Genomic DNA, 72089 nt, shown 5'->3' with positions numbered 1-72089 from the left:
GTCTTTCTTCAGGCATTGCATCTCCCAGTCTAAAGTCTCTTTTTTAACATTTGAAGATTCCAGCTCACGAGCACCCCTCAACATGTCATCCACATTCTGCAGGAAGATCACAAATCAGGCAAGCTAGAACAAAAACATACAACCAAAATAAAACTAAGGAGAAAAGAATCATACCTCCTGTAGCATGGTAACCAGGTTAGCAGCATAATCCCTGGAACGGTACATAGCAGCTACTACCAGAGCAGACATTTCCTCGGCCTGATATTTCTAGTAAGAATCATCAACTTGAAAAGAGTGAGCCTGGATTTGTTCCTTAGCAAACTGAACATCAGCAAGCCTAGCCCTAACCTCCCTAACCTCACTCACACCACCAACTCCCTTAGAAGCCTCATCCGACCTTTTTCTCTTGCCGGCCTGACTAGGCTCATCAACATCAACCACAACCTGCGGAGGAGGCACCAATTACACCTGATGAGCAGGGACCTGGACTTGAAGCGTGCTGTCACTCCCTGTAGCCTCAATACTCCAGGACTTTTCCCCTGTAATCTGTGAAACGCGTGCCTTTACCAAGGACATGCCAAAACTAGCAATCCTCACAGATGCCTTGGTAGCTAAATGACGAAATTCTATATCAGTAATACTAAAATATATTCAGGCATCAAAATCTATAAAGAAAAGACAAAGACTTACTACCTGATGAGGCCCCTGAAGCCTTGGCACCTCTAGCGGCCTTGTAAGTGCTCAACTTAGCCTTCTTAAAGCGAGGCAAGGGCTCTTGACCAAGACAAGTAGGCCACGCCCTCTCCTCATCTGGCAAGGCCATAAAAGCTGCAATCTGATCAGCCAACCCCTCATCATCAGGATCACAAGCCCAGTCAGCCACTGTGGCACAACACAAGTAAGTTTATCAATAAAATCTAAATTATATACTACTATAATATGAATTGAACGCAGGGAAAAAGAACTTGCCACCCTCCACAGCCGGATAGTTAAGATAATCCAGATCAGGGGTAACAGAATCTGCCCTGATGGACATATAGGTTGTGGCCCAACCCTTATCATCGCCTGAATCAAAGTTGGTTATCAGATGAGTCATATTTGCCCTGACTCGAAAGTTGAAGCGTCCAGTGGTATTGCTTTTCAAATGATAAACATTCTTGAACTCCTCAAGAGTAATCACCAAGTTGTGTTTGGCACATAGATGTTCAACAGATTGAACAATCTTCCAAACCATCGGCATAAGTTGAAAAGGATCAAACTTGATGGCCCTAATAACCTCAACAATAAATGGAGAAAAGGGAAGCTTGAAACCCCCTTTGAACGCCTATTCGAAAATGCAAAACCAGCCAGCACTGCACCAGTTAGCCATGACTGGACCACTCTCAGGAACCTAGACCTCAGCACCAAATGGGAGTAGACCTCTGCCTTATAAATAATGTTCGAATGAAGGTTTAAATTAGTTGGCCTCAGGGAAAGAAGCAGATAATGATTTCACAGGGGCAAAAGTGACACCCTTGTGTGTGATAGACAGAATTTCTGCAGGGGCAGAAATTTCCATAACTTCATCCTCAAAGATAATCTCTGGGACGTCTACCACCGTCGAAGCCTGATCAGTCTCAGTAGCCTTTGGTGCAATAGCCCTCTGTAACACACCCATACTCAAAGTGCCTTACCAGGACCACTCAGGTATAAGGATACTACCATCTCGGTTACCCGAGGCATGATAATCATAAGACAATAACGAAACAATATTTAATAGTATAACTTTAGTGAAAAGTACAAATCAAGCCAAATCCCAAAATACGGGTACAAGTTCTCAAACCAACTGTCTAATCAACTAAATGTAAAGTTTATTAAACGACTAAGCTACAGCGGAAGACTTCTATCATCTGACAGTGGCACATCCCAGCAATCCCATGTGACTCAACTCAAACCTGCTCAATTACTGCTCACCGTCCCCGAATGGATCACCGCAGGTTTTACAAACAACAACACGGGGTCAGTACTAATCACACAATCTATATATATATCAACAATACGATAAACAGATATCTCACACCGTCACACACACAATCACATCAGTCCCATCAATCTCAATCACCGATCGTCCCTTTGGACCAGCCACGCCAGTGGGGGACCGCAGCCGTACCCACCAAATCCCCGCTCCTCATAATGAGCGATAACCCTGTCCATTAATGTGCACATCCTCTTCCGTGGCGGGTTCCACGAAGGGCGAAACTAGGGCGTGAAGTCACTCCCGCAAGTGACCCCACTCAGCCGAGGACACGCCTCAAGAACCAGAGACAAACAATCACAATCAACAAACCGTCACAATACAATTACTATATTATTCAATCAACCACAACACATCAACATCACATTATGGGACTAATACTGAGTAGGAAATCCTACCTGGAAAGCACAACTATCAGACGGTCTCAACAGCTGTATCAAAAAGCCTCTTCTACAAAACCTCCTCCTATCATACAAACACATAAACACTACCAAATCACAATCTACACAAAACCCCCAAATTCCCATATTAGGGTTTAAACAACTTAAAGGAAATACCATAAAAATGGTACATATATCTTACCCTCGACGCAAGGATCTCAACGCTATAACGAACGATGAAAATCGACCTTCCAAACTCCGGGATTTGCTAACAATGCGATTAAAGTGAAGAACGTACTTTGCTTTCTCTCTTGACAGTAATTTAGGTTTTGAAAAGTTTTTAGAACAATGACGGAAAAGATTATATACCTTAATCGCATAATTAACAAAACCCGAGAACCAACTCCTCGTAAACCGGCTACTCGATCGAGTAGCTAAGGTACTCGATCGAGTGCCCCCTTACTCGATCGAGTATCCCAGTTACTCGATCGAGTACCCAACAGGTCAGAAACTATTTTAAAACGCAACTCACCCTTACTCGACAGAGTAAGGCCTACTCGATAGAGTACCCAGAGACTCATAAATACGGAGTATTACAGTCTTCCCTCCTTAAAAGGAACTTCGTCCTCGAAGTTCAAACCACCACAAAACAAAGATACACCCACAACACTCCCGACTCAACAACCAAAACAAAACACAACATAAAACATGTTACTAACCCTTACTCATCCCGACAACCATACCGACACAAGATACAAAAGGGTACAAAAACTCTTAAAAACTCTTTGCGATCATCTCCTACCCCCCTAAAAGAAACAAGGTTACGTCCCCGTAACCATACATACCTGATCAAAAAGGAAAGGGTAACGCTTTTTCATAGCTTCCTCTGGTTCCCATGTAGCTTCCTCTGTCTCGTGGTTAGACCAAAGGTTCTTAAGCAACACTGTCTCACCACTCCTAGTCTTCCTAACCTTTCGGTCAAGAATCTGCTTAGGCACCTCAAGATATGATAAAGACTCATCTAGCTCTAAGCTCTCTGCCTCTAACACATGTGACGGATCACTCACATACTTCCGCAGCTGCGATACATGAAACACATTATGCACTCTCTCTAACGCAGCTGGTAAAGCCAGACGATATGCAACTTCCCCAACTCGCTCTAAGATCTCATAAGGCCCGATAAACTTCTGACTCAGCTTGCCTTTCTTCCCAAATCTCATTACCCCACGCATAGGAGACACTTTCAGAAGAACCTTGTCCCCAACCTGAAACTCTATATCTCGGCGATGTAGATCTGCATAGCTCTTTTGCCTATCTTGAGCTGCTCTCATCCGTTCCCTGATCATCTTAATCTGTTCAACCATCTCATGTACCATCTCTGATCCTAAAACCACTGCCTCAGCACTATCGTCCCAACAAATCGGACTCCTACATCTCCTCCCATACAAAGCCTCAAACGGTGCCATACCAATACTAGTGTGGTAGCTGTTGTTGTAAGAAAACTCTATCAAATCCAACCTCTGTTCCCAGCTACCACCAAAGTCCATCACACAAGCTTGTAACATATCCTCAAGAGTTTTGATCGTTCTCTCAGTCTGACCGTCTGTCGCAGGATGAAATGATGTACTCATCTTCAAAGTTGTTCCCAACGATTCCTGCAACTCTTTCCAAAACCTTGATATAAATCTCGCATCTCTGTCAGACACTATGTTCTTAGGGACTCCATGTAACTTAAGCACGTTCTTTCGATAGGCCATAGCCAATTGTGCTTTAGTCCATGTATCTTTCATTGGAACAAAGTGAACTGACTTTCTCAGTCGATCCACTATTACCCAAATCATGTTGTTACCCTGTTGACTCTTTGGCAAACCCACGATAAAATCCATAGAAATGGACTCCCATTTCCACTCAAGTACCTCTAAAGACTGAATCTTACCTTGTGGTCGTCGCTGTTCCCCTTTAACTCTCTGGCATATCAAACAACGGGCCACAAACTCTGCTGTTTCTTTCTTCATCCCAGGCCACCAAAACGTGTTCTTCAAATCCTTGTATAGCTTGTCACCACCTAGATGTACTGAATATGGTGTACAATGTGCCTCTATCATGATTGACTTTTTCAGCTCCTCATCATTAGGGACACACCACCTACAATCGAACCTCAAACTACCATATGTGTGAATGGAGAATCGAGACACTGTCCCTTTCTCTACTCCAGCTCTCCACTCAACCATCTTAGGATCCAAAGCCTATTTACCACGAATATCCCCATAAAGATCAGGTTGTACCGTCAAATCTCCCACAGCATCTCCTCTCTGCATCATATGTATACCAAACTTCGCTACCTTATCTCTCAACCTCATCAAAGATAGAGCTGTACACAAAGAATGTACACTCTTCCTACTCAAAGCATCCGCAACAACATTGGCCTTCCCTTCATGGTAGATAATTTCCATGTCATAGTCGCCAATCAGCTCCATCCACCTCCTCTGTCTCATGTTCAACTCCTTTTGAGTGAAAATATACTTGAGACTCTTGTGATCAGAAAATACATTAAAGATTGCTCCATAAAGGTAATGTCTCCATATCTTGAGAGCAAACACCACTGCGCCCAACTCCAGATCATGAGTAGGGTAGTTCTCCCCATAAGGCTTCAATTGCCTAGAAGCATAGGCAATCACTTTACCGTTCTGCATCAACACACATCCCAACCCATTCTTTGAGGCATCTGTATAAACCTCAAAGTTCTCGATCCCTTCAGGCAATGCTAAGATAGGAGTTGTGGTCAAACGCTCCTTTAATGTTTGGAACGCCGTCTCACAACTCTCATCCCAACGAAACCTGTTCTCTTTTCTCATCAACGCTGTCATAGGTCTAGCTATCTTGGAGAAATCTTTCACAAACCGTCTCTAGTACCCAGCTAAACCCAGAAAACTTCTGATCTCAGCAACATTCTTTGGTGCTTCCCACTTTGTCACTGCCTCAATCTTCGCCGGATCCACAGCTACTCCCTCCTTAGAGATCACATGCCCCAGAAAAGCAACTTTCTCTAACCAGAACTCGCACTTGGACAGTTTAGCATACAACTCATGCTCCCTTAAAGTCTGCAACACAATCCTCAGATGCTCCTCATGATCTTCCTTAGTCTTGGAGTAGACTAAGATATCATCGATAAACACCACCACAAACTTATCCAAAAACTGTCTGAAGATCCTATTCATCAAATCCATAAACACTGTCGGTGCATTAGATAATCTAAATGGCATCACCACATACTCATAATGGCTATACCTCGACGTGAAAGCTGTATTTGGTATGTCCACCTCCCTAATCTTCACCTGATGGTACCCCTACCTCAAATCAATCTTGGAAAAGACTGATGCACCACTCAACTGATCAAACAAGTCATCTATCCTTGGCAAAGGATACTTGTTCTTCACTGTCACTCGGTTCAGCTCTCTATAATCTATGCACAACCTCAAACTCCCATCTTTCTTCTTCACAAAAAGGATTGGTGCTCCCCACGGCGATACACTTGGTCTAATGTATCCCTTCTCTATCAGATCATCTAGCTGCTTCCTAAGCTCCTCCATCTCCTAAGGACCCATCCGGTACGGTGCCTTAGAGATTGGCCCCGTCCCCGGTTTTAACTCAACTGTGAAATCTATCTATCTCTTCGGTGGCAACCCCGGAATCTCCTCCGGAAACACATCCTCAAACTCTACCACCACTGGTATCTGATCAACTGTCGGACTCTCTATCCGGTCATCTCTCACATGGCACAAGATTAAAGGACATCCCTTCCTCAGATAAGACTTCAAAGTAACAGCTGCAATCAACTTAACTTTGGGTTTGACCAGAAACCCACGATAAGACACACTAACACCCTTAGGACCTCTTAAAGACACTTTCCTTTGATGACAGTCTATCTTAGCTTTATACTTTCCCAACCAATCCATCCCAACTATCATCTCAAAACCGCTAAAAGGAAACTCTAGCAAGTCTACAGGTAGATCAACTTGCCCAACTATCATAGGTACATCCCTATATAACCTCCCACTTGTTACAGACTCACCCGAAGGTATAAAAATTTCCTCACTAACAGACTCATATACCCTCAAACCCAACCGTTTAACATGACTCGAAGATACAAACGACTGAGACGCCCCCGAATCAAACAAAACAAAGGTATGAATACCGTTAACAAGAAAAGTACCGGTGATAACGTGTGTATCATTTTCAGCTGCTTTCTTCTCCATCATGAACGACTTTCCATGGTCTTTGTCCACCTCCCGGACGGGCCGGTCTTTGGTGATGTGGTCGGCTTAGCACCCGACCCTTGATTGTTGTTGTTGTTCGTCGGTGGTTTCTGATAAGAATTACCGCCGTTGCGGTTACCTCCACTCTGATAGCTCTGACTTCCCCGGTTTGCCCATGATCCAGTCGGTCTATTGCTCGCATACCTCTGAGCAGGTCTCTGGAAAGTTCCAGGTGCACTTGTGCACTCATGTCTCTTGTGGCCTACACCACCACAACTATAGCAGGTCACTCCCCAACTACCACTAACACTTCCACGGCCACGCTCAAAGGAAGCCCCAGCAATGAATCCTAACCCAGAAGAAAACCCCTTAGCTTGATTGTGGTTGGCTTTCTTGTGACTAGATTGGCCTCCACCCTCACTCTCAGCCTTTCTTTTCTCACTCACTCTCTCCTGAGCCATCTCCACCAACCTCTCAGCTCTCCCAACCCTCTCATAAGCTTCCTTAACATCATTAAGGACTCCCACGGGTAACTTGTCCATGATCTTAGGGGTCAACCCCCTCTCAAACCTCAGCGCCAGATTCTCCTCACTCAAACCCATATTCTCAGCATACCTAGACTTCTCATTAAACTTCCTGTAGTACTCGGCCACAGACATGTAAGATGTCATCTTAAACCCATCGAACTCCTCTCTCAACTTACTCCTCACATGCTCCGGTACAAACTCTTTTCTCATAGCCTTACGAAACTCTTCCCAAGGTATAGCAGGTAAACCTTGGTTCGCATACAACTCCTTAGCACTCACCTTCACCGTATCCCACCACTTGCCAGCTGCCTCCCTCAGGTAGAACGCAGCTTGTTCTACTCTCATCTCATCAGGACAATGAACCAAATCTATTATCTTCTCCATCTCTCTATGCCAGTTATCAAGAAGGTTAGGCTCTCCAACCCCCTTGTACTCTTTCGGGTTAAACCTCGCTATATAGAGGTTGATTTTAGAGTGATCAACCTCCTTCTCCTTATCCTTATCCTTATCCTTTCCCACAGTCTTTAAAGCCTCCGTAAGAGCATCCTGATGCTCCAACATCTTAACGATATCATCTATGTTCATAAGCTCAGCTCTCGCATACAAAGCATTCTTTTTGGGCGGCATCTTGAAACTATATCAGAAAAGGGGTGGATATAAACATACGTACCAAGACCTCAAAACACGAAAGAAAATTGCCCAGGACATACTCGATCGAGTTCCCTAACCTACTAGATCGAGTAGCAGGCTACTCGATCGAGTGCCCATCATACTCGATCAAGTGTCCCGACTCCAGACCCCAAACAGACCTTCTGACCTCTAACATACTCGACCGAGTAGCCCAGCTACTCGATCGAGTGACCCCCTACTCGATCGAGTGCCCGAGGTACTCGATCGAGTGCCCAAAAACACGATTATGGATTCAAATTCGTCAAATACCCACCCGATCAAGTCAGTCCCACTCGATCGAGTCATGCTAACTCAAAAACGCTACCCACATGTTATATCATATTCCAACATTATAAACAACTTTATAAATCCCAACATTATATCATAACTAAGCATATAATGTTACACAACTTCTCATACAATCAACGAAATAACTCTATCATGTTATTAAACGCCACATAGTAAACATGCATCATGCTTCTCATTCCAACAACAGTTCTATATATCTCATCAATCTTTCGTTCACATTCTCAACTTTCTACTCCCAACATCCAACAATTACACATACTTCATCACATCCACACACAAGCTAACAAACAACGCATACGACCTCGACATAAACCCCCATGTGACCGGTTCAAAATTGTAGGGCAAGTTCGCGATTTCAGGACGTCTTCCAAGCCTTTGCATTAGCTCCTACAACCTTTACCCCGGGTTCATTTTAATTGACTCCCTATATTCATTAGATTCATTGGTTACAGGTTTCAGGATCGTCGCTCTGATACCATTTGTAACACCCCCATACTCCAAGTGCCTTACCAGGACCACTCAGGTATAAGGATATTACCATCTCGGTTACCCAAGGCATGATAATCATAAGACAATAACGAAACAACATTTAATAGTATAACTTTAGTGAAAAGTACAAATCAAGCCAAATCCCAAAATACGGGTACAAGTTCTCAAACCAACTGTCTAATCAACTAAATGTAAAGTTTATTAAACGCCTAAGCTACAGCGGAAGACTTCTATCATCTGACAGTGGCACATCCCAGCAATCCCATGTGATTCAACTCAAACCTGCTCAATTACTGCTCACCATCCCCGAATGGATCACCGCAGGTTTTACAAACAACAACACGGGGTCAGTACTAATCACACAATCTATATATATATCAACCATACGATAAACAGATATCTCACACCGTCACACACACAATCACATCAGTCCCATGAATCTCAATCACCGACTGTCCACTAGACCAGCCTACGCTAGTGGGGACCGCACGGCCGTACCCACCAAATCCCCGCTCCTCATAATGAGCGATAACCCTGTCCATTAATGTGCACATCCCCTTCCGTGGCGGGTTCCACGAAGGGCAAAACTAGGGCGTGAAGTCACTCCCGCAAGTGACCCCACTCAGCTGAGGACACGCCTCAAGAACCAGAGACAAACAATCATAATCAACAAACCGTCACAATACAATTACTATATTATTCAATCAACCACAACACATCAACATCACATTATGGGACTAAATGCGAGTAGGAAATCCTACCCGGAAAGCACAACTATCGACGGTCTCAACAAATTTGTATCAAAAAGCCTCTTCTACAAAACCTCCTCCTATCATACAAACACATAAACACTACCAAATCACAATCTACACAAAACCCCCAAATTCCCATATTAGGGTTTAAACAACTTAAAAGAAATACCATAAAAACAGTACATAGGTCTTACCCTCGACGCAAGGATCTCAACGGTATAACGAACGATGAAAACCGACCTTCCAAACTCCGGGATTTGCTAACAATGCGATTAAAGTGAAGAACGTACTTTGCTTTCTCTCTTGACAGTAATTTAGGTTTTAAAAAGTGTTTAGAACAATGACGGAAAAGATTATATACCTTAATCGCATAATTAACAAAACCCGATAAAATAACTCCCCGTAAACCGGCTACTCGATCGAGTAGCTAAGGTACTCGATCGAGTGCCCCCTTACTCGATCGAGTATCCCAGTTACTCGATCGAGTACCCAACAGGTCAGAAACTATTTTAAAACGCAACTCACCCTTACTCGACAGAGTAAGGCCTACTCGATAGAGTACCCAGAGACTCATAAATACGGAGTATTACACCCTCCTTCTTCCACCAGCCATTTTTCTTGATTAGAATATAAAGATTATTTTCAAAGAAATATTTGTCTCACAAAGGAATTAGAGAAAATAGAAAGAAATTTTGAAGAATTGAAGAATGGAAATATGGAAGCAAATGACGGCTCAAAGCATTTTATAACCGCAAAAATCTAACGGATAATGCAAGTGGATGAGTCCAATGATGACTCTCCTAGGGTTAGATGAACCTACTTCATTTATGATCACTAGCCATTAAGGAAGTTGAAGGGAACTCAAATTCTTTTCCGGTAAAGATTCTTATATTTTTTGCCTGGCCCGATTTTTTATCTCCTTATTCCTGGCCAGATCCAATGAGAATAAGGATATAAGGGGCAATTGTTGGGCCAAGAATTATCCTGCCTAACCAGATAATAATCAGGCAAAGAAGCACCAAACCTTGCCTGAACAAAAGGAAACCAATACAAAGCACACAATACCTGAGCAGGTGCCAGGTAGGAGGGAAAGACAGGTCAGGCCATCTACTAGGCCAGGCCTTAAGGAATATCTCACTAGCCATATGATGGGCACTACTAGAACAAGTCAGGCAACAACTAAAGCACAACTAAAACCTAGAGAAGCGGTTCTTACATTCATAGAAGACCTATTCAGCATAATATACAAAGAGTATGGATCAATTGGCTGAGTAAATATAACGGCTGGTAGATTATAGAGTCAACCAACTACCTCCGGGTAAATAGGGCACAAGGCCTATTTACTAGGAACGTCTAAAATGACCTTGAAAGAGCCGTTATAAGCAAAGTATAAATAACATGCAGCAGAAGAAGGAAGGATGATCGATTATTCACTCATTCTCACTCTCATTTTATCATTGTAAACTACTTAAGCATAATTGTTAATCATTTATTCACTACCTCTAGCCTGACATACACATTCCCTGTCAGGATACCCTAAAAGATAGTAACAATCCCTCCTGGCTAAGTGCCCGTGATTTTTTCCCTTATTCCCAGGGTTTTTCAACGTATAAATCTCTGTCTTACTTTGTTATTCATTCTTTATGTTATCAGTCGTACTAGTCAGGTTTAATTATTTGAGTTAGATCGCCCTGCAATTAAATCCCTGGCAGGACTTTATCGTCGTGTGAAATACTGCTAAAACAATAGTGAATGTATGTGTACTAATTTATTAAAGCTGATGTCAAGGGCGATGGCAAGGAGTCTTGTCGTCTTTTCTATTTACAGGGGAAATATAAAGTTGCTGTTGCCAGGGGATACGTGCTCGCTTACGACCGGCTTCAACAAGTTAAGGTTCATGGTATTGTGGACATGGGCCACACCGCGGCGCACGCGGAGGCGCTTGAATAAGTGTGCATTTGTGGAGTCGCCACCAATTTTTATGGGAAATTGGAACCGTCCAAATACCTCGTGCCATGTCAAGAAACAAAGTAGTGACATGAACACTAAGAACTCGTTACCCTTAGCATTCTATGTCTAGAATGACTCTCGTGGATGCCAATGAACACGGATGTTCACGGAGATCTGGAGTAAGGGGTGAGGGTACGTATTAGGAAGTCCTTTTACTGAACACCTAATCCCTCCCGCCTCGATAGCGGCCTCTACTAATGATTAGGGAAGTTGTTCATATTTGACATGTCGTCGATTATATGCATGCAATGCAACAAACAATAGATTAATCCTAACATGTGAGTTAAACTATGTCGGTGAACACGTAAGTTTAGCAAACAATTGAGGTCAAAGTTGAGAGTTAGATTGATTACATGTGGAAAGAAAAGTAAAATAAATCATACAAGAGCGATAAACAAACTGTAAATAAATAACAATAATTAAAATTACAATGATTACAAGGTTTATATGATTTACGTCAAAAATAGACTTGAAACAGATTTTCGAAGATGAAAATAAATAAAGAATAAAAGGGTTAGAAATTAAAGTAACAAAATAGGTCAGATTAGGGGCGATATTACGATTATTAGTTAATTAAGCACGTAATTAGAAGCTACGTCTAGGCGAAAACGAGTTCAGGGACATAAATCACCTCAGAACAGGCGCATCATCTGATGCGTCCCTTGGAAGAGGCGCAGCTCCTCCTACGTCTGTTCTTGAGTGGAGCTCTATCTATGAAGTCAGAACCGCAGTCCGTTAATGTTCATTGGTAACTTAAGATCAATTATCTATTGGGAACTCGAGTAAAAGTGATTTAGCAGGTTATATACATATGAAACCGTGATTTAGCAGGTTGAAAAAGCCGCTAAGTAAGAAAAAACTTACAATTTCTTCCACGTATTCATTTCGCTCTCTAAGCTGTTTACTTCCCGTTTTTGTCTTAAGTGAATCTAATATATAATTATCCCTTTTGTTCGTATCAGAAAGTAAACCATAACAATGATCATTGTCTTTATTACCAATTGTCCAAAACACCTGCAACATCAATTAACGGATGTCACATAACATGTGAAACTGAATTCAAATACAATACATAACAACTGATTTGTTAGTATTCAGATTACCTTATCAATAGTGCTTGCATTATCAGGCATATAGTTCATCTTAGGATAGAGGCAGCTAATGCAATTCTTTTTTTCTGAATCAACTTTAACACCCTGCCATTTTTTCGGAAAATGCTATGTTAGATACTACCAACTACTATCGAGAAATAAATTAAAATTGTAAGAAATTTGTAAGCCACATTTATTTATCACCTTTACTTCTATGGGCAAGTAAAGAATATTCGGCTTATTCAGTATCCACATCACTCTAGCTGCATCAATAATCTACAAATATATAGAGTTTGAAAATGTCTAGGTTATACACAATCTTGATAAATGAACCTAGGTGCCTCAAGAAACGTAACTAGTATCAAATACTTTACTTGGGCAAGAGTTCAGAAAAAATGAATCTATTATCCATTCAGAACCTAGGTCCCTTAAGAAACGTGTTACCTAGTACCAAATATATCACTTTCTGTAATTAATGGTGACTAAATTACCTAGTACTTGAATTTTTTTAATTACAAAATATTGTCAAGAGTTAAACAAAAGTAAACAACTATGAACAAATATGACGAGTCCTTACAGTGTCTATTAACCAATTGAGCCTAGCCAAAGTTCTTAATGTTAGATTCATTAATCTCATTAATTTACAAATTCATATATGAATTTATTTATTTAGTCATAAAATAAATCCTAGATCTTATGCATGCAAACTAAAGCAAGATAAAAGAAGAAATCGTCAATCTTACATTGAGGTTTCGGATATAAGGGCACCTACAAGATCTCCTTCTTGTTAGTTCTTGAGCTTCCTTATAATGGATGAACAAAAGGTCCAAAATAGAACCTCTCCCAAAAGTATATACCCAAGGAAACCTCTTAATAACTAATATTATTATGATCTAGTAATAATATAAGTCTTGCTATAAAAATTGACACAAAAAATATTTTGTATTTCCTCTTGAATATTTTCGGCCACGAGGAGAGATTTGTGAGGTTTTATTTCTCTAAGTTTTCACAAATTATAGAGAGAAAATTCATTTTCTTACACTAGAAAATATGAGTTGAAGTTGTGAATGAATAATACAGGAAAACTCTATCTTTTCTCTTGGAAAAACCGGTTGGAGGAGGGAGTAGGAGCCAATGCATGAGCTTGTTTTTCTACCCAAGAAAAATAGGCATGCAAGGCTACAAGTAGGGTTTGATCATTGTGTTTTCCACTTAAAAATAAAAACACAATATAAACCTAATACTCCCTCCTTTTTCGGCACACTTAAATAAAATGGGTAGTCCATTTTATTTTGTCATTTGTCAATTGTGACAAATGTGACATGTTACTTGACATGTGAAATTTTAATGTATTTTTAACATATTAAAAATCAACATACTCATAAAATATGTCATATACAAAATCGACTAATAATTCGTAATTACTTGTACCAAAACGGTTTATCAAATTATAAATTACAATGTCTTGCATTTATAATAAATTATTCATTCAATTTCAATTTCAATTGTTTCGTAAACAACAATTTTATCTAAGTAATAAAACAATTTGATTACTCAGACCGTATCTAATTTAATCGAATTATAATAAGACACGTTAATCTTACTCACAAATCACCCGTCAATTTTAAGCAATTTAATTAACTCGTATCGGCATACGATTAATTAAATAATCAATTAAGAGTATTTCCCTATAGGTATGACCTAAGGGGATTAACTTATCACCACCGTCGCACGACAGTAATGTCAAACTCTAGTCAGCCAATCAATACCGATATGTGTGGACCAGTGGACTGTAAAATATTACATCCCACATGTATTCTTAAAATGAGATTTAAACATGTGATCATTATGATCGACAGTTGTGATCGCATTATTTATCGGAGGACACATATTCCAACAATCTCCCACTTGTCCTCGACAAGTGTGCGTCACCAATTCTCTTGTCCTATTACTATCTCCCACTCAATGCAAGGTGTCTTTCAGGTCGTACTTGCAAGTGATCATATCGAGAGTGGTTTCCTCGATCTGGAGATTAACTGATTGACCGGAGTTATCTACCATAGATACCTTCCGAGCGTGGCCACGCATTTCCAGTTCATTACTCCTCGAGTGGCCTTGAGATATTGATTTAACCCTGACAAGGGGGTGGACAATTCCTATCGCACTATTCCCTTCGACTAGCCACAGCCATCATAACCCGAAATATGCCCATTTGACCCCATTTACGAAGGTCGTAGTAACATAAATCAAAGATAATCTGAAACTGTGCCACCTTAGGCGAACAGTCTTTAGTCAAAAGAATCGACTCATTAGAATACTATAGTACCTCTCGCCACGACCAGGCTATATAAATTTGCCAGAACTCTATAAGCGGTCATAAGGCCCGACAAAAAGTTCCTAACAGTCTGCCTATGTGATCGACTAGTCATCTCACATGACTCTATGGCACTTGAACTTGGCATCAATTGCATTACACTCTAGTCACTTCGAGACGTCACCTCATACAAGTTACTATGGGCAAATACCATGTTAATCCGGGTTCACTTTAACGGAGTTCAATATTGTCTCTACAATCCGTTTGGATGTAACAAGGTATAAAAGGAGTTTTTAGATTTAGAAATTCGAACGACAAATGTGATTATCACATATGAATCTTCACGTGTTTTGAATATGGTTTTGTCTAAAACCTTTCGCAATCTCAATTGTCATTCGTGTTAAACCCTTACACAAATTAGTTAATTGCATAAAAAACACTTAACTTTCCATCCTTAATGTTTCTCAAGCACTTAAGAATAATCTATATAGCTACTTGGTAACTATTACTTGAATTCGATTTTGAAACAATTAATCATACTCAAAGTATATGAAGTGTTGTACATCATTACTCATTTAATTGATCCGGCAGCGGAAACAAATGGAATCAATCAAATATGTTCAACTCGATTGAACTAATCATGAATCTTATCAACATAAGACTTCTTATTTGATGCTAATATCATGTAGATTTATCTCCATAAATCCGGATATTAAAGATATATTATAATACTCCATAACTGTCAGATCATTCCCAATGATCAATATTTCATCCACATAGAAGACTAATTAAAATTTCCGTAACTCCCACTAAACTCCATGTATAAATACAACTTCTCGACTTATCGAGAAAAGTTTTATAACATGATCAAAACATTGATTCTAACTCATTGATGTCCTACTTAAGACCCTCTCTTAAGTTTCACATTATCTTAGGATTGCAAGAATCTACAAAACTCAAGACATGTATTGAATACATTCCTTCTAATTGAAGAAGTGGGTTTTAGATTCACTTGCTATATGTATATCATCATAATGAAACACAATCCCTAAGAAGATCCAAATAGACTTAAGCATTTCAACCAGTGCAAAACCCTTTGCCACCAATCAAGCTTTGATATCTAACAATTCACTTGGAATTTATTTCGGATTTTCATGGCTCTAAGCCTTGTATTGAGTTGTGACTTAAACACTCTCATGTAAGTCATATGTTCATTACTTTCCAGAAGTAACTTGAATTAAACAATTTCTTTGTAAGTTGCAAGCTCTTTACTTTCTAAAAGTAACACGAATTCATCATCTTCAACAAGTGATGAGTTCAACCTCCTAGGTTTCGAAGAAACAACGTCATGTAGCCAAGAAAAATCAGTTTCTTGCGACATACAATTTTTGACACAATAAAGAAACAACGTCATGTAACCAAGAAAAACCAGTTTCTTGCGACATACAATTTTTGACACAATTCTTTTGTGGCTCTTGAATATTTTCTCCCACTATGTCTTCTAGAAATAAACTTGTATTATAGAAAGACAGCTTCACGAGCCTCAAACTCGTTGTACTCGTGATTATAGTAAGGAAAAATGAGCATTTGTTTCTTGTGAAAACTTACAAGCATGGTACTCTACCATTTCATATCTCATATGATTCGTTTTAGATTTAGTGGAAAAATAATTAGACAAAATGATAAAATCCCCAAAAGGATCAAGTAACTCAAAGTAACTTGATTGAAGTCCAAACCATATCGAATAGCGTTTGATTTCTTTATCCAACCAAACATTATCCCATAATGCGTGCTAAGAGAGATTAATTTGTGATACTATATCACATTTCCTTTGGCTTATATCAAAGTCTTCACTTTGATAATCACATCACGATTAAATCGTGATACTTTGAACTCTTTGAACTTCTTCAAAGATTTCTCTATTTACCTTATTAAGTGAACACATTAGCGTCAACTTACATCGTTAGTAAAAGAAAATGATCAACCTATTTTGGATCAATGATTTACAATCTCGATCTCCTTTTCAACCAAAAGGCACGAGACATCTTGATTTGAATACAAGATACGCATATACCATAAGATTAACAATCTAATTGTTCCAAGAGTACTCGATAACTCTTTGCGTTCATCATTCCAGAATTTAAGGTTTAATCTTGGGTTACCAATTTGAGTCTTGTATCATCTACATGATGTATCATTCTAGTTTGGTTTAGAATATATTCACCTTGATAATGGGCTAGCCATACATCAAATCGTGGTGTATAGGGTCTCAAAAGTGAAACCTCTTTTGTATCTTAACAAGATTATATTCTTATTCAGAGTTTATGCACTTAATAGTCATAATTAAGGTACAACTTTAAACCCAAAACTAGATTTAATACACAATGACTCTATCTCTCGACATCATTTGTTGCTAGTCGTCATATTCTAATCATCCTATGTATCAAATAAAATGATGAAAACCACCACTGGTTTCTAATATTGACGAAGTAGTGCTAGCAAAATATATGTCAATCAAATAAACATTTATAGAAGAAAGTCTCATTAGATGTCCCACAACTAACTTTCTTATTCTTTCAATAATTTGGGGTAGTTTCCTTTCTAGCGTCCAACATTTAAAACAATGGAAACTTTATCGGTCGGGATTGATAGGTTTAGTATCGGTATTCTCAATAACTTTACTTTTAACATTACCTTGTATCAATTCCATTCTAATTTTACTTCTTTGAACCTCGTCCTTTTCTTAACGGTTAAGAGAATGCTCCCACTTATTTCAATGAGTCTTTGCTAAGAGAAGCAAAATTGAAATTCATGAAGACTGCTCTTCATTCGTTTGTTTAGTCTTAAAACTTTCATTGAAGTGGTTGCGGTATTTTGGTCAATTTTGATTTCCAACATTTCTAGTTACCAAAATGATGTAACGTTTCAAAGTACTTAACTCAATTAAGCATATGAGAAACAATTCATTCTCAGTAGATATATTAGTCAAGAATCAAAAACCCTTTTGATCACAAATAACTTTTATCGATACTCTTCACAAGAGATCCTTACAATGGATAATACGAGGTTGTTAGAAGAAAATTTAAATTTTGTCTTTAGTTACGATGTTTTAATGGAGATTTGAACTAAAATCGAAATGATATCGTATATAAATTAAGGTAAAGAAATAGAACAATATGATAACGGAATAATGAAAACAAAACATTTATCGTTATAATAATACTTGTAAATAATTTAATTTAAACAAGTTTTATAGCATTTATATAGTGACCTCTACCCAACTATTATAAATGATTCCAAGATCCAAATTCATATTAACTTGGGCACGGTGTAGCCGATTCATCCCTTATCAATATAACTTGGTGGATTAACTCTTTAATCGATTCTACTTTTAGAACTCTTGGTCGATAAAATTACATTAATATTTATCTTTAGCCCAAAACACATCCGGCTATGGTCGAGAATACTTTTGTTGAGTTCAACCCAAATTTCGAATAAATGTGTCCATGATCCAAATTCACATTAACTTGGGCACGGTGTAGCCGATTCATCCCTTATCAACATGAATTCGGTGGATAGACATTTATCACCCACTTCCCCTACGTAACAAGGTTTGTACCCCGGTGTGGCCGAGCGCACTCCCTCACGAAATAGGTTTTCATGGTTTCTACTTTTTGGTAAGGCTATGTCTCAATTGTTTATTTTAGCGAGAGGTCATGTCAATTTATTATCTGTCACGTTTTAAGTGAACTAAAGCGGTGAGCTACGATAATTGTAATCGACACGGTCGATAAACTCGATTTAAAATGTATGTTTAGTTATGGCGATTTAGCGATGCATGCAACATATAAATAAAATGCAAAGCATAAAAAAAAATCCTAGTATGGCCTTCCTAAAATAGTAAATCTAATAAACTATTAAAAATTCGGAAACCAACTCCTTTGGTCCCTTGAACTTCGGTCTTGGCACGCATTTCAAGGCAACACTTTCTTTGATGGATCACCTTCTCGAATGGCACCGTCTTCAAGGAACTCCGGAATAATTAAATTACAAAATGAATTACATAATTTCCTATCATACATTTGTAATAAAAATAAAAATAAATCTATTAAATTACAAAACGGTGATACGAGATCACAATAATTACAACCGAATCGATATTCCCATACATTTCGGGTAATACCAATTAAAACTAAGGCCATACTAAGTAAAATTACATAATTCAAAAATTACATAAAATTAAAATATGACAATTATAAATAAAATGCAGCATTCTAATATGTATAAACATGCTAGATTTTATGCTAAATCGCCTTTTAAGAGCGAATATCGTATATTTATCGGTTTTCATGGATTTGCGTGATTATAACTTCTTAAAATCACAATAATTACATAAATTCATATTTATGTACAAGTTAATTTTTCTTAGGACTCAAAAATTAGTCTCCACTAACATTTTGACAATAATTAAACTTGATTTCTTAATATTGTTCATAAATGGACCCAAAATACAAAATTATGCTATAAACTACAAATTAAATTATAAAAATTTCAAATAATTTCAAAATTTGAAATTTAAACTCATGAACATTCTGGAAAAATACCATGACACTCATAATGTTCAAAATTTAGGTTAAAAATTTCGAAACATTATCGAGAAAAACAATGTTGCGGTTTATCGGTTTTAACAAATATGACCATAAAAATATGAGGAAAATTATCTTCATCAACTTTTCAATTTTATATCTGAAATATATGATAAAATGCAACATGTGACATTTTTCCTGTAGTCATGAAGTATGTTTTAGCATTATTACTATTTATAGTCACTATTTACGTGATTTTTCATCAAAAATTCATAAATCATGCATAAAGACTTCATTATAGCCAAATATTTTACACACATCTTGTAAAATTGTATGTGACAACATACTAAATTTTCATGACCAGATTCGAAATATAACGCATATTAACCTATTTACCCATTTAAATACGAGTTTAAATTAAAAAATCCATATTTCGAGCAAAACAACACATTTTATCATGAAAATTTACAGGCCATCAGTAGATAATATAGGTGAAAACATATCCAGAAATCACTGAAAAAGACGAATTTTAGCTATTTTTCGTCCAAAAAATGATATTTTTATCATAAAAATCACATTTTAATGCCAATATTATATAAAATGAACAATAAAATCCATAAATAAACCAAAATGGCCTAAAAATAACTTAGGACAAGAAACTTTTAACATGCAAAGTTATTTTTAGGTTTATCTTCATAAATCAAAATTAATTAGTTTTGTACGTTAATCTTATAACTCGGAAAAACTATAAACCGATTTGCATGCAAACAACCTAAGGCTCTGATACCACTTGTTAGATTCATTACTCTCATTAATTTACATATTCATATATAAATTTATTTATTTAGTCATAAAATAAATCCTAGATCTTATGCATGCAAACTAAAGCAAGATAAAAGAAGATATCGTCAATCTCACATTGAGGTTTCGGATATAAGGGCACCAACAAGATCTCCTTCTTGTTAGTTCTTGAGCTTCCTTATAATGGATGAACAAAAGGTCCAAAATAGAACCTCTCTCAAAAGTATATAACCAAGGAAACCTCTTAATAACTAATATTATTATGATCTAGTAATAATATAAGTCTTACTATAAAAATTGACACAAAAAATATTTTGTATTTCCTCTTGAATATTTTCGGCCAAGAGGAGAGATTTGTGAGGTTTATTTCTCTAAGTTTTCACAAATTATAGAGAGAAAATTCATTTTCTTACACTAGAAAATATGAGTTGAAGTTGTGAATGAATAATACAGGAAAAACTCTATCTTTTCTCTTGGAAAAATCGGTTGGAGGAGGGAGTAGGAGCCAATGCATGAGCTTGTTTTTCTACCCAAGAAAAATAGGCATGCAAGGCTACAAGTAGGGTTTGATCATTGTGTTTTCCACTTAAAAATAAAAACACAATATAAACCTAATACTCCCTCCTTTTTCGGCACACTTGAATAAAATGGGTAGTCCATTTTACTTTGTCATTTGTCAATTGTGACAAATGTGAAATGTTACTTAACATGTGAAATTATAATGTATTTTTAATATATTAAAAATCAACATACTCATAAAATATGTCATATACAAAATCGACTAGTAATTCGTAATTACTTGTACCAAAATGGTTTATCAAATTATAAATTACAACGTCTTGCATTTATAATAAATTATTCATTCAATTTCAATTTCAATTGTTTCGTAAACAACAATTTTATCTAAGTAATAAAACAATTTGATCACTCAGACCGTATCTAATTTAATCGAATTATAATAAGACACGTTAATCTTACTCACAAATCACCCGTCAATTTTAAACAATTTAATTAACTCGTATCGGCATACGATTAATTAAATAATCAATTAAGGGGGTGTTTGGTTGGGTATATTGGAATGGAATGGAATGGAATGGATTAGATCCATTCCATTGTTTGGTTGGGATGATTTGGAATGGAGTTAGATACCCAATGGATTCTAACTCCACCCCAACCCCTTGAAATCCCATACCCACCCTTCCCCCTTGGATTCAAACTCCATTCCTCCTCTTTATAATTTGTGGTGAACCAAACAACATTAGACAAGTATGGATTTAGAACCCCATACCACCCTACTATCAAACTCCATTCCATTCCATTCCGACTTGTTGAACCAAACGACCCCTAAGAGTATTTCCCTATAGGTATGACCTAAGGGGATCATTTGATCACCACCGTCGCACGACAGTAATGTCAAACTCTAGTCAGTCAATCATTACCGATATGTGTGAACCAGTTGACTGTAAAATATTACATCCCACATGTATTCTTAAAATGAGATTTAAACATGTGATCATTATGATCGACAGTTGTGATCGCATTATTTGTCGGAGGACACATATTCCAACACTTAATTCTTCTCGGTTGCCTTTAATCCACTCTGTGTTAACTAGATTCTCATACAAGTATCTGACAGGTTGAAGTTCCATGTCAGTGTATGTATAAACATATTGCTGTTAATAAAATCATTGGTAAAAAAATGAAAATATGATAGTAAATTGAGAATTTACGATAAAAAATTTTGGTTGTTGAAAACCAGCTTGACAAGCTCATCGTCAGTGTATGGAAATGGAAGCGGTGTTGTATTCAATTTTTTCTTACTGAAATGCAAATGGATAACATGAGCATCAAGTAAAAAAAACTTGTACAACTTTCAAGTACAAAATTAGTATAGGTAATAAATTAGTATATGTATTATTTCCTGATACGTGAACAGAGAGCATGGGCATCATATAAAGTTTTGTCTTTGAAGCGATTTTCAGTGAAAGTTACTATTTGGTAGCAAACCCTTGCACCGAAAATTTTGATCTACTGCTTCTACAAAATACAACAGAACATCTAATCATTTTCATTCAAGCTTGGGATTTGGTAGTAAACACTTTATCTGTTGTTAAACTTAATATAACACTTTTAGCAATGAACTTACATTATGTAGATCACTTGAATTATCTTTTTTATCGCCTTTGTAGGCCTCTAACAAGCACAGCAGGTAAATCCCACTATCAGCTTCATCACCAACACCAATAACTGATTTAAGAACTTCTTCAAGTGTATGCACATATACATTCTCGATAGTAGGCATTTTGTTTCTCAAGTACTTAGTCACATATTTCCTCTACCAAAAAGATAAAAACAAACAGTGTTGATTGCCACTTAACATTGCTAATTAATCCACACATTTGATAACATTGAAACACATACTACATATTTAATATGATCCGCATAGTCGAGGGAATTCTTCTCCATGTGGTGTAAGACTTGTAACTTTTGTTTGGGGAAATTAAAACAAAACACGAGTGGCTGCGGGTAGGTGTATGGAACAAAAATCTGAAGATAGAAAAAAGTCATAAAATTTAGCTAGAACAAATATCACATGTCAATAATTAACATAGTCATTTATAAATAATCACAAGAGCCGCTCCTGCAAAATTATCAAAATCCCTTCTAGTCTGAAAACATTTAGAAAAGCCTCTAAATATATGCAAGACGAATAATTTTAATAACATAAGAAATAAGAATAAGAATTAAAAGGCTGAAATGACACTGATGTTACACGTTCTAAGAGGCATATAGAACCTTGATGGTGATTCACGTGATTTTGATTTTTCACTCTTGTTCAAAATGTGACACCACATACATGTAACCGTCTGAGTCACTATCTCACCGGAGAGTATAGTCCTCAAATATGCCCGAGTAAGTGAATGGATTTTGTTTTTGAAAAGAATTTCACTGTAAGGGTAAATAGAAAATTTAGTATAAGTGTATCTACAATATAAAAATAAAGTATCAAACATGACTAGTTATAAGCTGCATACCTGTCATCAAACGACTCCCTAAAATCATACTCCAATACTTCTTTTTCACATTGATTCAAGTCCCATATGACACTAACATTCCTCTGTAGAAAAGGTGACATGTCTCTTACTTACAACCAGAGCGAGAGCCAGGCGAGACATAGAGAGGTGATCCAGGAGGGGACACTTGTGGTGATCTTTCACATGAAGGTGATTGTGGAGAGTCACCTTCTTGAGACTCTGAACTAAGTAGTTTAAAAGAAGGTGGCGTAATAATAGGAGGTGACGGAAAAGAAGGGGGTATAAACCTTGGAGGAGGTGTCAACCGTTGTGATGTAGATGCTTGCTTCTCAAAGTTCATTGGCTCAAAATCCTGGGACTCCGAGTCCACTAAAATAAGAGGAGACATCTTTGAGTTGCGAGGTACACTTATAGTCTCCTTTCTTACCTCACTTACAGTCTCTTTGGTTTCACTAGAGGGGTGTTTACCCAAAGCATTTTCAAGTTTCATAAGGGATGCCCATAACTCGTCTTCGCTTGAGAATTTGCACTTAGAAAATTCACTACGTGGATCAGAGGCTATATCTTCAATCCCTGCCGTCATTTTGCATTCATCACTGCCTTTTTCAATCCCCTTCCCTTTTACAATAGCCGTTTTAGCTTTATTCTCCTTCCCTTGGACATTATTGACTTCATCTTTGCTTAGCTGAGAGGAATGATAGCCTTGACTCAATGCTTCTGCCATGGACACCATCTGCCGCACAACATCACAATCGGGCCGCTCTATTTAAGCTTCAGTCAGGACATCCAAGAATGTATTATAAGCAACATCAAACCCGTTTGCAGCATCCGCCAACTTCTTAACAATATAGCTCCCCTTCTTCAGCTTGTTCATCGTCTTAACCGCTTAATCTGAAGGCCCAGCAGGGGTGTGCATAGGCTCTTAAATAGAACGCCCAGCAGGAGGGTCTTTGGGCTCTTAAACAGAAGGCCCAATTATTGTGTATGATGGGTCAGGATAGCTCTCTCCATCAACATTAGGCTTTACTATACGAGGTTGAACAACTCCCTTCCCAAACCCTACCTTATTCTCATGTTTCATCCGTTTTGAAATAGCCATTTTGGACAAAGAAGCCAACGTCGGGAAGACTAGTGTAATCTTTTCATACTTGAATCTAAGTCTATCCAGATAAATAAAAACCAGAACCATGATTGGACCTCCAAAATTGGAAGTGTCACAATTGTTGCTTTTCCAAGAATCCACATCGTTAATTAGTTGCTTTAGGGTAAAACCACACTAGTTCAAAGATGGAACACAAGAAAGATCCTTCAGGCACTTCAAAATCCAAAGGCTTGCATCATACCCTTTAACACCCATTAAAAAAGTTGAGACTATAAAAACTATGAAGTTCCTTTTAAAGTCATCCCCACCTCCTTGTTGCGTAATCATCTAATCAAATAGTTCTTGTGTCTTTAACTTTTGTGTGACTATCGCTAAACTGCTTCAACCAATTACTTCTCAACTCCAAAAAATCCTTATTCTGGTCATTTAACGTGGCTATTTCTATTTCTATCGGATCCATAGGAATACGGGTAGCTAGATAAACATCTTCATTGGTAATCAAATGTTTTTCATCCATAAGAGACATTGAACACGTGTTGAAGGTGGAAACCAACCAATAAGATAAAAACCCGGGAACCATGTCAGTTTTAAGCATTAGTTGGCCCCCAAAACCCATTTACTTTATATCTGACTTTTGCTGATCACTCATTGTTGGGGCTGGGGTCCTCTACAGTTAGTGCAAGGACATATAAATCTCTAAAAGGATCAAAGGGTATACTTTTGTATTATTATCAGTTGGTCCACGTTTATCAATAACGGTTGGCTTGCTAGATAAGTTTGACATTATTGTCATACTGATGGCGGTGATCAACTGGTCCCTAAAAGTCACACCTATAGGATACGTTTGAGAGATGTGACGGTATGAAAATACAGTCATGTTGATGCCAAAGTTGACTAAGCAGTTAGTCGGAGTCATTGACTAATAATTAGTCAAACGCGATGTTGAGATATTTTATTTAATACGGATTAAATAAAAATGCCTAAGACGAATTAAGCGATTAATTCGTAAATTAAATATAAACGATTATATTTAATTGATGTATATTGAATTAATTATACAATATTGTCTTTGTCGGACATGTATTAATATTTCACCTAATCCGTGTTATTAGTTGATGTTTTAATAACCGATAACCGATGACGATTTATAATAAAATCGCGTCATATACATTCAGCATTTTTCGAGCCGGACCATGAGTTAAAATTAAGAGGAAGTGGAAGCCCACTTCCCCATGAGGGCTCACGGTTGGCCGAGCAAACAAAAGAGAGGCTCTCTCTCTTTTGTAACCTAATCATTTCATTTGAAAGAAAATTAGGGTTTTGAGGAGTATTTTTCTCTGAAAAACCTAGATCTCACATCTAGCAAAACTCAAAACAATTCTCTCAATACTGCAAGGCAATTAGAGAATACATTCTAGCACAAGGGCATAGTCTCAGACGGTCTTGGGTGAAACAATTAGGAGGAAATCTACGTTGATTTATGTTCATTTTGCCGAATTGCACTAGGACCCGAGGTTGATTCTTTACCTTTATCGTTTCTCTTGTATTTTAGTTTTATGACAATAATCACATGCTAAATCTACGTTATAGTCCTAATATTTAAGGGAATTTAACGGATATTTCCCCACAAGTGGTATCGGAGCGAGGCCACGTATATTTTTTCATTGTGATTTTCATAAAAACGTTTTGAAACAATTTTTATTGTCTCGAAAACCGTGCGGCCTCATGTGTTTCACGGCTGTTTCGTGTTTGTTTTCGATTTGTTTTATGCATATTGTTATTTTATACGGAAATTATAGCAATATGTTAAGGTTTTGTCAAATTGTTGTTTTGATTTTATACGTATTAGATCAAAATCACCTTTGGTTTTGTTTTGACAAATGTTTTCACGAGGGTTTTTTAATTTTCAGAACTGTTTTGGTCTCGATCGAGTGGATTTCTAATCGATCGAGAGCTTTTCTGACTTGTTTTTGCTCGATCGAGTACATGTTATACTCGATCGACCTGTTTTAAAACCCCATCTGTTCGATCGAGAAGCCCTCGTACTCGATCGAACAGGTCTGCTAATAAAAGTCCTCGATCGACCACAAGTTTAGTCGATCGAGCACTTTCTGTTTGGCAATCTTCTCGATCGAGTGGCAGCTTCAGTCGATCGAGCCTTTTGTTCTTCGATCGAGGACTTTAGTGTCTCGATCGAGGAATTTTTGTTCTGGCAGCGTGTAAAATTTATTTCTTTTGTTTTAAATTTTCTTTTGGCCATAAAATGTACATTATACGGATATTGTACACTCGCTTGATAGTAAAACGGTTCACTCACGTACCATATAGTTATTTTAAAGCGAATTTAAAGTAACGGATTATCATGGATTAAAATTAAGTTGATAGAAGCGGTTTTGTCACATAATTTTAATCGTTAAAAGGTGGTTTGGATAAATTTAACATAATTACGGAATTATGTCATGAATAAATTTTAGTTTTAGTTGATGCATTTTATTAATCGTTATTTTGAATGCCTTGAATGCTTTTAATTACGTATTTATTTTTACAAACGGTTGTAACTTAGTGTGGCCTTAGTAGAACGTGTTACCGTAATGATGGAACACGGTCTTGGTTGTATTTTGAGATCTCGCATCTCCGTTTTGGTTTTTCTTTGTAATTGCAGTTTTTTTTATTTAGAATGTAAATAGGTTTATATTTTGTAATATTTAAATTGTAATTTTGAGAAGACCAAAGATGGAGAATCGGATGTTCACTCCCGCTGCATGGATCAAGATGGAACATCAAGACAAGCTTTTCGGGTCCAACGGTGGATTCCAAAGTTGTATTATGTTCATTTTTACTAGGATAGGCCACACTAGGACTTTTATTTACGTTTTGCATTCTTTTATTTTTATTGTAACGATAATTTGCATCATATTCCGCCTAAAACCAAACCACCTAATATTTGCATGAAAACTGACTCATATAGAGGTCACGCGTTAGTTTTCTATGACATTCTTATGTCACACGATCATTTTTAAGCCATCACCTAAGTTAATTCATTCACGTAATGATAGTTATTCGTTCACTTAAAATGAATTAAAACTAAGTTGATGGGATCTTCCTCGTATAAACAAAAATTGAGAATAGTCTTTATAGGTCAAACTCCAATGAATCCCTTCTTCGTCGGTAGGCATAATATGACCCCTTCTACGTCGGGTAAGTTGGAACTGATTGACCTATTTTATCTCAACACTATGGTCACTCGTACGATCCTGTGATTATGGTGGACTATAGATAGGATTTACGGAAATCTATCGACCAAGAGTTCTTACGGAAGAACTAGCTAAACAGTTGGCTTATCAATTTACGGAAATTGAGTCTTGGGATCACTTGTATAATTCTTGAGGGAGATCAATTATGCAAGTGCAATGAGTCTACACAATTAAAATGAATTTTAAATAGACTTAAATCACCTCGATGAGTTGCTTATTTCGTTTTGTTTTTCCTTTCTTTTTCAGTGTAGATCACGATAATTTAAACTGCTAATAACATAATGGCTGGCCGTGATGACGACCCAATGCCAAGTGTCACATTGGACCGAGAGTCCTGGCTTCGGATCTTCATGAATCAGATGAATCAGTCTACTCGACTGAAGAATGATGGATCGAACTTCGCGGACTGGGAGGCGGCATTACGGAATCTGCCGCTGGCCGACGGAAGCTCAAATATCTCGATCGAGCCCATCCCGCCAAACCCAGGCCCCACGGCCGGAATTAACGAGATCGACAAGTATAACGATTTCGCCATGGAAGCAGGTGCGGTAAAGAACGTACTCATTTTTGCAATGGAACCCAATTTGCAGAAACGCTTCATAGCCCAAGGTGCAAACAAGATTTTCACCACACTCACCAAGCAATTCTCGAAAGCACCGTGAATCGTGACCTATGAGCATACCACTCGCTTCTTTGATGCGAGACTCCAGAAGGGCCAACCGGTTAGCCCACACATTCTCAGCATGATTGAGAATGTCGAGAAACTGGAGGCGCTTGATTGTAAAATCAGCGAGAAAATCGTAATTGATCGCATGCTTCATTCACTCCACGATGGTTTTGCGCTCTTTAGAGTGAATTACTATATGAATGATTTGAAGAAAAGTCCTCATGAACTACACTCCCTTCTCGTAATGCACCGAGAAGGACATGAAGTTCGGTGGGAGCCTGAAACAAGATGTTCTCGTTGTGTCAAACAAGGGCAAGGGAAAGGGCAAAGTTCAGCCAGGCCTAGAAAAGAGGTAAACCGAAGTTTAAGAAGTCGGGATCAGGTAAGAGTGGGCTGGTGAGGCAAGCAACTCATCGGGCGCGACAAAGAGCAAGACCGAAAACATGGAATGCCATCACCGCCACAAGATGGGCATTGGAGGCGTACATGTCTGTCTACCATGAGGACATAAAAGCGGTCGCGTTAAACTGTTGGTATGTCTTCTTCCTCTCCTACTTTTATTCATATGATTGAGATTAACCACGCAAGTTACGGAACTTGGGTACTAGATCCTGGTTGTGGTTCTCATCTGTGTAATCATGTGCGGGGGCTCCGAAACATCGAACCCCTCGTAAAGGGTGAGGTGGACTGCGTGTCGGGAATGGAGCACGAGTGGCTGCCGTCTCAAGGGGAACATACGTGATCCAGCTTCCTAGCGGATTCGAGTTATTTTTATATAAGCGCTATTATGTACCCATCTTTCTAAAAACATTATTTCAGTTTCTGCACTTGACAAACTTGGTTTTTCATTTGTAATAGAGAATAATACTTGCATTTTCTCATTACACGATATGATTTATGGCAAGGCAGTCTCCATGAATGGAATTTATGTTTTAGATCAGACCACCGAAATATTACACGTAATGAATAAGAAGTTAAAGGTTGGTGACAAAGATCAAACGTATCTATGGCACTGCCGTATAGGACACATTAATGAGAAACGCGTAAAACAGCTCATAAAGAATGGAGCTATCTCGGCCTTTGATTTTCAATCATTTGGCACGTGTGAATCATGTCTCATCGGTAAGATGACTCGAATTTCCTCCAAAGGTGTTGGAATGCGCGCTGCTGACCTATTAGGACTCATACATACGGATGTGTGTGGACCTATGTCAATCACCACACGAGAAGGCTATAGGTATTTCATCACTTTCACGGACGATTTAAGTAGATATGGCTATGTCTACTTAATGAAGCACAAAAGTGAATCCTTTGAGAAATTCAAGGAATACCAGAATAGGGTACAGAACCTACTAGGAAGAAAGATTAAAACACGCGCTCGATCGTGGTGGCGAGTATCTTTCTCACGAGTTTGATCAACACCTAAAAGACAGTGGGATTGCCTTACAGTTAACTCCACCTGGAACACCTCAGTTGAATGGTGTGTCCGAACGGAGAAATCGAACACTACTTGATATGGTTCGATCCATGATGAGTCACACCGTGTTGCCTGACTCATTATGGGGTTATGCTCTTCTGTCAGCTGCTCTAATACTTAACTGAAGTCCGTCTAAAGCTGTTGACAAGACGCCATATGAACTATGGAAGGGAACGGTCCCTAACTTGTCCTTTATACGGGTTTGGGGCTGCGAGGCTTATGTCAAGTGGAGACACGAGGATAAGCTCGGCCCGCGATCGGTCAAGACATACTTTATAGGTTATCCTAAAGGAACGCTTGGTCATTACTTTTATTCGCCAACCGAACAACATGTATTTGTTGCGGCTAGTGCGACATTCTTAGAGAAGGAATTTCTCGAGAATGCAAAGAGTGATAGAACCTTCGAACTGTCGGAGATTCCAGAACCAAATACCGAGCAACCATTGGAGGAACCAGTTCCTTCAATCCCGGCTGCGGTTAATATTCCTGAGGAACCTAGGAGGTCGGGAAGAGTCTCTATTCCTTCGGACAGATACATTGGTATGGTCGAGGAACATGACATAGATGACATACTACTCTTAACGAGTAGTGAACCCGCAACCTATAAAGGTGCCATGACCAGTTCTGACTCAAAGCTATGGCTTGAGGCCATGCAATCCGAGATTGACTCCATGTATGAGAACAACGTATGGGATCTTGTTGACTTATCTGCTAAGGTTCGTCCCCTTCAATGCAAATGGCTTTACAAGATAAAGCATTCTGTGGAAGGTCAACAAGATATCTATAAAGCACGACTAGTTGCTAAAGGTTTCACTCAAGTGCCAGGTTTGCACTACGATGAAATTTTTACACCCGTAGTCATGCTGCGTTCCACTCGGATTATCTTAGCGATTGCCGCTTTTCATGACTATGAAATTTGGCAGATGGATGTGAAAACCGCCTTCTTAAACGGTTATTTGGAGGAAGAGTTGTACATGGTACAACCCGAAGGTTTCATCGATCCTGAACATCCTAAGAAAGTGTGCAAGCTTAAGCGTTCCATTTATGGACTTAAGCAAGCATCTCGGAGTTGGAATCATCGCTTCGACCAAGTGATAAAAGAAAATGGATTTACTCGATCGGTCGAGGAACCATGTCTATATATCAAGTCGAGTGGGAGCAAGATTGTCTTCCTAATATTGTATGTCGATGACATACTCCTGATTGGGAATGACATACCTCTCTTAACTTCGGTAAAAGTATGGTTGAAGAACCATTTCCAGATGAAAGATCTGGGTGAGGCACAAAGAATTTTGGGCATCCGTATCTATCGAGATAGATCACGTCGGATGTTATCTCTCAGTCAGGAGTCTTATATAGACAAGATTCTAGAGAGATTCAAAGCATGACTAACTCAAGAAGGGGTTTCTTCCTATGGCTCCAGGGGTGCATTTGAGCAAGTCTCGGGCACCCGAGACACCGGAAGAGAAAGAGCGCATGACACGGATTCCTTATGCCTCGGCTATAGGATCAATCATGTATGCCATGATATGCACACGTCCGGACGTGGCATATGCATTGAGTATGACAAGTCGATTCCAACAGCATCCAGGTGAATCACATTGGATGGCTGTCAAGAACATTCTTAAGTACCTACGGAGGACTAAAGATTGGGCATTGACTTATAGAGGCGAACAAAAGCTATGCGCAACGATTCTTACGAGATGCTAGCTTCCAAACGGATCGAGATGACTCGAAATCTCAGTCTGGATTCGTTTTTACTCTTAATGGCGATGCAGTCAGCTGGAAGAGTTCCAAACAAATTGTTACAGCAGATTCTACGACTGAGTCCGAGTACTATGCCGCGTCTGAAGCTGCAAAGGAAGCGATATGGATGCGTCAATTCTTACAAGGATATCTGTAGTGCCTAGTTCGAATGACCCGATCACCATCTATTGCGACAATAGAGGTGCCATCTTCCAAGCTAAGGAGCCTAAGTCTAGCAACAAGTCTAGACATGTACAACGGAAAGCTCATCTAATCCGAGATTACGTGGAGCAAAAGGAAGTAGTGATAGAAAAGATTGCTACAGATGATAATATAGCTGATCCTCTCACTAAACCATTATGACAAGATAAGCATGAAGGGCATGTTAATTCCATGGGAATTAAACGTGTTCCTGAGTTGTAGTACTCTTTTATGGATTAGATTCATTCTCTTTTGTACTCTATACGACATCATCGTTTTGATATTTATATATTTTGTTTTTCATGTGGAATTGTACGACAATTTTTGGACACCACAAAGTGAACTGAACAAACATTATATTTTGGTCCTTAATTGCCCATATGAGCTGATAACTCTGGCAATTATTTTGTGACGTTGGTTGATGGTGGGTTCAACGAGCCATAAGTCAAAAGGTTGACTGACCAATCACAGAGGCGATTTATACGGATATCTCGTAGGACACAATTGTGACATCGACGTGGAGTCCTAAATGTTTTATAACATTCGGTGCCAGGTCGTGGATAGGACCTCCATGGTGATCCTAAGAGTCGATTCTTTTGACTATCGATTGTCTCTTGAGATTAAGGCAGATTTTGGGTGACTTTGGTTTCTTTCTCACGGTCATCTGTAACAGGGGGCCAAGTAGATTTTTTCTGGGTCATTTCATGCTGTGCTTAGATCGGAAGGAGTCAAGTTGAAGGAAATATTCAGCCTTTATCAGGTACTCGATATTTCTCAGGGCCACTCGAGGAGCTGTAACTGAAATGCATGGCCATGCTCGAATACGGATTCGTTTTATCAGTTAAGTTACTCTCTAGTCGGGGAAACCACTCTTGATACAGATCGATTGTAAAATACGACCTTTGCGGATCCGGATCTGCAAATTGTTTTACATTGAGTGGGAGAAATTTTAAATGGATATGAGAATCGGTTATCGCACATACACTTGTACGGACAAGTGGGAGTTTGTTGGAGGTGGTGTCCTCCAGTTAGTGCGGATAACGTCATTGCACATACACTTGTACGGACAAGTGGGAGCTTGTTGGGGCTGGTGTCCTCTACAGTTAGTGCAAGGACATATAAATCTCTAAAAGGATCAAAGGGTATACTTTTGTATTATTATCAGTTGGTCCACGTTTATCAATAACGGTTGGCTTGCTAGATAAGTTTGACGTTATTGTCATACTGATGGCGGTGATCAACTGGTCCCTAAAAGTCACACCTATAGGATACGTTTGAGAGATGTGACGGTATGAAAATACAGTCATGTTGATGCCAAAGTTGACTAAGCAGTTAGTCGGAGTCATTGACTAATAATTAGTCAAACGCGATGTTGAGATATTTTATTTAATACGGATTAAATAAAAATGGCTAAGACGAATTAAGCGGTTAATTCGTAAATTAAATATAAACGATTATATTTAATTGATGTATATTGAATTAATTATACAATATTGTCTTTGTCGGACATGTATTAATATTTCAACTAATCCGTGTTATTAGTTGATGTTTTAATAACCGATAACCGATGACGATTTATAATAAAATCGCGTCATATACATTCAGCATTTTTCGAGCCGGACCACGAGTTAAAATTAAGAGGAAGTGGAAGCCCACTTCCCCATGAGGGCTCACGGTTGGCCGAGCAAACAAAAGAGAGGCTCTATCTCTTTTGTAACCTAATCATTTCATTGGAAAGAAAATTAGGGTTTTGAGGAGTATTTTTCTCTGAAAAACCTAGATCTCACATCTAGCAAAACTCATAACAATTCTCTCAATATTGCAAGGCAATTAGAGAATACATTCTAGCACAAGGGCATAGTCTCAGACGGTCTTGGGTGCAACAATTAGGAGGAAATCTACGTTGATTTCTGTTCATTTTGCCGAATTGCACTAGGACCCGAGGTTGATTCTTTACCTTTATCGTTTCTCTTGTATTTTAGTTTTATGACAATAATCACATGCTAAATCTACGTTATAGTCCTAATATTTAAGGAATTTTACGGATATTTCCCTACACTCATATGTTGGTTGATAAATGTTAAAATCAATTTTGGTGATATTCTTGTCCTCAAAAATACAGTGGAATCATCATTTCTTTCTCCCTTCCCAATGGCAATATCATTTCTAGCACGAGATCTCTTTGATGATGTTGGAACTATACTAGACTTACTTGTACTTGCACCATCTTTCTCACCTCTCGCCTTTAATTTCTTCAAATCAGTTCATATATAAAGGCTCATGTCACAACTATGATTTCATGTTATGGTAAAGACTGACTAGAAGCAAAGAGAAATGCTAAGAAAGTGACCTTCAGGTAGAACAATAATGGAATCATCATCTCTTTTTCTTTTCCTAGCAGGAGAGCTCTTCGTCTTGCGTGGACTTGGACTATGATTACCTATCATCTCTTTTCTTCATATCTGTTCACCCAGAAACACCAATTTAGAAGAAGGTTTAGCATCAACTTTTAAAACCCATATAAATAAAAAGTGAAACTGGTTTGCAAGAAACGAACCTACTATTCATTTAAAATGAACATAGGCCTCTTTTGAAACGTACCTAGTAGGTAAAGACGTATCTAGTGCATAAAACCCCTCCTTAAAGTGGGACGGGAAAGGGGTCATTTGGAAGAAACGTACCTACTATATATTTAAAATGAACCTAGGAATCTTTTGAAATGTACCTAGTAGGTAATGACGTATCTAGAACATAAAACCCCTCCTTAAAGTGGGACGGGAAAGGGTTTAGGGTTGGTTTAGGCGGCCTACTAGGCGGATCCACCTAATCCAACCCTAAAACCTTTCCCTTATTATAGGAAATGGGGCTACGCGCATACGCCTAATCCAACCTAAAATTTTTCCGTTATTATAGGAAATGGGGCATTCCTGAAGAAATGTACCTACTATACATTTAAAATGAACCTAGGACCCTTGTGAAATGTACCTAGTAGCTAAATATGTATCTAGTGCATAAAACCCTCCTAAATTTAGGACGGGAAAGAGTTTAGGGTTGCATTAGGCGGCTCTGCGGTCACGTACCTAGTAGCTAAAGACGTATCTAGTGCATAAAACCCTCTTCAATTTCGGACGGAAAGGGTTTAAGGTTCGATTAGGCGGCCCGCTACTGCGGAGCCGCATACTCCAACCCTAAATCCTTTCCCTTATTATTGGAACGGAAACCATAAACTAAGCCCTAAAAGGGGAAGGGTGAACCCCTTTCCGAGGGGGAAGGGGATTAAATGAGGGGGTCACGTCTCCTAAATTTAGGACGGGAATGGGTTTAGAGTTGGATTAGGCGGCCCGCTACCGCGGAGCCGCCTAATCCAACCCTAAACCATTTCCCTTATTATTGGAACGGAAACCATAAATTGAGCCTTAAAAGGGAAAAGGTGAACCCCTTTTCGAGGGGGAAAGGGATTAAACGAGGGAGCTGGGTATCCTAAATTTAGAAAGGGAAAGGATTTAGGGTTGGATTAGGCGGCACCGCGCCCTAAACCCTTTTCATTATTATTGAAATGGAAACCATAAACTGAGCCCTAAAAGGAGAAGGGTGAACCCCTTTCTGAAGGGGAAAATGATTACACGAGGGGGTCGGGTATCCTAAATTTATTACCGGAAAGGGTTTAGGGCTAACCCTAAACCCTTTCCCTAATTATTGGAACGGAAACCATAAACTGAGCCCTAAAAGGGGAAGGGTGAACCCCTTTCCGAGGGGGAAAGGGATTAAACGAGGGGTCCAAATATACTAAATTTAGGACGGGAAAGGGTTTAGGGTTGGATTAGGTACCCTAAACCCTAAACTCTTTCCCTTATTATCAGAACGGGGATCAAAGAGAACTAAATTGAACCCTAAGCATATAGGGTAGTATGTGTATCTAACAAAGTAGAGATGTGTATCCATAGAGTTTTAAGAACGTAGATAGGAGACATAAATGTGATTGTACATCATTCACAAATGGAACAAAGTATGTGTAAGTACAAGCATAGATAAATGTATCTATACAACCAAAGAAGTGTATAGAAGCGAGAAAGTGAGCATGTTACACATTTAGAAAAAGAAGAAGACAACCAAAATTGGTAAGGAGAACGGAACAATATGAAAGTAGAGAGGGACAAAACTAATTGAAATTGGAAAACTAAAGAACATTGAATTTAGCCAAACACACAATAATTTCATAGAAAAGAGGAGATTCATGGAAATAATGAAAACAAAGTACAAGATTACATTACAACTTATGTTATCTAAAATGTTAAACGAAGAACTACATAATTATACAAAAGGTTGCCAGAAGAACAACATAATTATACATAACAACTACTAAAAGGCTATAAAAAGGGCAATTGTAAAACCGTAACATTTAAAGCCCTGAGTACACAAATACTACATTGGCAAAAAGCGTTACAAACTTGGGATAGATGTCAATCAGTAAAGGTAAATCAAGATAAAATAAATTTGCACGAGTTAGCAAGTGTGTAGCAATGGCAATTGCTCTAATTTGTGCCTGAGATAGGGTAGCCAAAGCATGTAACAACTCATTAACTTGTCTGATTGCAATATTATCAAGATTGTTAAGATGGGCACTTTTGAAATCGATTCTTTTGTTGGCGATAATGCAGGATGAGTTTGGCTGTTGTATCATGTGCCATAAAACATTTGAATCTTTGATGAACTATTCTAGGACCCCTACGAAAAATCCTTACACCATTGATATCATTTATTTGTAGAAAAATCCAGTATGCACTTCAATACGAGGTGCACTTGGGTGTACGAGAAATAGTTGAGACCAATTTCTACAAACGACACTACTACAAATATGACCTTAGGAGACGAGGCATAAGGAACGAATTATTTCGCAACCGTCTTAAATTTTCACCAATATTGCGCGCCAATTGTGATATAGAGATAGAAGACGGGTCCTTTTACCAACTGTCTTGAATATTTTAGAAAAAAAACAAAGAAGACGGTTGAGAAACTTAACCGGTCTAGAAAACCGAAAACAAAGACGGTTTTCTATTCAACCGTCCTCCTCCTTCTTCATAATTTAGATATACACAACCATATTCAACTTCGTTCTCAACTTCTCAATCACGCATCACTCAAACCCTAGCTAATCGAATTACGCACACTCATCGGCCATTGCTCGTCCTTCATCGCGACATTCACCACCATTCCAAGCACCAAGCAATCGTACGCCCTCTTTCTGATCAACTATTTTTTATATTTCTCGCAAATTTTATGAATTACCCATTGATTAATGTTGGGCCCTAAATTATCCTGCCTGACCTGATATAGGCCAGGCAACAGCCAAAGACAACTTCCAGGCTCTAGAGATCTAAAGCCAGGCATTACTCTAAGACGGACAGCACTAAGCGGGAGTTGATTGAAGACAAAGCGAGAAATAACTAGCACTGAAAAGGTAAAGCACCAGGCCATTGCAGGCAACAAACAACAAGCGATCTCATATGTTCCCTACAAAAAGGAAGACCAATTCCAGAAGGCAAAGATATAGGGAGCGATCAAAGCAACGGCTAAGAAAGAAGCAACCATCTCCGGGTAAATAGGGCACACTCCCTATTTACCAGGAAAACCTAAACGGCACAAAGGGATTGGAAGCAACCACCTATAAATAGAAAGAAAGGGAAGACAAGAAGGATCATCTGAGAGACCATCACTTTTACTCATATACTTTGTATTCTTAAGCAATATACTCGACTGTCACGCCTGATATAACAATACCCTGTCAGGCTATCCAAAATCATAGTAACAATCACTCCTGGCTTGGTGCCCGTGGTTTTTTCCCTTATTCCCAGGGTTTTTCCACGTATAAAATCCTTGTGTCATTATTTATTAGTTTGTTTTACATTTAATTATATCAATCAGGCAAGTTATTCGAGTTAGATCACCCTACATATAAATCCTGGCGGGACGCTCTAGATCACCGAAAATCCCGCTAAAACAATTGGCGCCACCGTGGGGCATCTAACTCAAAAATAATCAAAAGCCCACCATCAAAATACCACAAAAAAAAAAACTAAGAAAAAATGGCAGGAGATAGCATTGAGCAACAATTAGTTGCCAAACAACGATTGTTGGAGATGGAACAATCGAAACAAAAAATGATCCATTTGAAGTCAAGTGGCAAAATTGAAAGAACCGAATCCGCCTAAAGATACGTTGGGAGAAAAAGCTTCAGGATCAAAATTGAAAGTCCAACCTGGCACACCATTCTCCTCCATCATAAGGAACATTGACTTCTCCAATATTGGTACTCCAACTCCATCCAAAGCAGGAGAAGAAACGGACTCAGGAGAACTCCAAAATCAAGAACTCCAAGATCAGACTAACACAGCCATTATGATGGCTATGCTCCAGGAAATCCAAAAACTTCATGAGAGATTTGAAAAGATCCCAGGAGTTCCTACCCCAATTGAAGAAGCAAATCCAGAAAGCTATGCCGATTCTCCCTTCGTGGATGAAATAGCAAAAAACAGATCGCAAAGAAGTTTGTGATTCCCTCAATGAGAATCTATGATGGAACCACTGATCCACAAAACCACGTTGCCTATTACAAGCAAAGAATGTGGCAAAGCATCAATTCCCAGTGAACTACGTCAAGTCCGCATGTGTAAGGGATTTGGAACAACTCGAATGGACCTGCCTTGCAATGGTACATAAACCTGCCAAATGGAAGCATCAAGTCCTTTTCGACTGGTCAATTCTTTCAATCATCGGTTTGCCAGCAGCAGGGAACTAGAGAAGAGATCCGGTGACTGTACAGGGTTAAACAGAAGCCTGGAGAATCAATCAGATCATACATGACAAGATTCAACAAAGAAAAAGTATCAATCCCCAGATGTGATGTTGGAACAGCCATTGAAGCTTTCAGGCAAGGGCTACCCTTGGACAGTGACTTTTATGATGAAATGACCATGAAGCCCTGTCATACCTTTGAAGATGTCCAAGCATTAGCCATAGGCTATATCAGGCTGGAAGAAGACAAAGGCTACAAGGCAGACAATGCGACAACAACTCGAGGATATGACAAAACCAACAGGAAAAGCTTTAACAACAAAGGAAGCAATTCCAGGCCATCTCCCTACGCAAGACCTGACAGATCAGAAGTCAACTATACACATGAACAACGAGGTAACTCCTATACTTTTCCTCCTGTCCAGGAATATAACTTCTCTGTTGATATTGCAGGATTAATCAAGAGACTTGACCATATGGGAGACATTGTCAAGTGGCCAAAGAAGTCAGACAACCCCAACTCAAGAAAGGACACCACCAGGTGGTGTGAATTTCACATGGACATAGGTCACACAAAGAAGAATGCCCGGGATTACGGAGACAAGTGGCTTACCGCTAAAGAAAGGATACCTGAAAGACTTGATGCAAACAAAGAACAAGGAAGATGACGGAACAAGAAGAAACACGTAAAGGCAACAACGTGACCTACCCCCTCGCACCACCCATTTATGAAGTCAAATTCATCAATGGAGGATCGAAATTTGTGGCTGACCAGTTCAGCTGCTAAGAAAATTGCCAGGAGTCAAAAATGAAATCTCCTTTTAAATCTATCAATTTACCTCAAATTACTTTTGACGACACGATATGCGCAGGGCATTCCAGGACCTCCACCATGACAGACTTGGTAATCACCATGCAAATAGGGACCGCACGTGTCATGAGAATCCTGGTAGATGGAGGCAGTTCAAGTAAACCGATCATGCTTGATGTCCTTAAAGCAATGAAGATTGATGAGAGCCAAATCATAAAGAAGTCTAATGTCCTAGTAGGATTCAGTGGAGAAACAAGAAACACACTAGGAGAAATACACCTATCCACATATGTGGAAGGAGTATCTTCATATGAAAGATTTGGAGTCCTGGACTGCTTTGTCATCCTATAATGCTATATTGGGAAGACCATGGATCCACAACATAAGAGCCATACCCTCTACCTATCACCAATGCATCAAAATACCAACAGAATGGGGAGTAGCAACCATTAAAGGTGAACAAAAATCTGCCCAGGAATGTTATACCGAGGCATTGAAGCCTTCCAAGACAGGTAAGTCCCTCGCCTAGCAATTACGAGACTGTCAGACAACTCATGTGGCGAAACCAAAATGGAAACCGATCAAGTAATTTTAGACCCCGAGTACCCCGACAGCACGCATCTTTTGGTAGGATCGATGTCACGACAATGTCGGACTGAATTAGTAAGTTTTCTTAAAAGTAAATCTTCATGTTTTGCCTGGTCACATTTTGATATGACCGGAATAGATGCCAATATTATTACACATAAACTAAATGTTGATGAGTCTTATAAGCCTGTCCCGTGAAAAGAAGAAAATTTGCATTGAAAGACATGCCATCATCAATGAAGAAGTAGACAAACTACTGGACATGGGGATGATAAGAGAAGTCATGTACCCCAGCTGGCTAGCCAACGTAGTGGTGGTTCAAAAGAAGAATGGCAAGTGGAGAGTCTGTGTAGATTACACAGACCTCAATAAAGCCTGTCCAAAAGACCCATTTCCACTCCCACACATAGATGCAATGGTGGATGCCACAGCAGGACATGAACTCCCGACATTCATGGATGCCTCAAGTGGATTCAACCAAATCAAGATGCACCCATCTGATCAGGAACATACTTTGCATTTATCACGAGAAAGAGGCATATATCTTGCTACACAAAGAATGCCTTTTGGCCTGAAAAATGCAGGGGCAACATACCAACGCCTGGTCAACACAATGTTCAAAGATCAAATAGGGGACACCATGGAAGTCTATATTGATGACATGGTAGTTAAATCAAAGAAAGCTGAAGATCATGTAAGGGACTTGGAAACAGCCTTTAAAATCCTAGAAGATTTCAATATGAAACTCAATCCATCCAAATGCCATTTTGGGGTATCCTCAGGAAAATTCTTGGGGTACATGGTGACCAAAAGAGGAATAGAAGCTAGCCCAGAACAAATAAGAGCCATACTAGAACTAGAATCCCCCAAGTCAGTCAAAGATATTCAAAAACTGACAGGACGAGTTGCGCACTCTGAATAGATTCATTTCCAGATCATCAGTAAGATGCAAGGCATTCTATGACCTACTCAGGAAGAACAAAGCATTCAAATGGTTGCCTGAACATGAGTCAGCCTTCCAGGAACTCAAAACATACCTGACTACACCTCCGTTACTTGCCAAACCAGACAAAGGAGAACCCCTGACAGTCTACCTACCTATCAAAGAAACAAAGAATAAGTGGAGTCCTGACCAAAGAAATTGATGGCCAACAACATCCAGTCTACTATGTAAGCAAAAGTCTCCTAGATGCAGAAACCAGGTATGGCCTACTTGAAAAATATGTACTTGCTTTAGTAATGTCCTGTACTAAACTTCGACCTTATTTTGAAAGTCACCCAATCATTGTAAGAACCAACTTGCCTATCAAATCTGTCCTGAGAAGGCCTGAGTTGTCAGGCAGAATGGCAAAATGGTCAGTACAAATCAGCACCTATGATATAACCTTTGAACCCAGGACGGCAATTAAGTCTCAGGCATTAGCAGACTTCATGGCTGAATTCAGTCCTACCCTAGAACCAGACCTCATAAAAGAGGTCAACCTTCTTGACACACAAAAAACAGACCAGGAATGGATTCTCCATGTAGATGGGGCAACAAATATGAAAGGCACTGGCCTAGGATTAGTCCTAAAATCACCACAGGGAGACCGATTGCACAAAGCCGTTAGTTGTGAGTTCAAAGCCACGAACAATGAGGTGAACATGAAGCCCGATTTGCTGGATTAAAGGTATGTATAGAACTCGGTGTAGCAAACCTCAAGGTAAAAACTGACTCTCTCTTAATTTCCAATCAAGTTAAAGGAGTATATGCTGCAAAAGATTCAAAAATGATACTCTATTTGGAATATGTCAAAAACCTTTGCAAAAAATTCAAAACCTTTGACATTGACCAAATACCAAGGGACTTAAATACCAGGCGGATGCCAGCCTAGCCACTGGGATCAAATTTCACCTTCTTTGTGTTTGACAAAATACCTATCGTCCACCGCTGGAACCAACCATAGAAAAGCTCGAACGAATTTGCCCTATTCGGGAAGATACAAATTCCTGGACTAAACCTTACTATGATTGGTTCCTACAGGGATACTCCCGCAAATAAAAACGAAGCAAGGGCCCCGAAAATCAAAGCATCCACTTATACCATTATAAATAACACCTTGTTTAAAAAGTCTCAGACTGGACCTTACTTACGTTGCCTGGAACCAAATGAAGCCAGCCAGGTCATAGAAGACATACATAATGGCTATGCGGAAATCATAAAGGTGGAAGAAGCCTGGCAAGCAAAATTCTCAGACAGGCTACTTCGGCCAACCCCGAGAGCCGATCGCATAGCATACATTTCGAAATGTGAAGCTGTCAAATCCATTCCCCTATATCCATCAACCATCAGAACTACTACATTCCATCTCGGCCCCCTGGCCATTCATGAAATGGGGCATGGACATAGTAGGAAAGCTACCTCAGCGCACTGGACAAAAAGTCTTTATGCTAGCAATGATGACTACTTTTCCAAATGGATAGAGGCGGACTCTTACAGGCAAGTCAAAGAAAAAGATGTCATATCATTCATCAAAAGAAATATCATATGTAGATATGGAATACCTTCAGAAATAGTCTGTGATAATGGGACACAATTTGTGGGAAAAAGAACGACCAATTTCGTGCACAATGGAATATCAATTTAGTCACATCTACACCAGGCTACCCTAAAGCCAACGGCCAGCGTAATCAAGCAACAAAGTAGTAATCAGTTCTGAAGAAAAAGTGAAAAGAAGAAAAGGAAGATGGGCGAAGAGCTCCCCCTAGTTCTATGGGCCGACAGACCACACCCAAAACAAGCCACAGGCCAAACACCATATTCCCTTGTCTATGGTCGTGAAGCGTAATACCGGTGAAATTCATGTGCCAACTACCAGAAGCGGCCTGAACACAATAGAAGAAAACAGACCCTATTACAAGATAACCTACTCTTAACAGAGGAACCGAGAGATGCGGCCAAAGTCGGGATAGCCGCCTACCAACGAGACAAGAGCGGGAGTTACAACAAAAATGTCAATATCGAGTATTCAAAGAAGGAGACCTGGTATTAAGGAAAGTTTTCCCCAACACCGGAGAAAAGAATGCAGGCAAACTAGCCCCTACATGGGAAGGCCCGTACTTAATTGATTCAATAGTGGGACAAGGAGCTTACGGGCTACAAAACGGAAGGAGAAATGATCCCAGGATCTTGGAACATTCTCCACTTAAAACTATTTCATATCCGAGAAGCAGGTAAAACTACTCACCCTATATACATGTGCTAAGTTTCATACCTGCTATGTGCTAAATTACTTGCTTATCATTCTTAATTTCACCTAAAACTTTATTTCAAATCCTGAAAACTTGTTTTACGCCTTCTTTTTACTTATTATATGTTATACTTTAGGCTTAAACAAATGTTCAGGATTGAGGGCCACTCCACCCAACCCGAACAAAGCATTTCTAAAAATGCTCTAATTTGGCACCGCCGCTCGACCGAAAAATAAATCGAGCTCAATTACATAAAAAGACAAGTACAAAGGTGGAATAGACCATAGTACTTGTCAAAAAAGCCCTCCTGACAGGCTGAGGGCCATAAGCCCTCCTGACCGGCAACCACCCTCATTCTTAAAAGCCCTCCTGACAGGCAGAAAAAGCCACCATTCCCCATAAACACAGGAATGAGGGCCATAAGCCCTCCTGACAGGCATTATTCTAACAAAAATATCACATGAATATACAGTACAAATTCCGATCAAAAACAAAAGCAAAGAAAATCAAGAAGGAAAGGACATATATATTCAAACCTACCCAGGAATACATCCTTCCCAGGCAAAAAGAACACACCGTTCATTCAGCAAAAAGCCAAAAAACCAAAACAAATCCTAAATCATTTGTTCAGGGAACATCCCCCCCTGAATAGGCCAAAACAACACAAACAAAAAAAAAATATAAAAATATTTCAAACTAGCCCACCTTGGACACAGTAGCAGAGCCAATCCCCTCATCGGCTGACCTCTTCTTCTTCATCTCCATCCCCTTCAACATCACTATTTTTCCCTTTGGATGGAGGAGAATCCACCTCCTCATCAGCATGCAACTTACAAAGCTCAGGATACGTGGTATTGAGATCAGCCAATTCCTGATCAGGATTCCAAAAAGGCCTGACTTCAACAGGCTCTTTCATAGCATCCACACGACCCTTGCCAAAGAAATACAATGCAGCATCTTTATACCGGCCCGAACCTCGTCCCTCTCCACATGCCCAATTCTTCATTTACTTTTAATCGCTCCCGCATAGCCTGCTTTTCGACCTTCAATTCCTCTGGGAAATATCAAACTTGGCTCGAAGAGCTTTCAAGGCATCCTGAGCAGATTTGGCTTAGAGACTCCACCAAAGAACCGAGCCTTCCCCGCCTCATTATCCTCCTTCAACGAATGATTCTCGCCTTGGACACCTCCAAATCGCCTTTAAACTTGTCAAGCATCTTTTTTCAAGATTTGTACCTCCCAATCCAAGGCATTTTTAGACCATGGACTGATTCCGGTTGACAGCACTCCTCAAAGACATCATTAACATTCTAAAAACAAAAGAAAATGCCCATCTAAGCCACAAAAAAAGAAAACACACACAAAAACCCACAACAAACAAAGACAAAAAATATATACCTCCTGAAGCATGGTAACCAGGTTGGCAAAGATAATCCCCGGAACGATACATAGCCCAAAGCACGAGCGAAGCCTCCTCCTACACTGGTACTTAAAATAAGGATCATCAACCACAAAAGCCCGAGCCTGAATTTGATCCTTAGCAAACCGGACCTCATCCATACGAGCCCCGACTCCCCGACCTCATGAACTCCTCCCAAAGACTCATCCACTCTCTTCCTCTTCTCGGGACGATCACTTTCATCCACAACCTTTTCAAAGCGATACCAACCGAGCCCCCCGCATGATTCCGAATTTGAACAAAGACTATCACTCCCCGTTGCCTCACTGCTCTTTGACTTCTCCCCTGTAATTTGAGAAACCCCAGCCTTCACCAAAGACAGACCAAAACTAGCAATCCCTGGCGAAGCCCTGGTAGCGCACGACGAGTTTCTAAAATCAAGAATAAAAGCATGGATCCAATACGGGAAAACAGAATGACAAAACAAGCAAAGAACTTACTCCCCGATGAAGATGCCCCTGGAACCTTAGTGCTCTTCACAGGCTTATAAGTGATCAACTTAGCCTTCTTAAAACGAGGCATAGCGGCTTGCCCCGGACGGGCGGGCCAATCCCTCTCCTCTTCAGTAACGCCATAAATCTTTTTATCCGGTCACCGACCCTCAAGATCGGGATCATTCACCCAGTCATTTACTAAAAGAAAACACGGGCAAAGTAAGTAAACTCTCCAAAAAATACTATTACCAAACCAAAAATTATGCAGGAAAGAAAGATTATCTCCTTCAACAATTTGGATAATTGAGATAGTCCAGTCGGGGCAATTGAATCACCTTGATAAACATATAAGTCCGAGCCCACCTTTATCATCCCCTGAATCAAAATTGGTGATCGGGTGAGCCATCTTTGACCCGACTCGAAAATTGAACCTCCCAAGAGAATGACTCTTGGATGATAAACATTCTTAAAATCATCCAGAGTAATAACCAACTTATGCTTAGAACATAAATGCTCAATAGAATGGACAATCTTCCAAACCATTGGCATGAGTTGAAACGGAGGAACCCTAATAGCCCTGATCACCTCAGCCATAAAAGGAGAAAGGGGAAGTTGACCACCACCCCGAAAGCCCACTCAAAAATACAGAACCAACCCGGCTACTCCAATTAGCCCCGACAGACCATTCTCGGGAATCCAAACCTCACCCCATGAGGAATGAGACCCCCGCCCTTTATATAATGCTCAAAAGCAGGTTTCAGTTGATTAGCCTCATGGAAAGAGACTGCTAAAGCCTTATTAGGAGAATACTCAACCCCCTTATAAGACATGGACAGAACCTCTGGAGGAGGAACAACCTCCACCACGTCATCCTCAGGAATGACTTCAGGGACCCCCTCAACCTCAGCAGAAGCCATTTCAACTTCAATAGGAACTTTTTCAACCTCAGCAGGAGCTTTTGAAGCTGATGTCCTTCTCCTGCCACCAGCAATATATTATTTTTTCTGAAAGATGAATTTTTGCAAAGGAAGAATTTTTTAGAAAGAGAAAGAAGAAAGTTAGAGATTGGAATGTGAAGACATACACGAAACAAACAAGATATTTATAGCCGCAAAACCATAACGGCTAGGAAAGCAAGTGGTTAAGATCAATCATGACTCTCCTAGGGTTTTGTGAACCTACCCTATTTATGGCAAGTAACCGTTACAAGAAGTTGAAGCAAACACAAATTCTGAATCCGATAGAAAATCCCTGCACAAATCACTTGCCTGGCCCAAATTTTTATCTCCTCATTCCCTGGCGGACCCAATAAAGGAATAAGAAGATAAGGGGCAATTGTTGGGCCCTAAATTATCTGACTGACTGATATAGGCCAGGCAACAGCCAAAGACAACTTCCAGGCTCTAGAGATCTAAAGCCAGGCATTACTCTAAGACGGACAGGCACTAAGCAGGAGTTGATTGAAGACAGGCGAGAAATAACTAGCAGCCTGAAAAGGTAAAGCACCAGGCCATTGCAGGCAACAAACAAGCAGTCTCATATGTTCCCTACAAAAAAGGAAGACCAATTCCAGAAGGCAAAGATATAGGGAGCGATCAAAGCAACGGCTAAGAAAGAAGCAACCATCTCCAGGGTAAATAGGGCACACTCCCTATTTACCAGGAAAACCTAAACGGCACAAAGGGATTGGAAGCAACCACCTATAAATAGAAAGAAAGGGAAGACAAGAAGGATCATCTGAGAGACCATCACTTTTACTCATATACTTTGTATTCTTAAGCAATATACTACTACTTCATCACGCCGATATAACAATACCCCGTCGGGCTATCCAAAATCATAGTAACAATCACTCCTGGCTTGGTGCCCGTGGTTTTTTCCCTTATTCCCAGGGTTTTTCCACGTATAAAATCCTTGTGTCATTATTTATTAGTTTGTTTTACATTTAATTATATCAATCAGGCAAGTTATTCGAGTTAGATCACCCTACATATAAATCCCTGGCAGGACGCTCTAGATCACCGAAAATCCTGCTAAAACAATTAATTAATATTTGTCCATTTGATTTGGGTTTACTGCTCATTGAATTTGTTTGGTTTTGCTTCTCCTTGCTTAATCTTGCTTTATTTTTGTATTAATCGTGATTTACTTGTATTTGTGGGTTTAGGGTTTAATCCAATTTTTTATGATTTGTGTATAATCTCAGCCTTTATATGTGAATATTTACATGACTCTTCCTATTTGTTGCCCAAATTTCGTGTACCATTGAATGTTAATCCATCAACTACTGTTAGTCTTGTTAGTCCGGTATGCATGCGGTGAGCCTAAGGATTGACGTGCTCATAATCAAAGTTTGATTATGCAAAGTTTCTTATTTATGTTTTACGTGCTGGCCGAGGATTGACGGGAGGTGAAGGCCATGATAGATGAATTCCTCCTTTGCAGAAACGGGTTTTAGGTTTGAGACGTTGGAATATTTTACTCATTGACGACGACATTATAGCTGATTGTTTGGAACTTTAAGCTGCTGAAAAACAAAGATTATTAAAAAAACAGTTGAATGTATTTAAGGCTATCTATCATAATTCATATGCTATAGTATTCACATAGAAAATGTTTAATAATTTAAGTCAGTGGCGTATCCAGGATTTCAGTAAAGGAGGGGCACAGTAAGAAAAAAAAAAATTTGCGGACAACATTTATACATTAAAATTCAAATATCGTCTTGATTTTATGGTTCTATTTTGATTTTTGTGTTTGTGTTTATGTTGTTTCTGTCTCTGGGTTGTGTTTATCGTCTTTTTTTTTTTTTTTAAAATTTTTTTTTTGTCACGTGAGGGCACGTGCCCTCACTTCTCCCCCCCCTCCCAAATCCGCCCCTGATTTAAGTGCCTTGTCTATTAATTTAATAACCAAAAGAGAAAATGTTTGATGGAGGCATACTGCAAACTATCCATTCTTAATAACATCCAATAATGATAACGGCAAATTTACCTCCTCATCCGTGTTTTATTTCAATTTTTTGTTTGGTAAATGGTAGATCAGGAATCTCAATTTAAAAATTCAGGTGCAGTTTTGAGGATTTCATTTTTTGGCCTACAACTGTTCAAACCCAATTTTTATTGGCACGACTGTTTACTTTTCACCCTTCGATTAGATTAAATACGGTTTACTTTTCACCCATAGATGAGATTAAATAAGATTTTTTGTAGAGATTTTGTTTACATTTGTTTAGTTTGTCATTGTCAGACTTCAATTAATCAAATTTCGTTATTGTTATAGTTGTAATGTACAAAGTTCAAATTTAAAAAAAGGCTTAGATTGAGAGCGGGTGACCCATGAGTAGGGATTCACCCTTACCTTATAGGAAGCCTATTCTACAAATCCGAGTCTACATTACAAAACGTATTAATTTGGAACTAAACCCGCTAATTACCCCCATTGAAAAATATATGTACAATTTAGAACACTAAACTGACAGTGAAAGCAACTAAGTGTAGTGGTAAAGATGAGAGTATTCTTCTCTTAAGGTTGAGGGTGTCGAATCCCAGTAATTTTTTTGCCATTTTCCTTTTTTAATTTGTTCTTTTCTTTAAATTCGTAAAAGTTCTCTTTGTCATTTATCGTTAAAACTTACCTTTTTAATTTCATTTTTACTTACCTATGAAATTTTGGGTTACCTTGTTTGAAATTTTACCAAATAAAATATCCAAGTCATTTCATTTTATTGTCACTTCTCCTTTCTAAAATTTTCGCAAAATTATTTTCTACCGCAAAAACATCGTTGTCAAAACTTGAACTGCCATTATTCAACTCCTAAAAACGCCCCTGAGCGTGAGGTGAACCAACCTGGAGTCATTTCTAAAATAACTCACAACAACTTACTCCTTCGTCCCGATCATTGGTTTACCTAGCTTTGATTAATTACTCCGTTTAAATTTTATATGGATAAATCTCATAATAAATTATTATTTTCTATTACAAGACCTCATAATAAATTATGATTAGCTTATTTAAGGATAAAAATTTTATTTATAAAACACTTTAAAAAAGTTTAGAAGCCAAGTTGAATTTTCGAAATAGTTGAACGGTGTCTTGAATTTTTAGGGCTTTTGTTTTATTTCTTCTTTCAAGTGTTAAGTATTTTTTTTTTTTGTGATGTTTTATGGTTTTACATCATCTTCTTTGCGGTTTTTGGTGTTATAGTGCATTTTTTTCTTTAATCTGGTTTTTAGTTCTTCTTCTTTGCTTTTTTAGAATTAAAATGCTTTTTTTCTTTTTTTTTGCTTTTTTCAATTGTCTTCTTTGCCTTTTTTTGGATTAAAGTGTGTTTTTGCTCTTTTTTTGGTTTTTGCATTGTCTTGATGTTGTTTTTGGGGTAAAAGCGTGTTTTTGCCGTTGTTTTCTTGTGTTTACATTGTCTAGCATTCTTTGTTTGTTTGGGGTTTAAGTCCCTTTTTTGTCATTGTTTTCTAGCTTTTAAGTGCTTTTTTTACTGGTTTTTCGTTTTATATTGTGGTTTTCCGGGGGTGTCAACGATGGGTTTAGGGTGGTGTATAGGGACCTAATTTTCTCAAGACTTCAATATATACCCTTGACGAGTTTCTAATGTGTTGTATGTACATGTTATGATTATATAGACGAATATGGCTCGTACTTGGATGATTGGTGGTAAAAAAGGTGACCTAGAATATGATGCCGGGTTAGTGAATTTTATGACTTCGTAAGAATGAATGTGAAAGACAAATCAAGTATGGCGTGCCCTTGTGATATGTGTCGAAATATTAGGTATATGAGTTTGAAGATGTCGAATACATTTAGAGAAGACAAATTTTAATCCAAAGTATAACCGTTGGATTTTCCATGGAGAATCAAAAATTATAGACCATATGGAAGAAAATGTAGATGTCCAATTTGGGGAGATTCAGAGAGAAACATGCTTGAGTGATGATGAAGATCCATATGAGTCTAATTCATCACTAGAAGGTTCGGGTTGTGAGAATTTTGAGTCTGGTGATGGGCGTGATGATATGTCGGATAAATCATGGGGAGATGTGTTCAGAGGTGATGAAGAAGAAGGGAATATGTATGAAATTTTTGATGATATCCTAAACGAAACTGATGAAGATCCTGATGAAACTGATTTGGAGGATACAAGTGTTGTATTGGAGAAATTGAAAGATTCTGAAATGCCTTTGTATAGTAGTTGTAAGCACACAAAATTGGCAGCTATTGTTAAACTATATAATTTAAAAGCAACTAATGGATGGAGTGACAAAAGTTTCACTGACCTCCTGGAATTATTGAAGGACGTGCTTCCCGAAGATAATGTACTTCCTAATCGTACATATGAGGCAAAGAAGATACTTAAGGGGATTGGCATGAAATATGAAAAGATCCACGCATGTCCTAATGATTGCATACTGTATCGCAAAGAATATGCTAATCTCACTAATTGTCCAGTTTGTAAAGAATGGCGATTCAAAAAGAAGGAGGGGATCCCAGCTAAAGTTTTGTGGTACTTTCCAATAATTCCTAGACTAATACGATTATTTGCAAATAAAGAAGATGCCAAATTGCTCACATGGCATAGAACATCAAAAGCAAATGATGGGAAATTGAGACATCCGGCTGATGGGATAGATTGGAAATCTATTGATGCAAAATATCCCGAGTTTGGTAAAGAACCTAGAAATCTTCGCCTTGCACTCTCCACTGACGGGATGAATCCCTTTGGAAATTTGAGTAGTCAGCATAGTACTTGGCCGGTGTTTTTAGCTATTTACAATTTGCCTCCCTATCTTTGCATGAAGCGAAAGTATTTGATGTTGTCTTTATTGATTTCTGGTCCTAAAGAACCTGGTAATGACATAGATGTCTACTTGGCACCTCTTCTGGATGATTTGAGATTATTGTGGGATAAAGGAATAGAAGTCTTTGATGCCTACCAGAATAGTAATTTCAATTTGAAAGCAATGTTACTATGTACTATTTCTGACTTTCCTGCGTATGGTAATCTATGTGGACACACTGTACACGGGAAAGAGGCTTGCCCCCTGTGCGGAGAAGATGTCGATTCTTGTTATTTGAAGTTTTCTCGCAAACAAGCGTATTTGGGATCTCGTAGGTTCTTGGAAGATGGTCATTCATATCGTTAGCAACAAAAGGCGTTCAATGGAAAACCTGAACATCGATCCCCTCCTAAGATATTGACCGGTCATGAAGTATATCAAAGAGTGAAAGATATAAAGATAACTTATGGTAAGAAGGGTTCTAAATTAGCGTCTCGTGGATATAAGAAGATGTCTCCTCTTTTTGAGCAACTTCCATATTGGCGTGACCTTTCTATAAGACATTGCTTAGATGTTATGCATATTGAGAAAAATGTATGTGACAATATAATCAACACTCTTCTCAATGTTCCGAATAAGTCAAAAGACAACACAGCGGCTAGGAAAGACATGGTGGATATGAAAATTAGACCCGAGTTGGCACCACAAGAGAAGGGATCACGATCTTATTTGCCTCCGGCTGCTCATACACTTTCAAGAAAGGAGAAAATAGAGTTTTGTGAGTGCTTGCGTGGTGTTAAAGTGCCTGAGGGATATTCTTCCAATATCAGCAGCCTTGTATCAATGAAAGATCTAAGGCTTATTGGTTTAAAGTCTCACGATTGTCATACTTTGATGCAGCAATTACTACCAGTGGCTATACGGTCGATTTTACCTAAAAAAGTTCGATATGCCATCACTAGGTTATGCTTTTTCTTCAATGCCATATGCAATAAAGTGTTAGATCCCACTGAGTTAGAGTCTTTGGAAAAACTAATTGCCACTTCTCTTTGTCAATTGGAAATGTACTTTCCTCCTTCATTTTTCACAATAATGGTGCATTTAACTGTACACTTGGTTAGAGAAATCAAATATCTTGGCCCAGTTTATCTAAGGTATCAATATCCTTTTGAAAGATTGATTAAAGTGTACAAGGACTATACATCTAATAGATATCGTCCTGAAGGGTGTATTGCTGAGCGTGCAATCACGGATGAAGCACTTTCTTATTGCTATACACACTTATCAAATTCTGAGTTACTTGGGGTTCCTAAGAATAGGCATAGTGAGTGGATGATGGGAAAAGGTCTTAGGGGGCATGTTCGTCGAGATATGACAACTGAGAAGGGGCATATAGCACATACATATGTTCTTCATAACGAGGATGAGGTACAACCATACATTGAGGAGCACATGGTATATTTGAGGGAGAAGCATCGAAATAAAACAGAGAAGTGGATCGCAAATGAGCACAACAAGTCTTTTAGAGTTTGGTTCAAGGGTCGAGTGATAGAAGACTTGCAACAATATCCAGATTCTATTTCTTCCAGATTACGGAGACTTTGTTTCGGGCCAAAGATTTTTGCATCGTCTTATAGTGGTTATGCCATTAATGGATGCACCTTTTAGATTCGTGAGCAAGATGACTTGAGCACGATGCAAAATAGTGGGGTTTGTGTAGAGGCAGAAGCAATGTATTTTGCTAGTTCAAAAGATAAGAATCCAGTTTTAAGTAAAATGCATTATTATGGAGTTATTGAAGAGATTTGGGAGTTAGATTACACAATAAACAAATTTGCAACCTTAGTTATGAGGAGCTTGTTCATTTGTTGGATGAAGATGAGATTGGTGCCTCTCACATTACTCTTTTAATAAGGTTCGCTTTTTTGTTGCATGAAGTGTTTTGGTATTACATTTTGTGTGGAGTCATGGATGAATTAGACACTTCTACGAAACTTAATACCCTAAACCTCAAACAGTTTGGTCTCTTGTAATTAGTTTACTGTTTACTCTCTTCATTCCATTGACTTTCTTATTGTGGTAGGTATTTGAGTGAACTTACCGAGACTATGCAAAGTACGAGTTCATATGGATTCTTGTGCCCACATACATTGTCCCCGTATTCAAGTGTCGAGGATGAAAATTATCGATCCGATTATATTGCTAGGGCCATGACATGTACCGGATGTGGTAGAGGTCGGAAACTTATATTTGCTCCATATGTCGAGGGGTAAATATAAACTTCTTTTCAAAGTATTATTATTGGTGATTATCTTATTTTTTGCCCATAATTAAATTGATATCTTAATTGTTTTTTTTATCCATGACTCATAGTGAACATTGGATGTTGGGTGTGATCAATCCGGCTCAAAGTATAGTTTATTGGTGTGATCCTGCTGGATATGAGGAGCCTCGTCAATTTTTCGTGAATACAATTTCTAAGTATGTTCAATGTATATGTGATCTTGTTTTTTCTATTATGCTTCAAATTATCATTTCATTTTCTAAAACGGAATAAATTTATAAACCTATCTATATATACAGGGCCTTTGATAAAAGGAACTCAATTGATCCACTTGCTGCATATGAAGCCAAAGAGCTTGTTTGGAAAAAGATTAAGGTACTTCTTGTGTGTCAATACTTTAGTTTTGCCTGAGTCATTTGTCGAGAACATTGGTGATACGCGAGCGGAAGTAAAACGGTTAAATAACGAACACGAATGCGGGACGATTGTCTCGCACTAACCAACGGTAATTGGTAACGAATTGTAACAGAAATTTGAATCGAATTTCGCCTAAAATTCGGTTCAATGTTTGCTCAATACCAAAGACCTATTTAGTATCGAACGGGACTTGAAGTACGTTCTCAAGCCAGGGATTTTGATCAAAACTTTGATCGTTTTCTGAATTTATTATTAATCACTGTACCAACCTGATAGATAAAACAACCTCCCTATTTATAGTATGCTAAACGTAATTTATTAAGAGTAGGACAACTAACTTGACCCAACCTCTAACTGATCATCTAATAAACTCCTACAGGCATCACAATTGCCTCTTATTAGTTCCTAATATTTATCTTAGACCCTAATAATTATATCCTAAATCATAATAATAATTAATTAATTAATTAATACTAACAATAATCTGCTGCAATAGTACCAACGACCAGCATACTGACTCCACTGCCCATGTTACTAGCAACAACCATCGAACCGAGCATCGAACCTGTTTCTTGTTCCCTCGAGCTTGTACCTTGCACATCCCGCACATCCAAGCTAATATCCGTCTCTGCATCACTCATTAGCGTATCATCCTCTCCTACTTTGAACGGAATTGACCTCAATTCCGAAATGCCATCATCATCCAAGTATGGCGCCAAGTCCCCAACATTAAAAGTAGCGTGAACTCCATAGTCCCCCGGAAGTTCGATCTTATAAGCGTTGTCATTGACTCGGCTTATCACTTTATAAGGACCCTCTGCTCGTGGCATTAGTTTATTTTTCCTCTTGCTTGGAAAACGTTCACCTCTTAAATGTAACCAAACTAAATCACCTGGGGCAAAAATGCGTGGTCTGCGATGTCGATTAGTACGTCGTTTATATGCTTCATTCACCTTTTCTATACGAGCTTTCACCTGATCATGTAATCGTCTCATGGCTTGCAACTTAGCTTCTGCATCATCATGCACCAGTTCCTCACGTGGCATAGGCACTAAATCAATCGGCAAATATGGGTTTATGCCATACACAACCTCAAACGGAGAACGACCAGTAGCAAATGTAGGCGATCTATTGTATGTAAATTCGGTGTGTGCGAGCTTCTGATCCTAGTCCTTTTGTGTTTTGTTAACCAGTCCCCGCAAGATCATTCCCAAGATACGATTGGTTACTTCCGTCTGACCGTCTGTTTGAGGATGGTGTGACGTACTAAACAACAATTTCGTGCCCACTTTCCTCCAAAGCGTATTCCAGAAATAGCTCAAAAATTTAACATCTCGATCCGACACTATTGTCTTTGGAATTCCGTGTAACCTCACAATTTCCCGATAGTATAAATCTGCGACATTACTGGCATCATCGGTCTTGTGGCAAGCTAAAAAGTGAGCCATTTTGGAAAAACGGTCTACCACTACCATAATTGTGTCCTTGCCCCGTTGTGTGCGGGGTAAAGCAATTATAAAGTCCATTGACACATCTTCCCAAGGACGGGTAGGTACGGGCAGCGGTGTATATTCGCCTAGCCTAAAAATACTCTTTGCAAGGTGACACGTAACGCATCGACTCACTATCGTCTGGATATTCCCTTGCATTCGCGGCCAATAAAAATGCTCTCGCAATACTTCTAAAGTCTTCTGAACTCCGAAGTGCCCCGCAAGTCCCCCACCGTGTGCTTCCCGGACCAACAGCTCACGCACAGGATGTTTAGGAACACAAAGCTTATTACCCTTGAACAAATATCCATCTTGCAGCACAAAATCCTGCCTGGTACCTGTCTTACAAGCTGCATAAATTTCCCCGAAATCACCGTCATCAGCGTAATAATTTTTTAACACTTCAAATCCTAACAAACAAATTCCCAACACAGTGATCAACGAATAGCGCCTTGATAAAGCGTCGGCGACCACATTACTCTTTCCCTCCTTATATTTTGATGAAAAATTAAAAGACTGGAGAAATTCGACCCATTTGGCATGACGCAGATTTAGCTTCTGTTGCCCGTGGATGTACTTCAATGCTTCGTGATCCGAGTGCAAAATAAAATGGTTAGGACGGAGATAATGACTCCAATGGTCAAGAGCTCGAACAATCGCATAAAATTATTTATCGTAAGTTGAGTAATTGCACCTCGCTCCTCCTAATTTTTCTGAGAAAAATGCTATGGGACGACCTGATTGCAACAAAACTGCCCCAATACCGACCCCACTTGCATCACACTCGACCTCGAATGGCATAGAAAAATTGGGCAAGGCTAGAATCGAAGCTTCACATAATTTCTGCTTGATTACTTTGAACGCTTCAGCTGCTTCCTTAGACCAATTAAATGGACCCTTCTTCATGCATTCCGTGATAGGAAACATAACGGAACTGAAATCCCTAATAAAGCGACGATAGAAAGACGCTAAACCATGAAAAGAACGTACCGCCGTGACGGACTGTGGTGTGGGCCAAGACCGGATTGCTTCTACCTTAGAATGATCCACTGACACTCCTTCTTTGGACACAACATAGCCTAGAAATACGACCTCATCCACCATGAATGAGCATTTCTCGATTTTACCGTACAGTTTCTGGTCTCTAAGCCTTTCAAACACCCGCCTGAGATGGGTCAAGTGATCTTCAATGCTTTTACTGTATATTAAAATATCATCCAAATATACAACCACAAAATGACCAAGAAACGGCTTCAACACCTCATTCATTAATCGCATAAAAGTACTTGGGGCGTTAGTAAGACCAAAAGGCATAACTAACCACTCATACAGACCATGTTTTGTTTTAAATGCCGTTTTCCACTCATCCCCTTCTCGCATCCGAATTTGATGATATCCACTCCTCAAATCTATTTTGGAAAATATAACAGAGCCATATAATTCATCGAGCATGTCATCTAACGTGGGAATCGGAAACCGGTATTTAATTGTAATGTTGTTCACCGCGCGGCTGTCTATACACATTCTCCATGAACCGTCTTTCTTTGGTACCAACAAGGTTGGAACCGCGCACGGACTTAAACTTTCCTGGACATAACCCCGCTCCATCAGTTCCTCTATTTGTCGCTGTATTTCCTTAGTTTCCTCCGGATTACTACGATAAGCTGCTTTGTTGGGTATCAGGGCGCCAGGAATTAAATCAATCTGATGTTCGATACCACGAAAAGGCGGTAAACCTGGCGGCAAGTCATCTGGAAATACATCCGCAAATTCCTTTAACAGCCCCTTCAATCGTTCATCCACTGCTAACTTCCCTTGTGCATGTGCTTGCCCTTTGGCAATTAACATAAATAATTGCTCCCCACTATTTAAGTGCTGCTCAACCTCACGCCTACTAGCAAATATAGAAAGGTTTGGCCTTTTCCCTTTGACAGATTGCATTTTCCGGATAGCTTCGGGTGACATAGGTTTAAGAACGACCTTCCTGCCCTTTGACAATAAAACATATTCATTGCTCCTTCCCTTGTGAACCACATCTCGGAAGGTCGACCCAACAAGATGTGACATGCATCCATGGGAATTACGTCACAAATTACTTCGTCCTGATAAGGCCCCATAGAAAAATCCACCTGAGCTTGCCTTGTTACTTTTACCTTATTTCCATCGTCAAGCCAATGCAGGTCATACGGCCTGGGATGGGCTGTAGTTTTTAATGCTAATTTACTTACCAGCTCGGAAGATGCGACATTAGTACAACTTCCCCCGTCGATAATGACACTACACCATTTGTCTCCAATCTGGCACTTTGTATGGAAAATTTGGTCCCTCTGTTCGTTCTTTACGGGTTCATTCAAGGCCTGCAAAGTGCGGCGTAAAACTAGAGTTGTGTCATAGATAGGTGCGTCATACGTAACAAACTCCTCTTCCTCAATTTCTTTTTCTTCAACTCCTGTGACAAACAACCCCTCATCTTCAATGCATGTATCATAAAGCTCGTCCCTAATTGTCATGACCTCCCTCAGAGTTACGTTTCTTTTATTGGGACAGGAACTATGAAAGTGTCCAAATCCCTGACATTTGAAACAACGTACCTTAGACAAGTTACGCTCCTTTGGATCGATAATTTGCTTACCGTCAGTGGGACTGGTTTGTAAGGTAGTTGATTTCGAGGGTGTGCTCGAACTAGCACCTGTTGCCTTGGGAGTCTCGGGTTTGGACCAAGTTGAAGGCTTGTAATAGTTGTTAACTGATGAACGATTAACCTTTTGTTGTCCCTCTACCTTCAAACACAGATTACATAGCATATCAAACGAAACATACTGTTGTAGGTCGATAACCTTTGCTATGTTTTACTTCAATCCCCGACAGAAGGGAGCCATCTTCTGCTCTTCTTGTTCCTCAATTTCACTCATCAAATTTAATTTCTCAAATTCCACGATGTACTCAGCTATGCTTCTGGTTCCTTGCATCAATTCTGCCACCTTACGATACAACTCCAATTTATGTGTTTTAGGCACATATCGCTTCTTCAATTTCCGCTTGAGAGTTTCCCAAGACGTGATTTTTTCCTTGCCCTCTCGTGCACGCTCGGATTTCAGGTTCTCGTACCATAATGAAGCATTTTTGCTCAACTTTAATATGGCATACTTGCAACTCTTTTCATCAGACAAATCTTTAAATTCGAACATACGTTCGATCTTTCTTTCCCACTCCAGGTAATCTTCTGGTTCCGTGCCTCCTTCAAACTCGGGCAACTCCGTAATCTTGAACTCGTCCACTGGTCGTGGTGGTTCTCCACGCCTTGGCTGCCAACGCGGATTGGTCTCATGAAAATTTTCCAATGCCCTACGAAGGCTATTCATAAACTCGGGATTATTAAAATCCATACCGATAGAGGATCAAGAGCCGAAGCTCTGATACCACTAATGATACGCGAGCGGAAGTAAAACGGTTAAATAACGAACACGAATGCGGGACGATTGTCTCGCACTAACCAACGGTAATTGGTAACGAATTGTAACAGAAATTTGAATCGAATTTCGCCTAAAATTCGGTTCAATGTTTGCTCAATACCAAAGACCTATTTAGTATCGAACGGGACTTGAAGTACGTTCTCAAGCCAGGGATTTTGATCAAAACTTTGATCGTTTTCTGAATTTATTATTAATCTCTGTACCAACCTGATAGATAAAACAACCTCCCTATTTATAGTATGCTAAACGTAATTTATTAAGAGTAGGACAACTAACTTGACCCAACCTCTAACTGATCATCTAATAAACTCCTACAGGCCTCACAATTGCCTCTTATTAGTTCCTAATATTTATCTTAGACCCTAATAATTATATCCTAAATCATAATAATTAATTAATTAATTAATTAATACTAATAATAATCTGCTGCAATAGTACCAACAACCAGCATACTGACTCCACTGCCCATGTTACTAGCAACAACCATCGAACCGAGCATCGAACCTGTTTCTTGTTCTCTCGAGCTTGTACCTTGCACATCCCGCACATCCAAGCTAATATCCGTCTCTACATCACTCATTAGCGTATCAATTGGGGTCACTAATAACGATACCTGGAGCCGTCATACTACCTTTGTATATCACCTCCCCTTGACCACCATAATATATACCTAATCCATATGGTGAATGTGACCTATATGAAGTGCCTATTCCCCTGCCTCTTCCCTTTGCTCTCTTTGTAGCAGCAGCCTCTAACCATGAAGTACATGTATTACCTTCATTAGTCCCGACCCTTGTAGCTTCCTTGTTGCCTCTAGTCACCCTAACATACTTGTAGCTAATTTGTCTATGCGAGAGATTTTGAAGGTCCCTGAATTTTCATTATCAAATCTTATTAAGTATAGTGTGTTTTGGTTGTTTGGCCGTTTCTCTTATTAAGTATAGTGTGTATGTATTTATAATATGAGCTTCTATTTTAGTGCCCTACGCAGCCCATAGGTAGTGTCTTATGTGGATACTATATCTGTCGATACATGCTGGAGATCATCAGAGGAAGATATGTTAGCATTATTCCGAATGTATGTTTTTGTTTCTTTATTTAAATTGTTACAATCTATTTGTTTACTTTCATTTAGACGTCATTCATATAATTTTCCTAACAATATTTTTGTAAATACGTTTTCAGTTCATGCTTAAAGCTCCCAAGACATATGCACTTGAGCAAATTGATGAAGTGAGGGATATATGGGCTAACTTTGCACTACAATTTAAGCCGAAGATAAGCGATGATGAAGTTTAATTAGCTTAAGTAGTTTTTTGTTTGCTTTACTTGTGTCGTAAGAGAATATTGATCAACTTACATACATTCATGTACGCTTATTGAAAACTTGTGCTAGCTAGAATTTGTGGATCGAAGATGCATGTTGACATTAATGGAGTATTTGGAGATTTTTTTGGTATAACATATTGCAGGATTTAGCCATTATTGTAAGCTTTATAGCTGGGTAGATTAAAATAGAATTTTGTATATTAAAAAAAATAACAGGTACAAAGACGTCGGTTCATTAACATCCGTGCTCTATTAGTTCAAAAATATAGCCGTTGGTAAAAATTGGAGCGCGGGAAGTTTTAATAAAGAGGACGGTTGGAGTTGTAGGAAGAGAACGACAAAAGAGCACGGTTCCATATTTAACCGGTCTAAAAGGGTGTACAAAAGAAGACGGTTGTAAATTGAACCGTCATATTTAAGTTAAATAAAGAGCACGGTTAGAATATCACAAACCGTTCTCTTAGGAAAAGAGAACGGCCAGCGGGAGCACGGTTCCGTTCATAATATGAGAACGGTTTTCAACCGTCTTCTTTCCTATGTTTTGTAGTAGTGCGATTGCCATGTTTGCCTTATCTTGGTAAGAATCAACTCGTGTAAAAATTTTATTCATTAGATGTTTATTATTAAAAACAACATGTTTGGCTTGAGAGCGGCTGCCATTGAGTTTAACTTCCTTTAAGGGAGCAAATGAAAAACCCATAGATGTTTGCTTTTCAGTTACATAATTTTTGATAAATAGTGTTTTATCTTCATTGAGAATATTGACAACCCACCCTTTACACCAAGTTTCCATAGTTGTCCATTTGCTCTTCATGATCTTTGTGGGGATTTTATTGATGCTCCTATTGATTCCGCGTTACTGGTTGGTGACCTTCATGATAGTCATAGGAGATGGGATCTCTCTTCTCTTGGTTTCGATCCGGGTGAGGAAGTTACAAAGAAAATCCTCGCAACTTATATCCCGTGTCACCCCTCGAATGACTCCTTCTATTGGAAATTATCTAAACATGGGGCTTTCACTGTCAAGTCGGGATACTATGCTGATGCTATGGCCTTAACTGATGGACGTACCTCGACTGCTGATCTTTCTAGAATGTCTGCAACAATTGTGGCTTTTTGCAGATCTAAGCTCTGGAAGTTGCCTATCTCTAACAAACTTAAGGTGTTTTTATGGAAATTTATGGCTAATGCCCTACCAGTGGGCTCTGAATTTCTCAAACGAAAAATGAATTGGCGCTCCTTCTGTACTCTTTGTGATGGCTCAAGTCCTTGTGTGGAATCTATTTCTCATCTGTTCAGAGATTGTAGCTTTGCAAAGGCTCTATGGTTTGGCTGTCCTTTAGGACTTAGAATCACGGGTGGGGTGGACATAGATGTTAGGGTTTGGGTCATTAACTGGATTACTTATTTCCTAATTGGCCCAGATCCTAACTCCCTCCTTTTCCCCCTAATCGCTACCCTCTGGAGAATTTGGTGTTGCAGGAACGAGAGGATCTTCAAGAATCGTCGCCCTTGGCCTATGAGTGCTTTACATTCTATTCTTGGCGACATTCAGTGTATGAAGGAGGTTTTGTGCAATAAGGATGCTAGCCTTCTTCGAGCGCATTTCCTGGACTCCTCCCCTGGTTTTAACTTAGCTAAGAGGATTAGAAACTCCTTCCCCTTTTGGATCGTTGGTGGACCTGGATGCGGAAATGTTTGTACTGTCAAGTGTGATGCTGCTTGGAGGGTTGATAGAAGTGCTGGCATGGGGTGGTGCTTATTGGATGATAATGGGACCTTAAGGAATACTGCTCACGCTCGCTCGTTTGCCTCTTCTGCCCTGCATGCCGAAGGACATGCAGCTTTCATGGCGCTCAAATGGGCCTTGAACGAAGGGTACCTTCATGTTAGACTTGTTACAGATTGTCTTAACTTGGTTTTGCAGGCTGCGGGAGCGGAGAAGCCGATTGCATCTATCAACTGCATTATCCAAGATATTAAGTCTATTGCGTCTCATTTTCATTGTTGCTCTCTTAGTTTCTGTCCTAGGGGAGTGAATAGGATAGCTCATAATCTTGCTCAGGGAGCTCTTGTGTAAGCTATGCTATTTGTTGCTGTCAAAAAAAAAAAAAAAAAAAAAGTTTCCATAGTTGTCTATGTATACGTAATTGACGACTTAAATGGCATGGACCTATAGTTTAGCAAGGTAACATGCATAACAATCAAGTAAAATACAACACAATAAAATTTAAAATACGTAAGATAAAATTCTAATTATATACTGTCCCGACACCGCTCCCGCAACTAAATAACAAATACTCTAATCTCCTAATCAAACATTATTTTTTGTTAGACGTTAGCTAAAGCATAATGTTTTGTAAAAAAATCATCAAAGATTCAATCTTTGACAATAGAAGGTAAGGAAAAGCATAATATAGGTTATAAAAACTAAGCTAGCATGAAAATCACAAACTAAGCTACCGTGAATATGACAAACTAAGCTATCATCAAAATCAGAAAATACAATCTCAAATCCAAATTAGTAAACCCTAATTTTCAGAATTGGAATTGTTTAATAAAACTAGTGTTTCAAATTCAAATTGGTAACTAAATAGGAAATAGAAGTCTAAATTAAAGCTTACCTTTGATTATAATGGAGCGGATATGGAGCTGTAACAATGGAGGTGGATGGATTGCGGAAGAGACGAAGCTTAAGTAGACGAAAGTTGGAGATGAAATGAGATGCTTGGTGACAGAGCACGACGTGCGACGGTCGTCTAGAAGCTCCGATGGTTGGTGGCGATGGCGGTGGTGGTAGTGGATGAGAGAGAAGGAAGTCAGGTGGTAGGGGATGAGAGAATTTATCGGTGTTAGTAATGTGGAAATGAGGGGAGTCTCGGGTGTTTAGGGTTATTTTGTTTAAATCGCGTCCGTCAGATCTAGGCTTTAGTTCTAGGGGGTGTTTGGTAAACAGCGGATTGGGAAATTTTCAGCATATTCAAGACTTTTAGCATGTTTGACTCACCAATCTACTATTTTGAGTGTTTGGTAAATGGCATATTGAAAGAGTAGATTGGAGCTCAATATACTGTTTTCCAATATGCTGCTCTACCCAGCATATTCACATTAGTAGATTATGAAATATGAATCCGTCAACAATCTATACATAGATACAACAATCTATTAACCAAAATCTGCTAATTACCAAACACTTCTACTAAATCTGCTAATTGAAATATACTAGTCAAACCTGTTAATCCAATCTGTCATTTATAATCTGCTTGACCAATCTGCTTCTGCTAATATCAATCTGCTGATTACCAAACAGGGCCCTAATATAACGGCTGTTGATGAGTTCGTACAGTTAAGATCCGGTGAGTCTAGCTCTTAGGGTGAGTCCGTCCCGCCTTTTAGGACCATAGGATCTAACAATATCAAGGATCGTGATATTCTCAAGACAAATAAACAAATTGGACTTTGAAGATTTCTCGCGACCGCCGTCTCATTTCTAGTTCACTCTTTCTCTTTATTATTTTTTGGGTTTTTTGGTAACTACTCCAAGCTATAAACATTTTTTTTATAATTGCACCTTACTTAAAAAAAACTTTAAAAACTGCTACATTAATATTTACGTTGATTTGCTATAAAAATCCAGGTACCTATTTTTCGAGAAAAGGATGCTTATTTGCGATGGTCTTTGCCGAGGTCGTTGGATGGTCAAAGGATAACCAAATAACGAGTTCTTGGATGTTTTGGAATCCTGAGACTATAAATTTCATACTAACATGAAAAACTATCCTAAACCTTAGAGAATCGTGCCCAAATTAGACCCGCAAAACACCACGAAACTGCCCCCGTTTTCACGAAAATAGAGTGCAAGACCTGGCCCTATTCAAGACCATTTTTACACCATTTAGGATCACCTCGTAGCACCCCTATTTCAACATTCATAAAATCTGCGGTATCAAGATTCCAAAATATCTAAGAACTCTTATTTTAGTTATCGTTTGACCATTCAACGACCTTAGCAAAGACCTACACAAACAAGCACCAGAGAATGGATTTTTGTAGCAAGTTTTAATCAAAGTAAATATTAAGGTAACAGTTTTTAAAGTTTGTTTTAAGTAGGGAGCAATGAAAAAAAATATTTATTGTCGAGAGTAGTTATAAAAAAAATCCTTATTTGTTTTCAATTTATTCTCTCGTTAGTTTCCATCTCAATCTTCTGTCATACACTCTTTCTTATCAAAAATTGATCAAAATAATCAATTGAATATCAATAGTACCTAAGAATCCTTCTACTTGCTATAGTTACTAATCGATTCAATTTTGGAGTAAGTGTTCGATATCTACCGAATTTGTGTTATATGTGTCCTCCATTGCATGATGTTGTTTAATTGTATTTTATATTGAGAACAGATTTATGCTTCATATATTAGAATTGTTGTGGGATAGAGAGATTGTGTTTTATTGCAGATTTATTATGTGAGCATTTTTCGGGTACTATTGTTTATCTTGAACTGAAATTGAAATCATAATGCTGGTGCTTTAATGCTAAACGAGCTTCCTGATCTGTACAGTAAATTTAGTTTATATACTCCCTCCTATTCACCATTTTTTTCCCTATTTCCTAAAACGGATTATTCAAATTTTCTTCCCCTTTCCTATTTTGGTAAGTTTTTTACCTATACAATTACCATTCTATCCTTGTTTTTTTTTGTATTTACATTTTAGGCCACCCATTTATTTGCTAACCCAAGCACTAACCCAACCCAACTAGCCCAATGATACGTGCATTTTATATAGTCCTTTTTGGCCGCTTATGCACGCATTTCCATGTCATTCTCGTAGTTTTGTATTGCAAAATGTCCCGAATAGGCTACTTTGGTTTGGTTTGCCTTATATACAGGAACACACCCGAAAGTAGTGGAATCGTGCCTTTTCCCAGTCCTTTTAGCATGCATTTATGGAGATGGAAGGTTTGAAGCGAAACTACTATGCCTCGGAAAGCGCGAAGGAGTCTCGGAAGCTAACCAATGAAGAACACGAGCTGTTTCAGTGGCTGGTACTCGATCGAAGGCTTTTTCTGGTCGATCGAGTGAGTGTGGTGGTCCATGGTGCTCGGTCGAGTCCCTGCTGAACTCGATCGAGAGGTGGCATTTGGAAGTTACTCGATTGAACGTGCTTTCTGTTCGATCGAGGGGATTAGCTGGAATAGTACTCGATCGAGGAGTCTCAAATCACTCGATCGAGTACTTTGCTATATCACACGGGATTTTATTTTGTGTTATACTTAAATAGTATCTTAGTTTTGTTAATAAATATATTCCCTGTATAAGGGAAGACGTCATTAGGTTTAATCATTCTCTTAACGACTCTTTAATCTCAGAAATTACTCTCTTAAGCAGACTTTATTCCTTCTCTTGTTCGACGTTGCTTTTGTTCATTATTTGCCGGATCTAAACTTTTTAATCATTCTTTCTCTCTTATTTAATTTAATCTTCCCCTGCATCTTTAATATTCATTCTTAATTACTATTTTAATCATTGATATTTTTAGGTTTATGTTATTTCATCTCTATTATCTTTATACCATGTCTCTCATTAATTCATATATTGTTGTTATTTCCAATTTCATTAGAACCATGAGTAGTTAATTTCTCTATGTTAGGATTAGGGGAGCCATGGTAGTGAATTAATGATGTTGTGAAGGGATTAGGAAGTTTACATGTGAGAACTGCTAAACCAGTTAATTTAGTTAAATTCAGACCTAGATCGAGAGATTGGAATGAACAGACCTGTTGTGAACAGTAGGCTACACTAATAAGGGCGAGAGCTAAGTTAGTTGTATTTTAGGGCAGAAAGTGGAGCGAGAGGACCTTTCCTTTACCCTTGTCACATTAGACCGACTGAGCTATTTATGACAGAATTGACTAATTACCATGTTGAACCGACATCCTAGCATTCTTCTCTTTATTTGATCATAACTTATTATTCTTTATTCTTATTGCCCTTCTCTCTTTTAATCTCATTTAGTTGATTAGAAAATAATTCAAACACCCAATTGTTACCGTGACAGACATAGATAGCAGGTAGATATAATAGCCTCCTTGTGGAGTACGATACCCGACTTACCTCTACTTTACTTATTAGTTGAGCTGGTTGGTTTATTTTTGATAGGGTTGCGACAGCCGTGTCAAATTTTCGCGCCGTTGCTGGGGAGTCAATTAGCCTATTTATCTGCTTATTTTCGTTTATCTCAGTCTTGGGGAATTTTTAATTCCTTGAGACAGTTCTTATTTATTTTCTCTAGTTTTGTTTATTCCCAAGTGTAATAGGTCAGAATTAGTACCAGCTGATCCTGAACCGGAGCGGAATTTTCGCTATAGACAAAGCTTGTTGAGAAAGAATCGTCAAAAGGAAGCCTTGAGTACTTTTGAACCTGATCTTGAAGACTTTCTATTTGCAGAAGACCAGTCTTTTAAAGAAGATACTTCTATTTCTGCAGCCAAATCTGTGAAGATGCCCAACATTGCGAGCCATTCTGAGCCTACAGCTGACTCCATTCCTAAAGGTTTCAACCTTGCAACTGAAGATGGGAATACATTTGATATCCGACCATCTTACATTAATTTGGTTGAAAGAAATATATATCGTGGAGTAGCTGGTGAGGATCCGCGAAAGCACATGGAAGTCTTTACTAATTACTGTTCTACCATTCCCGCTACCAAGGGAGTGACTCAAGACAAGATAAAGGAAGTTCTTTTTCCTTTTTCTTTGACTGATGGAGCCCGAGAGTGGCTTACTGATCTTGATAGGACGGGAGCTGGGATTACCAACTGGGAGACCCTAGCCCTAGCCTTTTACAAAAGGTACTTTCCTCCGCAGAGAACGAATCAATTTAGGGGAAAGATCACAAGTTCCAAGCAAACTCCGGATGAGAACGTTTATGAGGCGTGGGGACGGTTCAAAAAGCTGGTTTGGTCCGTCCCTCATCACGATTTCAATCAGTGGTTTTTGTGCAACCAGTTCTATAATGGGTTGTATGATGACCACCGTGCTATATTAAATGCTGCAGCCAACGGCCGATTCCGGAAGAATATTGATGATGAAAAAGGTTGGGGAATCATTGAGGAGATGGCCACCCATTGTGTTGAATATGGGAACCAAGAGGAGGCATTAGAACGGTTTCTAATGTTGATAGTGCACTTGTGGCTCAGCTGGAAGCCATGAATGCCAGATTTGATAAACTCGAGTTGCAGGCTACGGGGGATCAACAGACGGTTCACTTGTTGATTAGATAAGAGACCGTCTCATGTGAGAGATGTGGTGGTAATGTTGGTCACACTGCTGTGGATTGTCTAGTTGAGAAGGAGCGGGTTTTTGCCATTCAACAATATAGGCAAGGGGGCTCCTATTATAACAACCAAGGAGGGGTCCATCCTAACTTGAGATGGATAAGTCAAAATTTGTTGAATCCGACACGTCCACCGCAGCAGCAACAACCTTATGTGCCGCCCCATAAAGCTCAACAAGGCTTCCAAACGCCTCCATCTTTCCCGCCGACACAACAAGGTGCCTCTTCTAGTGGCATAAGTGATGTAGCTGAGTTGAATTCGATGATACAGTCATTGACCATCCAATTGCAGAAAAGTGACCAACAGAAAGATGCCTCTATTAAGTCACTCGAATCACAAATAGCTCAACTGGCTACCAATCAAGCCTCGAGGCAACCGGGTCATTTACCGTCCCAACCTTATAAGAAACATCATGAGATGGTAAATCTGATAAATATGAGGAGCGGTCTTTCTTATGAGGGACCCAAAATGTCAAGTCAAGATACTGAAATTTCAGACCCGGAAATTGAAATTACTGCTAATGAACAGTCGTCCTTGGATGAAACAGTGCTGACACCAAGGAAAGTCCTCGATCGACTGATTTCTGGTGGTCGATCAAGAAGGTGAAAGTGCTCGATCGAGCGCTGTTGAAAATGAAGATTTCAATCGAGTAATTGAAAATGCTTGATCGAGCAAAGTTGATGAGAAAGTTACTCGATCGAGAGGAACTGATGCTCAATCGAGTAAAAATGATGCTGATTGCGAGAATTCTTTGGCAAAAAACAAATGAAGGACTAGTTAGTCCCATCACGGTCCCATTCCCGAGGCGATTGCAGAACAAGAAGATCGATCAACAATTCATTAAGTTTGTTGAAATATTAAAATGTCTTCATGTTAATGTTCTTTTCGCCGAGTTGCTAACCCAGGTACCTTCCTACATGAAATTTATGAAAGAAATTTTAACACGTAGGAGGCATATAAATGACCACGAGACGCTGACTTTGAATGAAGTGGGCACTGCCCTAATTCAAAATAAGACCCCACCTAAATTGTCTGACCCGAGTAGCTTTTCTATTCCATGTTATATTGGGACCTATTTAATAGACAATGCATTATGTGACTTGGGAGCTAGTGTGAGTGTCTTATCGTTGTCTCTCGCAAAGAGACTCAGTTTGACCAAATTTCATTGTACTAACATGACTGTGCAGATGGCCGACCGTACTTTATCACGGCCTTTAGGTGTCTTAGAGGACATGCCTGTCAGGATCGGGAAGTTCTTTATTCTCGTTGATTTTGTAGTCTTGGACATCAGTGAAGACTCTTACACTCCTATTAATTTAGGACGACCATTTCTATTTACCGCTCGCGCAATAATAGATGTCGGGGGAAAGACTCTAACCTTTAAGGTGGGCAATGAAGAGTTGACTTTTTATCAGTTTAGCGTTCGCAGGGCTCCTATACAAGTCCAGCCCTGCAATGCACTACCCTCTACTGACCCTGACACAGATCCTCCAATAGATAATATTGAATCATATGCTGTGATTTTAATACCTCCGCATCAGACTGAGAGCAATATGGAGGACCATTCTGTCATTTCTGTTGTTATATGTATAAGCAGAGTGAACATTGGAGATCCCTGTGATAGAGGTACAATAAAATTTAAGCTCACTGCCAAGGAAGATGCCAAGGATACGAGCCAGGAAAATAGAAAGCAGGACAACCGAAAGAAGAAGGTGAAAGCGTCTGTTGATGCAGATTACTCTTCTTCAATTAGTTCAAGTTTATGGAGATAAAAAAGAACGGTTCGCGATGTTGGGGGGACCTCCTCCAGTCAGAAGCCCTCTTTTAGGCTATTGAAGTGTTTCGGAAGATGAAACGGGAAGCTGTCCCGTTATAAAAACAATTTGTAATTTCGGATTTTGTTAGACATTTTAATTGCATTTAGACAATAGCTTAGTTTAGTTAGTTCTAAATAGCGTAAGACCGAATATAGACTGCTGCTGTGAAGTTGGTATTTTCTGTGTTTATATGCAGGTTTGGGGAAGCTATCTAACCATTGGGATGCGTGCCAAAGGAAAAGCCCTCGATCAAACCTTTTTTGTGTTCGATTGAGCAAATTGCCCAGAAAAAACACTCGATCGAGTGACACACTGTACTCGATTGAAATGTCAAATTTGAGGGGTTCTCGATCGAGTTGTCATGTACTCGATCGGGTAGAATTGAGGAGCTAAAGTCCTCGATCGAGTAGAATTGAGGAGCTAAAGTCCTCGATCGAACAACCCATTGTTCTCGATCGAGTAGAAAGGATAAGGAAGGAGCATTCGGTCGAGCTTTATCAAAGCTCTCGATCGAGCAGAATGTCAAGGAAAGCCCTCGATCGAGTGGTTTCAAATCACTCGATCGAGTAACAACCACTAATTATAGCACGAGGGAGTATTCCTTTTCCCTATTCTATTTCATTATTCAATCTTTCTTCTTCTTCCTTTGCGCGATAAACCCCAATCCCCAACCTCAAATTACCATTTTTCTTCTCCTTTTTACCAAGTTAATTACCCAAATTCATTCCTTGTAATCAATTAAGTCAATCCCCCTTATTTGCCCCTTGAAATTTCGTCTAATTTGCGGGTTTTGTAATGGATTAGGGTTCGATAAATCTAATTTTATTGGATTAATTGGTGTTTATTTGTTGATTTTAATTGCAATTTTTTTTGGGTAATCGTCACAAGTAAGTTCTTTCCCCTAATCTTTAATGTTTAATTGAATTCTTGTGCTTGTTAATCGACATTAAAGTTTCGGATTTTCGAATTGGGGGAAAATTTTGATTGTGTTAATTGCTTGCCTTTTGATTATAGAACTTGTCTTGTGATTATTAGGATGGATAGTAGTACGGTTTCTGCTTCTACTAGTGCTACTATTTCGTCTGTTTCTGAGACGGTGGTCCCTGCTGCCACCACCGTCACCACTGCGGCTACTGCTGTCGCTACTGTTACTACCCCCGTCACTACTGCTACTGGCACCACTGCTGTTGTCCCTATCCCGGTGTCGATCCCTGGTGTGTCGACACCCGCTGTCAACGTCACGTCCTATGCCCTTGTATAGAGACCAGTTTCTGTCCATGCTCCTGGACTCACCTCAGCTCCCCTTGCTGTAGCCTCTGCTTCAGGTTCACCGGGGGGAGGGGAGCGAGCTTTAGAGCTGCCAACGTACGTACCACTACCAGGTACGCTGCTGACACTTCACTGGACTCTCTACCTGAGTTTCCACGGGTACGCTTCATTAACCCGCTTCATCGTACTCAATTTATGCATTTGATGGACTGTGAAGTCACTTCTACCCGTTTTTTGTGTCGACCTTCATTAGAAAAATTTGGGATTTTTGGTCCCGTGGCTAAGTTATTTAACGGGACTGGGATGTCGGGTTTGACCACTATAAGAGAGCTAACTTATGAAGAAGTGACCTTAGAATTTTTTAGCTCTTTCACCTTTTCACCCGCTGCTTATAAGACTGACCCAGGGAGCACTTGTATTTCATTTAGACTGTTTAACTGGACCTTCACCTGGATCTTAGCTGAGTTTGGGAGGCGGTTGGGTTTGACTAGTGACGGTCTTCAGGAGCCTCCTAGGAAGCTCCTGGCTTTACTTTTGCCCACTCTTGTACAGACTCCCATTGATCAGAGACGTGTTTCTCATGTCCACCTTCCCCCAGCCCATTAATTCCTACGTCTTCTAGAAGAGACGATCTTTGGGCGCCACGAGCATAACAACGTTAACAATGTTGAGCTGTTGATTTTAGCGGGTTACTTGAACATCGAGTGCGGTGACCCTTTTTTTCTTAACATTTCTTACTTGATGGCTCAATATTTTAACGTTGTCGGGCAAAAGGTGAAGGGCCCGATTTCTTGTGGCGGGTTGCCATCCCACATCGCTCGTAGCCTTTTCACTGACTTTTCCCGTGGCCTTACACATGTAGATAAGGACAATGCTATAGATATTCAGGCCATGTTGGCCATGTTTTAGTTAGCAAAGGACCAACGGACGTGGAGGATTTCTGGTTCCACGTCTGTGACCTTACCTTCACCTGACCTGCCTCGTCTTTTACCCTTGACTACTGTGTCGGGTAGGTTACCTCCACCTCCACCTTCTTACCACCTTACACTGCTGTCAGAGAGACCGAAGAGGGGTCCATACAGACACAGTATAGGCAGATGTCCACGTCCACGCCTCTGCCTATCCCGACCCCAATCCCTACTCCTTCTGTCCTTTAGCCTGTTTTGCCGGCTAATTTTGTTGCTCCTCCACCTTTTGAGGCGCCTGAGGTAATGGACCAAGGACGTTGTGATGCTTTGGTTCTTGAGATGTGTAGTAGAGTGGCTCGTATAGAGCGAGATCAGGCACTTGCCTTGTTCCCTCTATATGAGTACCACATGAGGAGAGGGCGTCCTGTTCCTGACGGCTAGCCACACCCTTCTTTCTACCGGTACCCGGTGGAGGGGTACCCACAGCCGGAGAGCGAGGAAGAGACAGCTGAGAGGGAGGAGAGGGTCAAAGCTGACCTTGCTGCTGGAAGTCGCCAGAGGAGGAGAGGAGAGGAAGAGAATGACCCCACCTACACGGTGGTTGACGAGGAGGAGGACGTTGATAAGTAGCTGCTGGTCTACTCACTTCCCTAGTTTTCTGGCTGGTTTGGGGAAGTTCGTATATATTGAGAGTATTCGAAATTTTTTTCTTTTTCATCTCCTTTTATTTCATTTGTTCATTTATTGGTTGAAATTTTCCTGTTCCCCATTTATTCTGCTGGTGTATGCTGGAGGACGACGAGGGCGTTGTCCGTTTTAGTTTGGGGAGGGTATTGCATCCTTTGAGTCTGCATTTGCGTTTGTTTTGCATTCACGTTTCTTTATTTCTGCTTGCATTGAATTTTAATTTCAAAAAATTATGAAAAAATCAAAAATTTCGAAAATTCAAAAAAAAAATTGTTTCACGTTTATTTTT

The 72089-nt window shown here is 39.2% G+C and overlaps 2 protein-coding genes across 2 annotated transcripts; both read left to right on the top strand.

Annotated features, from left to right (window-relative positions):
- Positions 1–52622: 52622 nt before the first annotated feature.
- On the top strand, positions 52623–59910 carry LOC141634385 (uncharacterized). Its single transcript, XM_074446576.1, has 6 exons — positions 52623–52702; positions 52871–53056; positions 53161–53268; positions 53371–53446; positions 59431–59529; positions 59637–59910. Exons 2-6 carry the CDS (start codon positions 52896–52898, stop codon positions 59748–59750), a joined length of 558 nt encoding a protein of 185 aa, XP_074302677.1. The 5' UTR covers positions 52623–52702; positions 52871–52895; the 3' UTR covers positions 59751–59910.
- On the top strand, positions 59884–61860 carry LOC141632069 (uncharacterized). The gene is made up of 2 exons (XM_074444652.1): positions 59884–59907; positions 60520–61860. The coding sequence occupies exons 1-2, from the start codon at positions 59884–59886 to the stop codon at positions 61858–61860; spliced, it is 1365 nt and encodes a 454-aa protein (XP_074300753.1).
- Positions 61861–72089: the final 10229 nt, after the last annotated feature.

The sequence above is a fragment of the Silene latifolia genome, chromosome Y (genome assembly GCF_048544455.1).
Source record: "Silene latifolia isolate original U9 population chromosome Y, ASM4854445v1, whole genome shotgun sequence".
NCBI classification, from domain to species: Eukaryota; Viridiplantae; Streptophyta; class Magnoliopsida; order Caryophyllales; family Caryophyllaceae; genus Silene; species Silene latifolia.
This window is presented reverse-complemented; position numbering and strand designations above follow the sequence as displayed.

Coding starts and splice junctions, on each gene's coding strand:
- LOC141632069 (XM_074444652.1), top strand. CDS start 59,884: ATGGAGTATTTGGAGATTTTTTTG. Junction 59,908..60,519: donor AGTATTTGGAGATTTTTTTG/GTATAACATATT, acceptor TTTGATAAATAG/TGTTTTATCTTCATTGAGAA.
- LOC141634385 (XM_074446576.1), top strand. CDS start 52,896: ATGCAAAGTACGAGTTCATATGGATTCTTGTGCCCACATACATTGTCC. Junction 53,057..53,160: donor TTTGCTCCATATGTCGAGGG/GTAAATATAAAC, acceptor CATGACTCATAG/TGAACATTGGATGTTGGGTG. Junction 53,447..59,430: donor TTGTTTGGAAAAAGATTAAG/GTACTTCTTGTG, acceptor CTTCTATTTTAG/TGCCCTACGCAGCCCATAGG.